The following is a 71,277-nucleotide window of genomic DNA, read 5'->3' on the forward strand; positions in this document are numbered from 1 at the left end:
GGAGGGAAGATTTAGGTTGGATGTTAGGGGAAAGTTCTTTACTAGAAGGGTGGTTAGGTCCTGGAACAGGCTGCCCAGTGAGGTTGTGGATGCCCCGTCCTTGGAGGTGTTCAAGACCAGGTTGGACGGGGCCCTGGGCAACCTGATCTAGTAAATGTGTATGTTTGGTGGCCCTGCTAGGCAGGGGGGTTGGAACTACATGATCCTTGAGGTCCCTTCCAACCCAGGTAATTCTGTGATTCTGTGATCTCAAGGAATGCGGGCCTGGCAAAAAGCAAAGTCAGGACCCTGAGCTTCAGGAGAGTCAGCTGCAGGCTGTTCAAAGAATTCTTGCATGAGAGACATTGGAAAACTGTTTTTAGGGGTAAAGGAATGGAAAAGAGATGGTAACTTTCTCAGAAAACCTTTCTCAGAGCTGGAGCTCTGAGCTCCATCCCGACCACAGGAAACACAGCAGAGGAGGCAGGAAAGCAGCATGGCTGAACCTGCTGGTTACAGGGAGCAACAAGAAGGAAATGGAGAAACAGCGGAAACGGAGACATGCAGCCTGGTCGCTTTGGTGGCCTTCTACAGTGGAGTGACAGCATCAGTAGGGAAAGGAAAAGCAACTGACATCACTCAGCCAGACTTTTGCAAGGCCTTCGATGTTGAGCAAGTTTCCTGTTAGAACTCAGTGTGAACAAATCTACCACTGAGCAACACCCTGAGCCCCCACTCACCTCAGCAGTGGTCAGCCTGCACCCCAGCCTTCCACCTATTCTGCTCCATTGATGGAAGCACACCGGGCATCATTGCTACTCACCCGACCAATGATGATAGGGGCAGAAAAGGGAATTCCTCTTTACCTTTCAGATGAAAAATTGATGACTGTGTGGAATCTTCCCAGTACAGCTGCGGGGCCTTCCTTTACTTGTATCCTGCTGCTCTGTGTCACAGTGGGAGAGCTGCTCTGGCCTCTCCTCTCAGCCTGTGCCTCCTGCAGTGTGAGCAGCTTTGTGGATAGAGGAGACACCCACACAGACTTGGGCCTGGATAGAGAACTGTGCCCTACAACATAGGTACATTTACATCACGCTCTTTTCCTTGTGTGTGAGCAATCCTTGCTCTTTTCAGATGGTACTATGAGCGTGTGACACCCCAAACACATAGTTAGCATCTGTCCATATCATTAAGGCTCTCGTCAAGGCAGTTATTTCAGCCCTCTGAGAGGTAGTCCCCACGGCTGATGGTTGTGCTTCCATTCCCTGCTCAGTAGCAGTTACTGCATGTCCTGCCTTAAAGCCTCCTTGTCTCACAAAACTGCAGCTGCTGGTAAACCAGGCGTCTTCTGCATCTTCTAAGGGTTCGTCCTTCAGCTCCGACCGACTGGATGTAATGTGCAGCATCAGTTGTTTCAAAGCAGTGATGTCATCCTGGTTCTCCACCAGGGGAGTTCCACTAAGGAAAGATACTGGGTTGGCAATAGTAGTTACAATTATTTCTATATCACCCTGCTCTACCTGGATGGCCTGGTATTTCGGGAATCTTTGGGGTGAAAGCCAATGTCCCCCTTTTGCCTCCAATACAGTAAACACTGCATGAGATATTAAAACTGGTATCCTTTGGCCCAGTGTAGATTGATGGGCTTCTTGAATATTGAGCACCAGTGCACCCTGGCTATCCCTTACTCACTTCAAGCTGTTTCAAGTTTACCATCAGTCCGTAGCTGTGTATCCATGGTCGGCACCCTCCTGTCATCCCTGGCAATGTATGGAGTTCCTTGGCAGTTTGCAGCTCAGGGGTTGAGCAGATGGCTTCTTTCTTGGCAGTCCTTAAGGTTCAAAGTCCAGCTGTCATCTCCTATCCCAAATACGTCACTTGCTGCTGAGTTAGTTGTGCTTTCTGTCAACCAAGAAACTCAGCAAACTCTCAGTCTATTGTACACAGTCCTTTTGTTGCTGTGGCACCCACGTGCTCCAGTAAAGTTCCACCCTAGGATGGAGGATCCCAGGTCTCATGCTCACGAGTTGACCAGTTCTCAACAATCATTCAGCTGTTCTCACAACCCTGGGTAACACTGTCCAGGTTCACTGAGTCTCTTCTCCCTCTATTAGGGAGAACAGATACACGCAAGTACTCGTATGCTATCATGAGGAATCCAGTAGGTTACATTTAATTTAGAAGCATGATGCAATCAAAAGCTCGCTTAAATAAAAGCATACCCTTTTCTTTCACTCAAAATAATAGCCCAGAAAAAAATAAAAACAAAACAAAACCCTCATCATAATTGTTAAAGAAATTATCTACTAGATCTCGATGGAGAGTGGAGACACATGCTAGTTTTAGGAACACAGCACTTATCTCATTATCTGAATGCAGCTCAAGGCATGCTTCTTGTGAAACTGTGAGAACTTCTATCATTAACAGATGTGTACCGTGCCCTGATATATGGTTAAACCGCCTGCAGTGCACTGTCAGATGTACAGGATGGCAGCTGTATGTGCTGTGACCAAATAAACCCCACACTGAAACCTTTCAGAATTTTAGGACCTAGAAGTATTGCATTCATATTTAAAGTAAAAAATTCCTAAGCTACACATGTTCTAGGTTTCCATTTGTTAGATACAACATACCTTTGGAAGTAGGCGCCTGAAAGGATATGCCTTCTACTTGCTTCTCTGTCTGGCTCTTTGAAAAGAAGGCCTTTGGAGCAGGAAATGCAAAGGGCAGCTCATTTCTTAACGCTGACTCTGCATCAACATTCTCTGTGTTTGCACGCTTCTTAGATGCCACTTTTCTTGTCACTGGAGTTGACAGTGTGAATTCCATATCACCCAGTTGAGTATCATGCCTCGAATGGTGCCAGAGACGGAACAAAAGGTTTTCTGATCACAGCCGGAGAAGTTACTGTCAAAGAAATTCTAACAGCTGAGAAGGTCAGACACAATGCTTATAAAAATATGATACATTATTTGGCTATTGAACAAAACAGTTGAAAACTCTGATTCTCTCCTAGAATAAGTTCGTTTCTTATAGACTGTCAAACACCATTTTTTTATTTGTTCATCTCAATTCTCCATTGAGGATTAACCCTCACCAGCTTATCTAAACATAAATATGAATTATCACTTGGTTTAGTTAAAAATTTGAATAATATCACAGTGGATTTTTTTGTCCAACACAGTAAGATTGAATTTCTTTCGGTACCTTTCAACCTCTGCCTACCTCCAGCCTAACTCCAGAATCTTATTAACTGTGCCTTATCGCTTCCCATTGTGTTTTAAAATCCTCACTGACTCCTTTACTTGTTCCTTTGCTTGCTGTTTCTGTGCAAACCAAACACTGGAGTTAGGGTTCACGTCAAACCAACCATGGCCTACAGGTAGAAGGCAACAAAATTTATGCTTAACATACTTCTTTGCTCTATCTTCCTTTGGTCAAGGTCCACTAGATACTTAAATATGGAGTAAGCACTAGATACAATGAGAAGCAGATTTCTAGATTAAGAGCTGTATTTTTTCTGTAAGAAACTAGCTGTACATCTTCACACACCTGCTTTGTTTTCTGAGTATTTAGATCGAGTGGAGATTCTTCAAACACTGAAGCTACATCAGAAAATTCCATGGATCCAAACGCATCTGGCACATGGCTGCAGTCTGGCACATCTTCATATGCCAGAGCCTTTTCAGACAGAAATGTTCCATCGAGATTCTTTTGCAGAATTAGAAGGAAGATTTCATCAGAAGATTTCACCACTAAAGTCTAAATAAGATTGCTTTGCAAGTTCCAAACTATGGCTAACAGCTAATGGAAGTCCACAGGCCAGCAGCAACAACTTTTATATTATGTTCTTAATATTCTAATTGTTGATATGACGTTCATATCAAGAGCAGAAGGGAAATTACTCTTAGAGCTCAAGTCATCTTTCACAGCCTGTGTCAACAAGAGCAGCACCTCACAGCCTTTGGTTTGAAGACCCAGACCACAAGGCAGCTAATGATTTTACACAGAATTCCAGAGTTCAAGTCACTGTTTACATTAGGGCTGAAATTGTACTGAAAGCCTTCAAGTTCATCACACTTAATTATCACTGGCACCACACATAACTCCACGTTACATATGTGATCACACGCAACCTGGCAACTTCAGACAATTCCCAAAGCACTCCACGTGTACTTGGCTACTAAAGTACAGAGAAAGGAATTAACATCAGAAATAGCTGCAGTCAAAACCATCTAAGAATCCAAGTCTCCAGGAAACAAGGAAAGCAAATCCTCTCCAGGACTGTGTTCTAAAAGGAAACAGATCAGAAAGGTGAGTTCTTCCCCCCTTTGACCACCCACTCATGTAACATCCATGTCATTTCTAAGTATGCTGCCCAGACCAAGACTGAGGATGCTTCAGAAGAAGACCTTCCCTGCTAAGCCAAACAGAACAAGTAAGGTACCAAAATATGTAGAGCCAAACGAGGAAAGGTGCTCTAAGAAGGTAAGCATCACAAGAGACCAACAGGAATACTTACACAATCCAAACAATGCACAGTTTCTGTTCCACAAGCTGCCAAGAGGAATGTGTGCAGTACTCACAGCGCACCATGTACACTGCTTACTGCAGTCATACTGCTTCGTAGGACCAGCCCAATTTACTAAAACATTTTAATGAGCAGTCCGAACTGTCTGGATCAGCACGGTTCACTTGGAAGGGACCTTCATAGATAAACCTGAAGAGGTGAGGCGACTGCACTATCTAAACCTTAAAGCATATAGGACCTTAAAGCATAAGCTTAAAGCACAGAAGCATGACCAGCAGGTGGAGGGAGGTGGTGCTGCCCCTCCACACTCCTCTCATTGAAACCCCATCTGGAGCACTGCACGCAGTTCTGGAGCCCTCAACACAAGAAGGACTTGGAGATGTTCAGACAGGTCCAGAGGAGGGCCATGAAGGTGATCAGAGAGGGCTGAAAGCACCTCTACTATGTGCACAGGCTGAGAGAGATAGGGCTCTTCAGCCTGGAGAAGACTCCAAGGAGACCTTAGAGTGACCTTCCAGTATCTGAAGAGGGCCTACAGGGAAGGCTGGGGAAGGGACTTTTTATAAGGGCAGGTAGCAACAGAATGAGGGGAAATGGCTTTACATGGGAAGAAGGTAGATTAGGATTGGATATTAGGAAGAAATGCTTTACTGTGGGTGTGGTGAGACACTGGAGCAGGTTGCCCAGCAAGGCTCCAATATGATTGCTTTGCAAGTTCCAAACTATGGCTAACAGCTAATGGAAGTCACAGAATCACAGAATCACAGAATTGTAGGGGTTGGAAGGGACCTCTAGAGATCATCGAGTCCAACCCCTCTGCCAAAGCAGGCTCCCTACACCATGTCACACAGGTAGGTGTCCAGGCGGGTCTTAAATATCTCCAGAGAAGGAGACTCCACCACCTCCCTGGGCAGCCTGTTCCAGTGCTCCGTCACCCGCACTGTAAAGAAGCTCTTGTGCACATTCGTGTGGAACTTCCTATGCTGTACTTTCATCCCATTACCCCTAGTCCTATCCCCACGCACTACTGAAAAGAGACCAGACTCACCACTATGGCTCCCACACCTCAGGTATTTATAAACCTGGATCAAGTCCCCTCTCAGCCTTCTTTTCTCAAGGCTAAACAGACGCAGTTCCCTATGTCTCTCCTCATTGGGGAGATGCTCCAGGCCCTTCACCATCTTAGTGGCCCTCCGCTGGACTCTTTCCAAGAGATCCCTGTCTTTTTGTACTGGGGAGCCCAGAACTGGACACAATATTCCAGATGAGGCCTCACCACGACAAAGTAGAGGGGGAGGATCACCTCCTTCGACCTGCTGGACACGCTCTTTTTAATACACCCCAGGATGCCATTGGCTTTTTTGGCTACAAGGGCACACTGCTGGCTCATGGTTAATCTGTTGTCCACCAGGACACCCAGGTCCCTCTCAGCAGAGCTCCTCTCCAGCAGCTCTTCCCCCAGCCTGTACTGGTGCATGCAATTATTTCTACCCAGGTGCAAGACTCTACACTTGCTTTTGTTAAACCTCATCCGGTTTCTTACTGCCCAGTCCTCAGTCCAGCAGAAAAAACTTTTTTATTATGTTCTTAATATTCTAATTGTGGATTTGACATTCATATCAAGAGCAGAAGGGAAATTACTCTTAGAGCTCAAGTCATCTTTCACAGCCTGTGTCAACAAGAGCAGCACCTCATAGCCTTTGCTTTCAAGACCCGGACCACAAGCTAGCTAATGATTTTACACAGAATTCCAGAGTTCATGTCATTGTTTATGTTAGGGCTGCAATTCTACTGAAAGCCTTCCAGTTCATCATACTTCATTATCAATGGCACCACAGATGCCTCACAAAGAAGCATTATGACATCACAAAGGGGCATTATGATGTCAGAAAGGGCATTATGACATCACAAAGGAGCATTATGACATCACAAAGGAGCATTATGACGTCACAAAGGAGCATTATGACATCGCAAAGAAGCATTATGACATCACAAAGGGGCATTATGACGTCAGAAAGGAGCATTATGACATCACAAAGGAGCATTATGACGTCACAAAGGAGCATTGTGACATCACAAAGGGCATTACAACGTCACAAAGGGCATTACGACGTCACAAAAGGCATTACATCGTCACAAAGGGCATTATGACGTCACAAAGAAGCATTATGACATCACAATTTGGAATTATGACATCAGAAAGGCTCATTATGACATTAGAAAGGGGCATTATGATGTCAGAAAGGGGTGTTATGACGTCAGAAAGGGGTGTTATGACGTCACAAAGGGGCATTATCACGTCACAAAGGGGCATTATCACGTCACAAAGGGGCATTATGATGTCTCAAATGGCATTATGATGTCACAAAGGGCATTATGACATCACAAAGGGGCATTAAGACTAAGAGTAAAGGTTGGAACAGCTTGTAGAATAGACCAATCTTCTTCACTTCATCCTCCCATAAGAAAAGAGCAGCTGTAAAAAAGGACACAACTTGCAGGCTTCTACCTCCTTACCTTTCACTTCTAGAATTCTAAAACTAACTGAGAAGTATTAATACGCTGAGTATGGCCTAAGTAAGGCATATTTTCTATTCATTCTACTCCCAATCTCTTGGCCTCTTCATCTTGTACAACACTTTGCCACAGAACTGGGCAGTTCTGGGACACACAGCAGCAGAGGGGATTGTCTTAATCACCTTCCTCCCTATCTCTTTCTCTGCTCTTCAGAACATCCCATGCCTGCTTTCAGCTTCTGCTCACTGACACAGATCAGGTGATGAGGCATGCAAAGATGAACAAAATCTATATAGAAGTTCCTTAGTCAAAACTATTCCACAGCCACATTTTCACCTCGCTACCACTACATTAAAAAGGAGAATCCAATTAGTGGTGTGGGTCATTGATGTTGTTCCAGGGGGAACTGTGGCTGTTCCATGCCCACAGGGGTGTGGGTCATTGATGTTGTCCCAGGGGGAATTGTGGCTGTTCCATGCCCACAGGGTAGAAGACAGACAGTCTTCCTCTAAGCCACATAAACAGCTGCTTAGTGCTCCCAAAGTGAATATCAGCTCTTCTGTTGAAACAAAGTGTCAAATCTAGGCAAGAAAGAACCGAGGAACTGAAGGAACCAAGAGGGTCCTTGAACACCAGTCCCATGGTTGCAAGTCACTATGCAAACATATTGAACCCAAAAGAACATCTGTCCTGCAGGCAACCAAAACCTGAGTTCCTTTTGCTTAAGACCCACTGTGAAACATCAGAACACATAAACATGTGATAGTCAAACCACTGGCTGCCTTTTCATGACACAGAACAGTACTCCTGGCTTCCTGATGGAAGGTTGGGAACATGCAGCCAAAGGGACAGGATCAAAGGCCTCCCTGAAATCTAGAAAGATTACATCCTTTTCCTTCATACACTGAGTCGGTGGCCTTATCATAGAACAAGATTTGATGACCAAGACCGGTTGCACACATGCTCCCTCACCGATGTTTAGGCCACCAGACTGTTTACCCGGGCAGAGCTTCAGCACACAGAGGCATTTTGACCAGAACCTTGTGCTGAACTCTAAAACTTACCCCCAGGCTTCCTGACTGTGTGGTACTGGCACGTCCTGTTTGGGATGGAATTCTCAAGGGAATGTGCTTGCCACGAGCCTTCTTAGACTGAAGCAAGAGATAGGTTGCCACAACTGGTCGTAATTCTGCTAGAAAACAAGAGGATGTAGATCTCTTCAGAAACATTGTCAGTACAAAGAAAATTTCTGCATGTCTGCCATATTTTCCCCTTGATGTGCAACCTTCACGTCTGATCACATTAGGGTAGTTTCAGGCCTCAGCTGATTCACACAATATGTCTGAGATAAAGAAGCAGACTATTCTCGTTTTTGCTTGAAAGTTAGTGTATTGTACAATTGCTGGAAGTGAAATCTAAAGCTGGTGCCAGAATCTCTCTACTGAAGTGAATGGCAAAGCTCCTACTAATTCAGTTTGTACAGCATTTCAGCTGGACTCCCATTTCTGGGGGCAAGTTTCAGCCCAGCTCCAAGGAGCATCGACATTCAGCTGGATTTTCAGCAGCTTTTTGACTACTATGAGAACCGTGGGTACAATGCTTGACAGACTCAGTGTAGTATAATAAGCTTGAATTACTTATCAGGCATTAGAAGTCCTTTGAGTTAAGACTGTGATAATATCACAGACGTGAACGGAAGAACGTTTTTCCCTTGTAGGTCGATTGTTCTCTTTATTCCCTGTACCTAAAAAAGAAGTAACAGTGACTCCACAAACGATCTCGCCTAGATAAAACTTATATTTTATATCTAGTCTTACTAAGGTTATATGGAAATCTTAACAATCCTTCAAATTCTACCACTTTCTATTTAATAGAAAGACAACTCAATTTCAAGAGACAACTTTCAGATTCAGGTTAAAGCCAGAGTACCCATCATGTTTTAAATCTCTTCTACACCTTGGAATGTCATTATTGACATTTATACAGCATCTCTAGCAGCACTCAGTTCAGCTTTTCCCATTTATTTTCTAAAGTTACTGGAATTAATTTATTTCCTGAAGTATTTGTGAACTGTAATTCCCCAAATTTGCTTGGTTGTCCTACCTGACGTGTTGATATTTTCCACCTATTAGTGAAATATTTCAAAGCAGGGAGTTAAGCCAGCATGTGACATCTGCTGTTCATCCATCAGTTTCTGTTTTGAGTCTGCCTGGACTTCCAGAGATTCATAAGGATTTCAGCATGGTAGAATATAACAGAAAGGCTGAGAAAACACAATTAAAGGAGAAAAAAGGAATAAATGTGAACTTCAGAAATGTAGTTATTAGGTAGACTATGAAGTTCTGCAGTGGTACCTTACCTCTGAAAGGTGTGAAATATTTCATGTTTGAGAATAAGTGAGTGTTAGAGTCTGTTATTACAGTAAGGTTATTTACTGTAGGAGTGGGCTTAAATACAGAGAATTACTGACATACGTTTATTACCTCTGACGTTAATGCTGATCTACTCTCTCTTCACTTGTTGTGAAACACAGAAAGCTGTTACACAGTCTTCATCAAGGTGTCCCAGCTGCACGAATAAGACCTATACTGAGGAAACAGCTTTCAAGTCATCTCACAGCCCAATCTCACCGTGGTAGTGTTCTGCTGTGCAGCAGTCAATAATTAGCCATGATTTCAGATGTTTTCCAAATAGTTAGTGTTATGACTACATATTACAAGGAGTAAACAGGAAGAGTCATCCAACTTCAGCAACTAGTCCCTCTGTGGCAACAGGTCCTGAGTTCTGAATTCAAGTACAAAAGCCTGTCAGCAGATGAGACCTTTTACTAGAGCAGAAGTGACGCTTCTATCTCTTCTTGATTCCTAGTTCCATGGCGTGCACAGCATGCTGTGCTGCATGCACAGCACAGCTGTTCTTCAGAGCAACAGTGGCACCCAGTGACCAACAGCAGCCATTGTCTGCAAATACACAGCAACTTCCCAGGATCTGCAGCAACAATCTCCCCACATACTCCACTGCACACAGACACTATGACCCTGAATAGACTCAAGTAGCAGACTGAAAACAAGTCAGAGTTTTATATTTCAGGATCTATAATGTGTGAAATTCAGTTACACAACAGTGCCGAGGTGCCTGCGTTTCAAGCAACTTCCAGATCACAACCATGTAAAATAAAAACAAATTCAGTGCAGAAATAGCAAGCCTGTAACTTAATACCCATGAGATTATCAATTTTTATACTGCATTCTGATTAAGTTCTCCGAAAGGAAACACAACTAACTGTTGAATTCTGAAGGCAATCTGTGGGGTCCTACATTACCTCCTGATTCTGGAAGAGGAAATTCTAATAGCAAATGCAGAACTTTGCTCTTCGTAGACATGAGAAGGGCTGGCATTTAGGAACATTCATTTCAGGGAAATCAAATGATGTGTCTGTATTTTTACTACAGATAGTATAGGGAGCAGCCAGTTGAAGAACCAGATACAAAAAATCCAGCCCATTGGCAAGAAAATACTTCTCCTTAAATTCTGTATGCTATCATGGTACAGAATTAGGCTACAGTGCCACATAGGCCAACCAAGCGTAGAACCAAATCCACAAAATACTGGTAGACAAAGCAGCAAAAACAGGGACAATATTCAGCAGACAGGCCTTTCTACCCACAGCTCAGCATGTTCTGCCATCCGAAAAGCAAGGCCTCTTGTCAAGCTCAGCTATTTCCCTTCTCAGTGTATTCTAGCACCACTGATACCCACTGGTATCCTCCTGTAGAGTGCCATCATATTGTCATCATCCAAAGGGAAAACCCACACAGCAGAGCATACAGCACTACACCCATGCTCCAAATATCCGCCTGAAAAACAAAAAGACAAGCTTACAAACCTGAAGCACCACAAATGGCTTCCTGACGTACTGGATTGTCTGCCCTTGCCAAAGCCCACATATAGCCCATGAAAAGCTGGCTCTTTCCCTCAGGAAAAAAAGCCTTATCGTCCCAGAGAAAGCATATAACCCTCATTCAATTGCCCTTCCACTCAGCTTAGAGCACTACTAAAACCAGCATCTTCACCTTAGCTCATCACACTGCTGCAGTTCCTTTTACAAGGATTTCACTGGCAAAAATGAAATCAAAGCCGTCACAAGGGATTTAGCACAGTTACGTGTTACTGGCTATGAGAGCTGTCAGCACAGTCACCTGTCTGGCTTTGCTGCTGTTCTATTTATGTATAGGCACAACAAGGTTCAGACACCTCACAGTGCAATTCTCACTTTGACTGTAAAGAAAAAGGAGGCTTGAAAAGCAGTGTGTGGAAAACAAAGAAACAAGAATTAGAACAACAGTGGGGCCATGGCACTTGTAGGAATTGCTCCGCCTTTAACAGCGATTCAAGAAGGATGAGGGCATTCCAAACCAAACCAGTTTGGACAGATTAACAACTGCAAGTAGTGGGTTCCAAAATTCCAGACATGAAATCAAAGCTGGAAAAACTCTTTGCATTTACATCTCTCAATTTTTAGTACATTGTGCATTACAACGGAAACAATTCTTCACATACAACTTGGAAGCTAAAGACAAGTCTGACAAAACAGACTGCACAGAAACGATGGATAATTAACAGAGCAAATTGCTCTTTCAAAAACTTAGTCATAGAAAGAGATCTCTGAAGTTGCTGTTTTGTAGAGCCCCAAAACAGTCGCTTGAGGCAGTTCAGGATTAGCCAGAGACAAACCAGCCAGCTGTGTGAGCTGAGACCAATTGCACTTTTCTAGTCTGTGGCCACTGACAGCTTCTGAGAGCTACCAAGCGATGCAACCTAGTAGAATTCAGAAGGGAAACCAAGAGAGCCTACCTGAGCTCCACTGCCTTGAAATGCTCTGTGGAGAGGGAAGGGAAAGAGGGGAAAACAAACACCGCTCTACATCCCTCTGAGCCAATAGACGCTTTGCCCTGGATTAGCTCTGGTGCTGCATAAGCTGGGCTTCCACAGCATGTGTTCAGGTGGTAATAAAGGCCTGCCTGGAATAACACAAAAAATAGAGAGAAATGTTTGCTTTAACAGAGTTTATGTCTTCTGATCATAACACTTCAGAAGCCTCAGAGGCTTCTTCTCCTGTGCATATTTTCATTCATCTTATATTTTGCTTTCATTCAATGTGACCTCTCTAGGCAAATATTGTCTAACACCATGAGTATCACATAAATGTGCAGATCTCAAGCTGCTCACTTATCTAGTACCCTAGGCATGATGCTTTATTTTCCACAGCTGATCATCTAGATTGTGCCTGTTGATTGTGCAACAACAGCCTGTTGGTCTCGATTACCTGTGAGAGGCTCTAAATTTGGCCAGGAAAAATCATTTGAGGATAAGTAATTATCTGGGACTCAGTAAGTCTTCCCATGCTTTCATAACAGCAGAGATACACACACACACAAACTCGTGGAACCCCACTGCTTTGCACAATGCTGTGCACACTCACGTGTGTCATGCACTGATTTCCCAGCCAGTCCTCGTAGGGTCTCTTACTTAGGACGGGAGTGCAGGGGAGCAGCCAGAAGCTGTTTGCATTCCCTGCTGTCTGCTGGGCAGCTTTGCTGGAGATGCTTGGGGTGCTTTGTTTTTCCCTGGGAGGTGGGAAGGAGCTTTGGGTTGGAGGCACATCCCGTGCCAGAGCATCCTGATGGCACGTGTGGGGCACTGATCTGCAGCAGAGGAAGGGGAGGAGGTCCCAGCACAGCTCTGCACCATGCTCTGCCACACTGGGCAGCTTGTTCCTGGCTCAGCAGCACCATCAGACAAGAAGCAGGGAAGGAAATCAAGGATGGGGGGTACTATCAAACGCAGTTAGTGCATGCCTTTGCAGGACAAACAGACCCAGATCTTGTGGGTTGTTCCTGCTTTTGTAGCATTCGTGTGCTGTAGCTTAGCAAAAGGTTCTGCTGCTTGAATCTTCTTCTGCAAGAGCCACCTACCAGTAAATGTCTGCGGGGATGGAGGATGTGACAGAAAGCATTTGTCTCCACGACAGCGTAGTTACACTTGGTCTAGAGAGTGTGAGAGGCAGGCAGCACTGCCTGATGTTGGTCAGGGCGAGCTCCTCCTGCTGCAGCACGATGATGGCAGGGCTGGAGATGATCTGCAGGGACAGCTCACAGGTGGGAGCCAGGAATGGACACGGCGGGAGGACAGAGGTGTTAGGGAGCAGCTACGGCATCGAAGAGCATCAAAAGGCCCTGAAAAGCATCACAGAGCTACAGCTGGGAAGCTTGAGGTTTTCATGAGCAGCATCCAGGATGCTAGAGACTATTTGCTGCCATACACAACGGCAGCAGAGCTCTCGCTGCAGGCATCCCAAAGTCAGGCAAAATGGGAACACACCCAGAGCTCGGCCGCACAAACCCCACAGCCAGAGTGTTGTAAGCTGAGCTGCCTTGATGTTTCTTGCACTCATCCCAATCTCTGCGAATGAAAACTTGGAATTCAGTCAAGGCGTTGATTGAGCATGAGCGTGCCTTTATTCAATAGGAGAAAGGAGGGGGTGTGAGGTCTGGAGGAAAGATGGGACTCATCCTCTCTTGTAATCATGAGAGCTGCTCAGAGACCATGCTGTTGCCCAGAGCCTGGGACTCGTGTCCTGATTCTGTGCCCCCCTGCGAGATGCTCGGCTTCTCCTCGGTGATGCTGACCTGAGCCTGCATGGTGGTGCTGCTGTCGGGGCACTCGGGCTGTGCTTGGGCTGGGCTGCACTGCAGAGACATTGAGTCCAGGCTGGTGCCTGAGGAGTCTGACAGGCTCAGGTCAGCAACTTCAGTATGGATGGGATGAATGAGCGCTTCAACGATGATGACATTCTTCTCTTGATAGCTGATGTTATACGGAAGGCTTTCATCTGAACTGCAGCATCCTGTGCTTAGTAACAACTCTTCATTGATGGAAGATGCGTCATCGTAACATGCCCTGCGTCTTGGGGATATACAAGGGCTCGGGTCACCTAGGAAGGAGTAGATGTACAGCGGTTAGTGTCGAACGTTCGCAAGATGAACCATGGAGATTCTTGCCATTTGGCTATGTAGTGGTGGTGGGCAGAAGCAAATAGGCTTCTAGCAACAGTGTCACTGTCTTGAAAGTGATCCACGTGCAGGTCCAGCTCTTGTGTTGACAAGAGACTCATTTGGGAAAGACAGGTGTCAACTGAAGATGTCAGGCACGGACTTGAACGCCAGAAGGAGGTACAAGCCCACTGAAAGCATGAATTCTACCTGTGTTGCTGACAAGCAGTGTTTTGTAAGCTGGATTTGCACCCTTACCTGCCAGGACCAAGACTTCTGCTTCAGAGGGCTCCCTGGCACTGCTCTGCAGTCGGCGTTTGGCCACAGGGGATGGTTTGCCCAGGCAGAAGCAGGAACACCAACTGCCAGCTGCTGACTCTGCCCTCTTACTGGGAGAACTCAGTCTGCAGAGAAAACAGAGCATGCTGTCAGACGTGGTGCAGGGTGAGGGAAGAGCTGCACCGAGCCCTGGCCAAAAGTTGCCTGTTCCGGGCATTGCCTGCTTTCTGCTGAAACACAGCTTAGAAACGCCCTCTGTTTCAAACAGCAGAGGATGCTTCCATTCCTACAGCTCAGCCCTCAAGTCCTGAAGGCTAAATACCTCTCAACGATGTCAAGCAAGGACATGGATCCGGAGAATGTCGGAGGCTCAGGCTGCTTCGCTCTCCCGGGGCTGGCCTTCACCAGGGAATGAAGGCGGTTGATGAGCTTGCCCCATTTATTTGGCTTTGTGCAACAAAACAAAGAAACCAGTTCATTTTAGGCCTGGCTCGGTTGGACGAAGCTGAGCGCAACGCATTCGACAGAGCATGTAACAACGGGAAGAACATTCCCAACAAGGACACGCAAGAATGGATTTTCCCCATCCCTGGAGGTGCCCAAGGAGCTTAATGCAGTTCTCTTTCTAAGCTTGCTGAACTTGGGCATAAACAAACCCACTGAAAGTAGCGTTCTGACCCTATTTGACTAACTCGCGTTGTCAAATGTAAATTACGCACCTGGCTTTGGCAATGAATTGAGGAGGGAATAGGGAACTTTTCCGCTGATGAGTTCCATGCACTCACCAGGGAAAAGCCCAACCTGTAATTAGAACAAAAAGACAGGTGAGCATTAGCCCGAGCCCAGAGCCAAAGGGAAGGTCCACTGACAGTGACACAGGGCAACTGTTTGCATCCAGCAGCCATCCTGTGCAGGCAGAGCAGCTCCAAGCTGAGATTCCCAACTCTACTCAAGTTGTGCTCTCTAGTCAAAAACGTGTGTCTACCTCAAAGCCACGCTTGCCTCTCCCCCAGGGGCTCAGCCTGTTGATATGTCCTCATATCAACAATGCTCACCAGATCTCCGACCTGCAAGAGATTGAAACATCAATCCCAGATTCAGCAAATCTGGTAGGAAAACAAAGCAGAAAGGACTGCCCTCTTATATGCACAACAACAAGAAACGCCTGGAACTGCTTACCTCCAGAGAGAGCTCATCTGGCCCCTGGGCAACGTGGCTCTTAATAACATGGGCTGCCGCAATCGCTGGTACGTTTAAAGATGACAAAGCACGCACCAGCTGCGGCTTCTGCATGTTATCAGCCTGCAAAACAGAGCACAGGCCGTGGTCAGGAGCTGAGGACAAACCAGGAGGATTTCAAGGTGAGGAGCACATCTGCAGAGAAAGCTGCAGCAAATGCGCTCCATCCTTCTCAGGAGCACTTCAGAAGGAGCTGCACATCTCATAGCTCTGGAGCAGCACTTCTTCCCCACCCTTCACTACTCCAAGCAGCTCCAACAAACTTCTCAGAAGAAATCCAGGCCAGCACAGACCTGGCAGACCAGAACCAAGTGCAGCTTGTGGGACGGCAGTGCCCACTCCTTGCTTCCACCCTGCTCCAGCAGGTTAAGGAGTCTGAGCCTCACTGGCCTTTGACAGCTCAAGACTTTCATCATCTCATGCCAACATTTCTCACTAAGATACACCTAAGGCATTGAATTCTCTTCTCACTACCTCCTCCCAGTCCTCCCCTAGGAACAGAAACCATTCAGATTCTACAGCAAACTACAGCACCTACCCTGCAAGAGCACACTGAACCACCTGCAACAATGAAACATGGTTTTGGAGAGTGGGTCTGAAAACACACCTTTAGACAGATGTCTCCCTGTAGCCAAAAGGAAACCAAGCAGCAAAAGAAGAGTCCAGCCTGAAACATGCCCATGCTACTAGCCCAGGTTTTTCACAGTCAATGCAGAATCCATCCTGTTCATGAGGTAACAAATGACCAGTGGGTCTCCCCTTGCTCCACCCCTTCTCCTTCAAAGCCAGAAAAAGAAAGAAAAAACAAGCAGAAGAAACCCAGACGTACCTTTCCACACACAAAGCAGAAAGTGGAACAGCAGTTGTCTCCTTCCTGAGACATGGTGGGGAGCATGCCAGAGGAAGCCCAAGTTCTTTGCTTCTCTCCACAGGGACTTCAAGCACTCTTGGCAAGAGCTGCTTTGGTTCTTTCTTCAACTGCTTCCATCACCAGAATCTCCTTTGGAAAAGGAACCCGAATGAAAGAATCAGCAAATGAAAAAGAATGAGGAATAACCACTTTCCCAGCATTCTTCTGACATGCAATTAAGACTCTTGACTCGGGCAAGGTCTTAAAATCAGCTGGTTACAAGAACTGTCCCAAAATATATCCAGCTTCTGTACAGCTGCCGTTATTTCTGACAGCGAGTGTAATCACAGAATCATAGAATGGCCCGGGTTGGAAGGGACCTCAAGGATCATGAAGATCAATCACCTCCCTGTCCCTGCTGGCCATCCCCTCTTCTGATGGAGCCCAGGGGACCATTTGCTCTCTGAGCTGCAAGAGCACGCTGATAGCTCACGTTCTGTTTTTCATCCACCAGGACCCCCAGGTCCTTCTCTGCGGGGCTTCTCTTAAGGACTGCTCCTCCCAGGCTGTAGAAATGCCTGGGATTCCTCCAGCCCAAGTGCAAAACCTTGCACTTTGCTGCGTTGAACCTCATTAGATTCACCTAGGCCAACCTCTTGGTTGAGCTCCCTCTGAATGGCATCCCTTCCTTCCACTGCGTCAGCCGTTACACTCAGCAAACAGCAGAGGGTGCACACGATTGCATCATTGGTGTCACTGATAACCATGTAAAAAAGCACTGGTCCCAAGACAGATTCCTGGATGACACCACTTGTTATCGGCCTCCACCTGGACATCGAACCACGAATCACCACCCTCTGTCTGTGGCCTTTCAACCAATCCCTTATCCACCAGGTGGTCCACCTGTCAAATCCACATCCCTCCAGTTTAGAGATAAGGATGTGGTGGAGGGCCATGTCAAAGATCTTGCTCAAGTCCAGGTCAATGACATCTGTTACCTTCCTTTTGTCCACAAATGCCATCACTCCATCATAGAAGGCCACCAGACTGGTTCGGCATGGCCTTCCCCTGCTAAAGCCACGCTGACTGTCTTGGATCACATGCTCATTCCTTATGTGATCAAGCATGTCTTTGAGGCAGATCTGTTCTTCACCATCTTCATCACAGTTACACATTTGAATCAAATAATTGGTGTTCCTGTCACGAAGAAAACCTCTTTGTCTTCTACTCCTGCTGCACTTCTGTGCTTTCACCAGAAGCAAAGGGAGAGGCCACCTCCTAGATCCAAATTTTAAGAAACCAACACCCAATAGGTGTCATCTGAAGTAAAATAGCAGAGAAATTAAGATGACTCTTCTGCATCCAGCTTGGATCACTCCCTCACTCAGGCACACCACCATCAGATCAAGGAGATGCTGCCTTCAGCTTAGAGTCTGTATGGGAAATCACAGCCTGAACCTCTGATTAATCAGCTGAGGCAAGTGTTGGGTCAGCTGCGGGAGCACAGGTGAGAGTAATCTAGCTGTGCTCCCAGAATGGGTGGACCTTGACTCCACCTCCTCTGAGACCTCATTTAAAGGCTGACCACCACTGAGGCAGCATCTCTTGGAGATTGCTCCCCAGTTGAGACTGCCTCAGCTTTCTGGTCAAAACATCGACATTGGTGAGTTTTCCTTTGCTAACAACCTTTGACTATTTACCACCATCTTGGTTAACATCTTTTTATTAGCCACCCTTACAGAGACCATAAGGGTTTGGGCTTCCAAACTCTCAGCAAGCATTTGGATCAGCCAGCTTCCTGCTGGGGAGCCCCCTGCATCACTGCTGCCTCCTTTCGTACTGGACCTGCAGATGCTTCAGAGCTCATTAGCATGGACTTCCTTCCTCCCCTGAGCAGCTGCTCCTGCACTCACCTTCATTCCTACTCAGATACCGGCCGCTTCCAGCACCAGCTGACCTGCAAGACACAGAAAGGAAAGGTGGGAGTCATGCAAACGCACAAGCCCAAGGCTGCGTCACCACCAGGTATGGCAGCCTCGGGAAGTCAGCTGCAACTACAGCCTTTGTCAGAATGGAAACAGGAATCGTCAGTTAAGTGTGACCTCTGAACTCATTGCCACCATCAGAAACAGGCACTGAAATCGCTCACTTCACTGCAGCTGGTTACCTCCAAATTCTTTTACTTTTAGGAAAATGCGGACACGGAATTGAAGGACACTAGAAAAGTGACATCTACTTCCCCGTAGGTGGTTAAACTTGGAAGCAGGACTTGAGCAAGAAAAGCTTCTCAGCTCAGAATCACAGAATTATCAAGGTTGGAAAAGACCTAGAAGATCATCTGGTCCAACCATTGCCAATACTTCCCGGATAAATCATATTCCATACATCACATCCAAACGTTTCTTGAACACTCCCATTGTCGGTGACTCCACCACCTCCCTGGGCAGTTCATTCCAGTGCCTGACTACCCTTTCTGAGAAGTAATATTTCCTAATGTCCAGCCTGAATCTTCCTTGGCTCAGCTTAAAACCATTCCCTCTAGTTCTATCACTGATTACTTGAGAGAAGAGGCCAACCCCCAGCTCACTACAACCTACCTTCAGGAAGTTATAGAGAGTTATAAGGTTTCCCCTGAGCCTTTTCTTCTCCATGCTGAACAATCCTAGTTCCCTCAGCTGCTCCTCGTAAGTTTTGTGCTCCAGACCACTCACTACCTTCGTAGCTGAAGACGTTCCAGAACCGCAAGGTTTTCTTGCATGGAGGGGCTCAAAACTGAATAGGTCAGACCTCCTTCTCTCCATCATTGCTGTCACGTGGAAGGCTGTCCTTGAAACTGCAGTGACTCATGCATCCTAACTGCACTCCATTGATGGAAGCACACCAGGCATCATCGCTACTTGCCGGTGGGTTCCTGTGCTGGCAAGGGATAGATTCACCTGAAAGAGTAGATACACAGCAGTTAGTGTAAACTTTCACTATCCAAGGAGGCAAAGGCTTGGTGCTGCCTGTCAAGCAGGCTTCAAGCAGCTTGCGAGACTCATTTGGGAAAGACAGGAGTCAACCAAAGATGTCAGGCACGGGCTCGAATGCAGGAATACAGAAAGAGGTACAAGCCCACTGAAAGCATGAATTCTACCTGTGTTGCTGACAAGCAGCTTTTTGAAAGCTGGATTTTCACCCTTACCTGTCAGGACCACGACTTCTGCTTCCCTGGCACTGCTCTGCAGTTGGCATTTCGCCACAGGGGATGGTTTGCCCAGGAATAAGCAGGAACGCCAACTGCCAGCTGGTGATTCCTTCCTCTTTCTGGGAGAACATGGTCTGGAGAGAGAAAACAGCATGTTGTCAGTCGTGGTGCAGGGTGAGTGACGAGCTGCACCGAGCCCTTGATGACAGTTGCCTGCTCCTGGCAATGCCTGGTTTCTGCTGAAACACAGCTTAGAAAAGCCCTCTGTTTCAAAGATTCATTCAGAGATGCTTCCATTCCTACAGCTTAGCCCCCAAAAGTCCTGCTGGCTACATTCCTCTCAACCATTTTGAGCAAGATGCAGAGCATGTGAGCAAAGGCTCAGCAGCAGGAAAGGACAGGAGCTGGCAGGCGTAACTGCTTTCTTAGGAACTGGGCAGCCATAAGGGAAGCTCAAAAGCATCTCTGACTCTTACGTTAACACCTCCTCGGCCTCAGCTCACTGCCATCTTTAATTTCTAGTGCCAGCAAGTCTGACCAACAGCTCTTCTTACAGGAGAAGTGCAATTGGTTTCAGGTGCGTGGCCCTGAAATCTGGAAAACCCCAGCGTTTCCAGGTACAGGCAGCACAGTCCAAGATAGACACTAGCATGGCTTTCTGCATCTTGTGACTGCCTGCCCAACCAGGAAGGAAATGCACCTTTGTGTGGCTCCTCTGAGCCAGTAGGGCAACTGTTTTTTAGTTGAGTGCTTGGAGATACAATGGACAAAAAATAAACCAATAGAAATCACCTGAACAATGATGATAGGGGCTGGAAAGGGAATTCCTCTTTCTTTACCTTTCAGATGGAAAATCAATGATTGCGTCGAAGTTCCTCAGTACAGCTGCAGGCCCTTCCTCCACTTGTATCTTGCTGCTCTGTGTTGCAACAGGAGAGCTGCTCTGGCCTCTCCTCTCAGCCTGTGCCTCCTGCACGGTGAGCAGCTTTGTGGATGGAGAGACCCACACAGACTTGGGCCCAGGCAGAGAACTGTGCCCTGCAAGGGAAAAACACAGGTGAGACGGCAGAGGAAGCAACAGCACAGCCATCCCAGTTCTGCATATCTCTCAGAATTGCTCATCCGAGCCACTGGAAGTAGAGGAGCTCAAAATAACCGTGTGCTCAGTGGTATGCTCGTGGCAAAGGACACAGCCACAATTAAGAGCAGCTCACTGTATCAAAAACAGGCAAACAAAAACCCTAGAAAAACTAGGGGGCTGGGATTCCAGAAAGCTTTGCTGCCACATTTCAATCAAGCTTCACCTGCTGGCAAAAAATCTTAACAGCAGTGATGGTTTTCTCCAAGTAAGGCTTGTGTTTGGATACACTAAGGATCCAGGAATGGGGCACCATATTCTAACCTAAGCCCAGAAGCCTGCTGTCTCCTCGACAGTAATAGAATTTTCAAAGGTCTTGGAGAAGACCTGGATTGGATCAAGGTGCCAGATCAAGATCAAGCTAATGGAGGAAGACACTCACCTGCTCACTCTCCCACGACTGGTGTGGATTCAGAGCAGAAGATGACATCTGTGTGGCTGATGAGGAATTCCACCACAGCTGACTGAGTCTGCAGCTCCACGCAGGCAGCTTCAATGGCGCAGGAAGATTGGCTCTGCTGGGATCTGAAGAAAAGGCAGATCTTACAAGTCATTTCCCCAAGGTCATTTCCCCAAGTCTGAATTTCTGTAGCCAAAAACTGTCAGGTTGGGCTCTGGAGACTTCCGCAGTGGGCAAACAGCGATGCCACTGACGAAATTATCCTGGATCATCAGGGACACAGCTGTCCCAGCTAAACAAGTGAGTAGAAACTGTCATCTAGAAATTGTGCCCCTGGGGTTGGGGGAGAGCAGAACTAAGCATCGTGTTGAAATGGAAAAAGAAGTTTACCTTAAGAGGTTTGGAGCCCACTCTATCGCTAAGTTCTTCACGTGCATGTTTATCACCGAGCAGATCCCAGCCAGAGACACCAAGTGTCTTATTAAGTCCCATGGGGACAGTGCACTGGTGGTCAGCACTGAGGCAGACTTGATGACTTCCAAGAGGCATCTGGGGAACACAGAATCACAGAATGACCCGGGTTGGAAGGGACCTCAAGGATCATGAAGCTCCACTCCCTGCCTGGCAGGGCCACCTATCTTCCACATTTACTAGGCTGCCCAGGGCCACATCTAACCTGGCCTTGAACACCTCTACAGATGGGGGATCCACAACGTACCTGGGCAGCCTGTTCCAGGACCTCAGCACTCTCCTAGTAAAGAATCTCCCCCTACCACCCAACGTAAATCTTCCGTCTTTCAAATTAAAACCATTTCCCCTTGTCTTGCTATTATCAGCCCTTTCAAAGAGTTAACACCCCTCCTGATTATACACACAGCCTGTGCCATCAAGGCCAAGCAGTGCAAGCTCTGGGGGGCTTTACAGCCTGATTGCGCAGTGCAGCTCCTCGCAGCAGGCATTTGACTCCAAGTCCCCTTTGCTATTAACCCCATACTATCAATAGCAGGGGAACAGCAAAGGAAAGGGAATTCTCACAACCATTGTGAATAGCTTAAATAAGCACCTCCTGGCACCACCACAAGTGCCATCAAGTGAGAGGCAGGATGTGGCAAAGACATGCCTCATGGGGCTAACAGAAAGAAGACCTCAGAGCTGGGGCAATGCTGCAACCACTAGCCAGGACGCCCAGGGAACAGGTACGTGTCATTTCCAAGACACTGCCCTGAGCTTACCGAGAATTTGGCATAGAGATGCTTAGTCAGCAGAGGGCTCGGGAGCTCCCTGAAATACATCTTGCACAGGGAGCTCACGCTGTGAATGTCTCAGACACTGAGCTCGGGAACCTGCTCTGAATCGAATTCAAGGCTGCAGAGAAGGACACAGAATTGGGCAGAGGGCTTTGGGAAAGACGAAAACAAGTCCAAAGCCACACAAAATACAGTCAAGAAAAGGAAGGACCTCTGCAGAGCCTTCCATATGGTCTCACATCACAGCGAGAAGCAGGAGAGCTCTTGTGGCACAAAGCTTGGGGCAGGAGAAATCAAGGCTGCCTCTAAGATAGTGCTTGCAAAGAGACTTGTGCTCTAGATACCTCATACCTTCAGTGTTCTTCTTTGGACACATCTCAGGATTTCAGTGTCCTTCTTGCAGTGAGGGGCCAAGAACTGAACACAAAACTCAAGGTGAGGACTCACCAGTGCCAAGCATAGGGAGATGATTGATTCCCTGCTCCTGCGGGCTCCAACCTTCTGCATTCCAATTCCAATCTAAACCATTCCTGCTATGGTATTACTTGAATCCTCATTTAAGGCTGGACCTCAACAGGTCAACACATCAGAAATAACACAGTGTGCATCTGGAAGACGTGTCTCAAAGCCCAGAAAATCCAACTCAAAATCAAACTCTACCCTTGGTAGATTTACATCACGCTCTTTTCCTTGTGTGTGAGCAATACTTGCTCTTTTCAGATGGTACTATGAGCATGTGGCATCCCAAACACATAGTTAGCATCCGTCCATATCATTAAGGCTCTCGTCAAGGCAGTTATTTCAGCCTTCTGAGGTGAAGTCCCCACGGCTGATGGTTGTGCTTCCATTCCCTGCTCAGTAGCAGTTACTGCATGTCCTGCCTTACAGCCTCCTTGTCTCACAAAACTGCAGCTGCTGGTAAACCAGGCGTCTTCTGCATCTTCTAAGGGTTCGTCCTTCAGCTCCGACCGACCGGCTGCAATGTGCAGCTTCAGTTGTTTCAAAGCAGTCATGTCATCCTGGTTCTCCACCAGGGGAGTTCCGCTAAGGAAAGATACTGGGCTGGCAATAGTAGTTACAATTATTTCTATATCACCCTGCTCCACCAGGATGGCCTGGTATTTCGGGAATCTTTGGGGTGAGAGCCAATGTCCCCCTTTTGCCTCCAATACAGTAAACACTGCATGAGATATTAAAACTGGTATTCTTTGGCCCACTGTAGATTTATAGGCTTCCTGAATATTGAGCACCAGTGCACCCTGGCTATCCCTTACTCACTTCAAGCTGTTTCAAGTTTACCATCAGTCCATAGCTGTGTATCCATGGTCGGCACCCTCCTGTCATTCCTGGCAACGTATGGAGTTCCTTGGCAGTTTGCAGCTCAGGGGTTGAGCAGATGGCTTCTTTCTTGGCAGTCCTTAAGGTTCAAAGTCCAGCTGTCATCTCCTATCCCAAATATGTCACTTGCTGCTGAGTTAGTTGTGCTTTCTGTCAACCAAGAAACTCTGCAAACTCTCAGTCTATTGTACACAGTCCTTTTGTTGCTGTGGCACCCACGTGCTCCAGTAAAGTTCCACCCTAGGATGGAGGATCCCAGGTCTCAGGCTCACGAATTGACCAGTTCTCAACAATCATTCAGCTGTTCTCACAACCCTGGGTAACACTGTCCAGGTTCACTGAGTCTCTTCTTACTCTGTTAGGGAGAACAGATACACACAGGTACTCGTATGCTATCATGAGGAATTCAGTAGGTTACATTTAATATAGAAGCATGTTGCAATCAAAAGCACGCTTAAATAAAAGCATACCCTTTTCTTTCACTCAAAATAATAGCCCAGAAAAAAATAAAAACAAAACCCTCATCATCAATGTTAAAGAAATTATCTACTAGATCTCGATGGGAAGTAGAAGCACATGCTAGATTTAGGAGCACAGCACTTGTCTCATTATCTGAATGCATCTCAAGGCAGGATCCTTGTGAAACTGTGAGAACTTCTATCATTAATAGACAAGTACCGTGCCCTGATAGATGGTTAAACTGCTTGCAGTGCACTGTTAGATGTACAGGCTGGTGGCTGTATGTGCTGTGACCAAATAAAACCCACACAGAAATCTTTCAGAATATCAGGACCTACAAGGATTGCATTCATATTTAAAGTAAAAAATTCCTAAGCTACACATGTTCTAGGTTTTCATTTGTTAGATACAACATACCTTTGGAAGTAGGCGCCTGAAAGGATATGCCTTCTACTTGCTTCTCTGTCTGACTCTTTGAAAAGAGCAGGAGCAGGAAATGCAAAGGGCAGCTCATTTCTTAACGCTGACTCTGCATCAACATTCGCTGTGTTTGCACGCTGCTTAGATGCCACTTTTCTTGTCACTGGAGTTGACAGTGTGAATTCCATATCACCCAGTTGAGTATCATGCCTCGAATGCTGCCAGAGATGGAACAAAAGGTTTTCTGATCACAGCCGGAGAAGTTACTGTCAAGGAAATTCTAACAGCTGAGAAGGTCAGACACAATGCTTATAAAAACATCATATACTACTTGTCTATTGAACAAAAGAGTTAAAACCTCTGATTCTTTCCTAGAATAAGTGCGTTTCTTATAGACTCTCAAATGCCATTTTTTATTTGTTCATGTCAATTCCCCATTTACGATTAACCCTCACCAGCTTATCTAAACATAACTATGAATTATCACTTGGTTTGGCTGCAAAATTTCAATCACTTCACTGTGGATTTTCTTGTCCAACACAGTAAGACTGAACTTCTTTCGGTACCTTTAAAGGTCTGTGTACCTTTAGCCTAACTCCAGAATCTTATGAACTGTGCCTCATCGCTTCCCATTGTGTTTTAAAATCCTCACTGACTCCTTTACTTGTTCCCTTGCTTGCTGTTTCTGTGCAAACCAAACACTGGAGTTAGGGTTCTCATTAAACCAACCATGGCCTACAGGTAGAAGGCACCAAAATTTATGCTTAACATACTTCTTTGCTCAATCTGTATCTCCCTTTGTTCAAGGTCCACTAGATACTTAAATATGGAGTAAGCACTAGATACAATGAGAAGCAGATTTCTGGATTAAGTGCTGTATTTTTTCTGTAGGAAACTAGCACTACATCTTCACACACCTGCTTTGTTCTCTGAGTATTTAGATCAAGCGGAGATTCTTCAAACACTGAAGCTACATCAGAAAATTCCATGGATCCAAACACATCTGGCACATGGCTGCAGTCTGGCACATCTTCATATGCCAGAGCCTTTTCAGACTGAAATGTTCCATTGAGATTCTTTTGCAGAATTAAAAGGAAGATTTCATCAGAAGATTTCATCACTAAAATCTAAATAAGATTGCTTTGCAAGTTCCAAACTATGGCTAACAGCTAATGGAAGCCAATAGGCCAGCAGCACCAACTTTTATATTATGTTCTTAATACTGTAATTGTGGGTTTGACATTCATATCAAGAGCAGAAGGGAAATTACTCTTAGAGCTTCAAGTCATCTTTCACAGCCTGTGTCAACAAGAGCAGCACCTCACAGCCTTTGGTTTGAAGACCCAGACCACAAGGCAGCTAATGATTTTACACAGAAATCCAGAGTTCAAGTCATTGTTTTCTTTAGGGCTGCAATTCTACTGAAAGCCTTCAAGTTCATCACACTGAATTATCACTGGCACCACACATAACTCCACGTTACATATGTGATCACACGCAACCTGGCAACTTCAGACAATTCCCAAAGCACTCCACGTGTACTTGGCTACTAAAGTACAGAGAAAGGAATTAACATCAGAAATAGCTGCAGTCAAAACCATCTAAGAATCCAAGTCTCCAGGAAACAAGGAAAGCAAATCCTCTCCAGGACTGTGTTCTAAAAGGAAACAGATCAGAAAGGTGAGTTCTTCCCCCCTTTGACCACCCACTCATGTAACATCCATGTCATTTCTAAGTATGCTGCCCAGACCAAGACTGAGGATGCTTCAGAAGAAGACCTTCCCTGCTAAGCCAAACAGAACAAGTAAGGTACCAAAATATGTAGAGCCAAACGAGGAAAGGTGCTCTAAGAAGGTAAGCATCACAAGAGACCAACAGGAATACTTACACAATCCAAACAATGCACAGTTTCTGTTCCACAAGCTGCCAAGAGGAATGTGTGCAGTACTCACAGCGCACCATGTACACTGCTTACTGCAGTCAAACTACTTCGTAGGACCAGCCCAACTTACTAAAACATTTTAATGAGCAGTCCGAACTGTCTGGATCAGCACGGTTCACTTGGAAGGGACCTTCACAGATAAACCTGAAGAGGTGAGGCGACTGCACTATCTAAACCTTAAAGCATATAGGACCTTAAAGCATAAGCTTAAAGCATAGAAGCATGACCAGCAGGACGAGGGAGGTGGTGCTGCCCCTCCACACTCCTCTCATTGAAACACCATCTGGAGCACTGCACGCAGTTCTGGAGCCCTCAACACAAGAAGGACTTGGAGATGTTCAGGCAGGTCCAGAGGAGGGCCATGAAGGTGATCAGAGAGGGCTGAAAGCACCTCTGCTATGTGCACAGGCTGAGAGAGATGGGGCTCTGCAGCCTGGAGAAGACTCCAAGGAGACCTTAGAGTGGCCTTCCAGTATCTGAAGAGGGCCTACAGGGAAGGCTGGGGAGGGACTTTTTATAAGGGCAGGTAGCAACAGAATGAGGGGAAATGGCTTTACATGGGAAGAAGGTAGATTAGGATTGGATATTAGGAAGAAATGCTTTACTGTGGGTGTGGTGAGACACTGAAGCAGGTTGCCCAGCAAGGCTCCAATATGATTGCTTTGCAAGTTCCAAACTATGGCTAACAGCTAATGCAAGTCACAGAATCACAGAATCACAGAATCGTAGGGGTTGGAAGGGACCTCTAGAGATCATCGAGTCCAACCCCTCTGCCAAAGCAGGCTCCCTACACCATGTCACACAGGTAGGTGTCCAGGCGGGTCTTAAATATCTCCAGAGAAGGAGACTCCACCACCTCCCTGGGCAGCCTGTTCCAGTGCTCCGTCACCCTCGCTGTAAAGAAGTTCTTCCGCACATTCGTGTGGAACTTCCTATGCTGTACTTTCATCCCATTACCCCTAGTCCTATCCCCACGCACTACTGAAAAGAGACCAGACTCACCACTATGGCTCCCACACCTCAGGTATTTATAAACCTGGATCAAGTCCCCTCTCAGCCTTCTTTTTTCAAGGCTAAACAGACCCAGTTCACTTAGTCTCTCCTCATAGGGGAGATGCTCCAGGCCCTTCACCATCTTTGTGGCCCTCCGCTGGACTCTTTCCAAGAGATCCCTGTCTTTTTGTACTGGGGAGCCCAGAACTGGACACAATATTCCAGATGAGGCCTCACCACGGCAGAGTAGAGGGGGAGGATCACCTCCTTCGACCTGCTGGACACGCTCTTTTTAATGCACCCCAGTATGCCATTGGCTTTTTTGGCTACAAGGGCACACTGCTGGCTCATGGTTAATCTGTTGTCCACCAGGACGCCCAGGTCCCTCTCAGCAGAGCTCCTCTCCAGCAGCTCTTCCCCCAGCCTGTACTGGTGCATGCAATTATTTCTACCCAGGTGCAAGACTCTACACTTGCTTTTGTTAAACCTCATCCGGTTTCTTACTGCCCAGTCCTCAGTCCAGCAGAAAAAACTTTTATATTATGTTCTTAATATTCTAATTGTGGATTTGACGTTCATATCAAGAGCAGAAGGGAAATTACTCTTAGAGCTCAAGTCATCTTTCACAGCCTGTGTCAACAAGAGCAGCACCTCACAGCCTTTGGTTTGAAGAGCCGGACCACAAGCTAGGTAATGATTTTACACAGAATTCCAGAGTTCATGTCATTGTTTATGTTAGGGCTGCAATTCTACTGAAAGCCTTCCAGTTCATCATACTTCATTATCAATGGCACCACAGATACCTCACAAAGAAGCATTATGACATCACAAAGGGGCATTATGATGTCAGAAAGGGCATTATGACATCACAAAGGAGCATTATGACATCACAAAGGAGCATTATGACATCGCAAAGAAGCATTATGACATCACAAAGGGGCATTATGACATCACAAAGGAGCATTATGACATCACAAAGGAGCATTGTGACATCACAAAGGGCATTACGACGTCACAAAGGGCATTACGTCGTCACAAAGGGCATTATGACGTCACAAAGAAGCATTATGACATCACAATTTGGAATTATGACATCAGAAAGGCTCATTATGACGTCAGAAAGGGGCATTATGATGTCAGAAAGGGGTGTTATGACGTCAGAAAGGGGTGTTATGACATCACAAAGGGGTGTTATGACGTCACAAAGGGGCATTATCACGTCACAAAGGGGCATTATCACGTCACAAAGGGGCATTATGATGTCTCAAATGGCATTATGATGTCACAAAGGGCATTATGACATCACAAAGGGGCATTAAGACTAAGAGTAAAGGTTGGAACAGCTTGTAGAATAGACCAATCTTCTTCACTTCATCCTCCCATAAGAAAAGAGCAGCTGTAAAAAAGGACACAACTTGCAGGCTTCTACCTCCTTACCTTTCACTTCTAGAATTCTAAAACTAACTGAGAAGTATTAATACGCTGAGTATGGCCTAAGTAAGGCATATTTTCTATTCATTCTACTCCCAATCTCTTGGCCTCTTCATCTTGTACAACACTTTGCCACAGAACTGGGCAGTTCTGGGACACACAGCAGCAGAGGGGATTGTCTTAATCACCTTCCTCCCTATCTCTTTCTCTGCTCTTCAGAACATCCCATGCCTGCTTTCAGCTTCTGCTCACTGACACAGATCAGGTGATGAGGCATGCAAAGATGAACAAAATCTATATAGAAGTTCCTTAGTCAAAACTATTCCACAGCCACATTTTCACCTCGCTACCACTACATTAAAAAGGAGAATCCAATTAGTGGTGTGGGTCATTGATGTTGTTCCAGGGGGAACTGTGGCTGTTCCATGCCCACAGGGGTGTGGGTCATTGATGTTGTCCCAGGGGGAATTGTGGCTGTTCCATGCCCACAGGGTAGAAGACAGACAGTCTTCCTCTAAGCCACATAAACAGCTGCTTAGTGCTCCCAAAGTGAATATCAGCTCTTCTGTTGAAACAAAGTGTCAAATCTAGGCAAGAAAGAACCGAGGAACTGAAGGAACCAAGAGGGTCCTTGAACACCAGTCCCATGGTTGCAAGTCACTATGCAAACATATTGAACCCAAAAGAACATCTGTCCTGCAGGCAACCAAAACCTGAGTTCCTTTTGCTTAAGACCCACTGTGAAACATCAGAACACATAAACATGTGATAGTCAAACCACTGGCTGCCTTTTCATGACACAGAACAGTACTCCTGGCTTCCTGATGGAAGGTTGGGAACATGCAGCCAAAGGGACAGGATCAAAGGCCTCCCTGAAATCTAGAAAGATTACATCCTTTTCCTTCATACACTGAGTCGGTGGCCTTATCATAGAACAAGATTTGATGACCAAGACCGGTTGCACACATGCTCCCTCACCGATGTTTAGGCCACCAGACTGTTTACCCGGGCAGAGCTTCAGCACACAGAGGCATTTTGACCTGAACCTTGTGCTGAACTCTAAAACTTACCCCCAGGCTTCCTGACTGTGTGGTACTGGCACGTCCTGTTTGGGATGGAATTCTCAAGGGAATGTGCTTGCCACGAGCCTTCTTAGACTGAAGCAAGAGATAGGTTGCCACAACTGGTCGTAATTCTGCTAGAAAACAAGAGGATGTAGATCTCTTCAGAAACATTGTCAGTACAAAGAAAATTTCTGCATGTCTGCCATATTTTCCCCTTGATGTGCAACCTTCACGTCTGATCACATTAGGGTAGTTTCAGGCCTCAGCTGATTCACACAATATGTCTGAGATAAAGAAGCAGACTATTCTCATGTTTGCTTGAAAGTTAGTGTATTGTACAATTGCTGGAAGTGAAAACTAAAGCTGGTGCCAGAATCTCTCTACTGAAGTGAATGGCAAAGCTCCTACTAATTCAGTTTGTACAGCATTTCAGCTGGACTCCCATTTCTGGGGGCAAGTTCCAGCCCAGCTCCAAGGAGCATCGACATTCAGCTGGATTTTCAGCAGCTTTTTGACTACTATGAGAACCGTGGGTACAATGCTTGACAGACTCAGTGTAGTATAATAAGCTTGAATTACTTATCAGGCATTAGAAGTCCTTGGAGTTAAGACTGTGATAATATCACAGACGTGAACGGAAGAACGTTTTTCCCTTGTAGGTCGATTGTTCTCTTTATTCCCTGTACCTAAAAAAGAAGTAACAGTGACTCCACAAACGATCTCGCCTAGATAAAACTTATATTTTATATCTAGTCTTACTAAGGTTATATGGAAATCTTAACAATCCTTCAAATTCTACCACTTTCTATTTAATAGAAAGACAACTCAATTGCAAGAGACAACTTTCAGATTCAGTTTAATGCCAGAGTACCCATCATGTTTTAAATCTCTTCTACACCTTGGAATGTCATTATTGACATTTATACAGCATCTCTAGCAGCACTCAGTTCAGCTTTTCCCATTTATTTTCAAAAGTTACTGGAATTAATTTATTTTCTGAAGTATTTGTGAACTGTAATTCCCCAAATTTGCTTGGTTGTCCTACCTGACGTGTTGATATTTTCCACCTATCAGTGAATCATTTCAAAGCAGGGAGTTAAGCCAGCATGTGACATCTGCTGTTCATCCATCAGTTTCTGTTTTGAGTCTGCCTGGACTTCCAGAGATTCATAAGGATTTCAGCATGGTAGAATAAGAATATTCAAGAATAAGAATATGCAAGAATAAGACCTATACTGAGGAAACAGCTTTCAAGTCATCTCACAGCCCAGTCTCACCGTGGCAGTGTTCTGCTGTGCAGCAGTCAATAATTAGCCATGATTTCAGATGTTTTTTAAATAGTTAGTGTTATGGCTACATATTACAAGGAGTAAACAGAAAGAGTCGTCCAACTTCAGCAACTAGTCCCTCTGTGGCAACAGGTCCTGAGTTCTGAATTCAAGTACAAAAGCCTGTCAGCAGATGAGACCTTTTACTAGAGCAGAGGTGACGCTTCTATCTCTTCTTGATTCCTAGTTCCATGGCGTGCACAGCATGCTGTGCTGCATGCACAGCACAGCTGTTCTTCAGAGCAACAGTGGCACCCAGTGACCAACAGCAGCCATTGTCTGCAAATACACAGCAACTTCCCAGGATCTGCAGCAACAATCTCCCCACATACTCCACTGCACACAGACACTATGACCCTGAATAGACTCAAGCAGCAGACTGAAAACAAGTCAGAGTTTTATATTTCAGGATCTATAATGTGTGAAATTCAGTTACACAACAGTGCCGAGGTGCCTGCATTTCAAGCAACTTTCAGATCACAACCATGTAAAATAAAAACAAATTCAGTGCAGAAATAGCAAGCCTGTAACTTAATACCCATGAGATTATCAATTTTTATACTGCATTCTGATTAAGTTCTCCGAAAGGAAACACAACTAACTGTTGAATTCTGAAGGCAATCTGTGGGGTCCTACATTACCTCCTGATTCTGGAAGAGGAAATTCTAATAGCAAATGCAGAACTTTGCTCTTCGTAGACATGAGAAGGGCTGGCATTTAGGAACATTCATTTCAGGGAAATCAAATGATGTGTCTATATTTTTACTACAGATAGTATAGGGAGCAGCCAGTTGAAGAACCACATACAAAAAATCCAGCCCATTGGCAAGAAAATACTTCTCCTTAAATTCTGTATGCTGTCATGGTACAGAATTAGGCTACAGTGCCACATAGGCCAACCAAGTGTAGAACCAAACCCACAAAATACTGGTAGACAAAGCAGCAAAAACAGGGACAATATTCAGCAGACAGGCCTTTCTACCCACAGCTCAGCATGTTCTGCCATCCGAAAAGCAAGGCCTCTTGTCAAGCTCAGCTATTTCCCTTCTCAGTGTATTCTAGCACCACTGATACCCGCTGGTATCCTCCTGTAGAGTGCCATCATATTGTCATCATCCAAAGGAAAAACCCACACAGCAGAGCATACAGCACTACACCCATGCTCCAAATATCTGCCTGAAAAACAAAAAGACAAGCTTACAAACCTGAAGCACCTCAAATGGCTTCCTGACAGACTGGATTGTCTGCCCTTGCCAAAGCCCACATATAGCCCATGAAAAGCTGGCTCTTTCCCTCAGGAAAAAAAGCCTTATCGTCCCAGAGAAAGCATATAACCCTCATTCAATTGCCCTTCCACTCAGCTTAGAGCACTACTAAAACCAGCATCTTCACCTTAGCTCATCACACTGCTGCAGTTCCTTTTACAAGGATTTCACTGGCAAAAATGAAATCAAAGCCGTCACAAGGGATTTAGCACAGTTACGTGTTACTGGCTACGAGAGCTGTCAGCACAGTCACCTGTCTGGCTTTGCTGCTGTTCTGTTTATGTAGAGGCACAACAAGGTTCAGACACCTCACAGTGCAATTCTCACTTTGACTGTAAAGAAAAAGGAGGCTTGAAAAGCAGTGTGTGGAAAACAAAGAAACAAGAATTAGAACAGTGGGGCCATGGCACTTGTAGGAATTGCTCTGCCTTTAACAGCGATTCAAGAAGGATGAGGGCATTCCAAACCAGACCAGTTTGGACAGATTAACAACTGCAAGTAGTGGGTTCCAAAATTACAGACATGAAATCAAAGTTGGAAAAACTCTTTGCATTTACATCTCTCAATTTTTAGTACATTGTGCATTACAACGGAAACAATTCTTCACATACAACTTGGAAGCTAAAGACAAGTCTGACAAAACAGACTGCACAGAAACGATGGATAATTAACAGAGCAAATTGCTCTTTCAAAAACTTAGTAATAGAAAGAGATCTCTGAAGTTGCTGTTTTGTAGAGCCCCAAAGCAGTTGCTTGAGGCAGTTCAGGATTAGCCAGAGACAAACCAGCCAGCTGTGTGAACTGAGACCAATTGCACTTTTCTAGTCTGTGGCCACTGACAGCTTCTGAGAGCTACCAAGCAATGCAACCTAGCAGAATTCAGAAGGGAAACCAAGAGAGCCTACCTGAGCTCCACTGCCTTGAAATGCTCTGTGGAGAGGGAAGGGAAAGAGGGGAAAACAAACACCGCTCTACATCCCTCTGAGCCAATAGACGCTTTGCCCTGGATTAGCTCTGGTGCTGCATAAGCTGGGCTTCCACAGCATGTGTTCAGGCGGTAATCAAGGCCTCCCTGGAATAACACAAAAAATAGAGAATAACATTTGCTTTAACAGAGTTTATGTCATCTGGTCAAAACACTTCAGAAGCCTCAGAGGCTTCTTCTCCTGTGTATATTTTCATTCATCTTCGATTTTGCTTTAATTCAATCTGACCTCACCAAGAAAATATTCTCTAAGACCATGAGTATCACATAAATGTGCAGATCTCAAGCTGCTCACTTATCTAGTACCCTTGGCATGATGCTTTATTTTCCTCAGCTGATCATCTAGATTGTGCCTGTTGATTGTGCAACAACAGCCTGTTGGTCTCGATTACCTGTGAGAGGCTCTAAATTTGGCCAGGAAAAATCATTTGAGGATAAGTAATTATCTGGGACTCAGTAAGTCTTCCCATGCTTTCATAACAGCAGAGATACACACACACACAAACTCGTGGAACCCCACTGCTTTGCACAATGCTGTGCACACTCACGTGTGTCATGCACTGATTTCCCAGCCAGTCCTCGTAGGGTCTCTTACTTAGGACGGGAGTGCAGGGGAGCAGCCAGAAGCTGTTTGCATTCCCTGCTGTCTGCTGGGCAGCTTTGCTGGAGATGCTTGGGTTGCTTTGTTTTTCCTTGGGAGGTGGGAAGGAGCTTTGGGTTGGAGGCACATCCCGTGCCAGAGCATCCCAATGGCACGTGTGTGGCACTGATCTGCAGCAGATGAAGGGGAGGAGGTCCCAGCACAGCTCTGCACCATGCTCTGCCACACTGGGCAGCTTGTTCCTGGCTCAGCAGCGCCATCAGACAAGAAGCAGGGAAGGAAATCAAGGATGGGGGGTACCATCAAACGCAGTTAGTGCATGCCTTTGCAAGACAAACAGACCCAGAGCTTGCGGGTTGTTCCTGCTTTTGTAGCATTTGTGTGCTGTAGCTGAGCAAAAGGTTCTGCTGCTTGAATCTTCTTCTGCAAGAGCCGACTACCGGTAAATGTCTGCGGGGATGTACTCAGTGTGCACTTTCTGAAGCCATTTGAGAACCTAGTCGTTCTTGCTGCAGGACCACTGTCTTCTGTTAAAAGCTGAACGGTCCCCAGAGCACCTGTTTCCATCAGCTGCCACCATCCAAAACTGCCAGCCTTCTTACAGTCACCTGGCCCAAACATCCCTTTTGCTCTACACTTGATTCCTGCAAGAGATGGGAGCTCGGCACGCACACCATCCTTCCAACAGCACATCCCTGCAGCAAGGGATCACAGCGCTGGCACAGCTGAAACAAAAAGGGTGTGCGAGTTTCCTGTTAGCACTCAGTGTGAACAAATCTACCACTGAGCAACACCGTGTGCCCCCACTCACCTCAGCACAGGTCAACCTGTAACCCCAGCCTTCCCCTATCCATGTGCACAGGCACACCCATTCACCACCCTGCCTGCTTTGCACACCCCCATGCACGCACTGCATCGTGTGCCCTCCTTTGCATTCACAGACGTGTGCCAACCACCCTTGGGAACACGTACGTGCATACACCTTCCACAAACACCCCTTTGTGTACACCTATGTGAAACCCAACTCCTCAGCACACGCACGCGTTTGTGCCACCCTGTCCACGCACTCACCACGTGCCCTCCAGCACCCAAGGATTGCAGAGATGCTCCACACTGTGGCAGAGATGGAATCTCAGAGTGCTGGGACATGATTGATCACTAAGGAAAACACTTGGAAGCATATTCAATCTGCAGAAGCTGTAATTACTGGGCACAGTTAGCTTTCCTATGGCTCAGCTGGAGGAGGCGGGCGCTCTCAGACATCTGAGACACTTCCACAATGCTGGGATCATTCTGACGGAAACTATGTCTTCAGATATCATGGTTAAAACCATCCAAGATGATCATGCAGAGCCTTAGCTCTGGAGCAGCACTTCTTCCCCACCCTTCACTACTCCAAGCAGCTCCAACAAACTTCTCAGAAGAAATCCAGGCCAGCACAGACCTGGCAGACCAGAACCAAGTGCAGCTGGTGGGACGGCAGTGCCCACTCCTTGCTTCCACCCTGCTCCAGCAGGTTAAGGAGTCTGAGCCTCACTGGCCTTTGACAGCTCAAGACTTTCAGCACCTCATGCCAACATTTCTCACTAAGATACACCTCAGGCATTGAATTCTCTTCTCACTACCTCCTCCCAGTCCTCCCGTAACAACAGAAACCATTCAGATTCTACAGCAAACACATCTACCTTGCAAAAGCACACTGAACCACCTGCAACAATGAAACATGGTTTTGGAGAGTGGGTTTGAAAACAGACCTTTAGACAGATGTCTCCCTGTAGCCAAAAGGAAACCAAGTAGCAAAAGTAGAGTCCAGCCTGAAACATGCCCAGGTTTTTCACAGTGAATGCAGAATCCATCCTGTCTTGAGGTAACAAATGACCAGTGAGTCTCCCGTTGCTCCACCCCTTCTCCTTCAAAGCCAGAAAAAGAAAGAAAAAACAAGCAGAAGAAACCCAGACGTACCTTTCCACACACAGAGCAGAAAGTGGAACAGCAGTTGTCTCCTTCCTGACACATGGTGGGGAGCATCCCAGAGGAAGCCCAAGTTCTTTGCTTCTCTCCACAGGGACTTCAAGCACTCTTGGCAAGAGCTGCTTTGGTTCTTTCTTCAACTGCTTCCATCACCAGAATCTCCTTTGGAAAAGGAACCCGAATGAAAGAATCAGCAAATGAAAAAGAATGAGCAATAACCACTTTACCAGCATTCTTCTGACATGCAATTAAGACGCTTGACTCAGGCAAGGTCTTAAAATCAGCTGGTTACAAGAACTGTCCCAAAATATATCCAGCTTCTGTACAGCTGCCGTTATTTCTGACAGCGAGTGTAATCACAGAATCATAGAATGGCCCGGGTTGGAAGGGACCTCAAGGATCATGAAGATCAATCACCTCCCTGTCCCTGCTGGCCATCCCCTCTTCTGATGGAGCCCAGGGGACCATTTGCTCTCTGAGCTGCAAGAGCACGCTGATGGCTCACGTTCTGTTTTTCATCCACCAGGACACCCAGGTCCTTCTCTGCGGGGCTTCTCTTAAGGACTGCTCCTCCCAGTCTGTAGAAATGCCTGGGATTCCTCCAGCCCAAGTGCAAAACCTTGCACTTTGCTGTGTTGAACCTCATTAGATTCACGTAGGCCAACCTCTCGGTTGAGCTCCCTCTGAATGGCATCCCTTCCTTCCACTGCGTCAGCCGCACCACTCAGCAAACAGCAGAGGGTGCACTCCATTGCATCATTGGTATCACTGATAACCATGTAAAAAAGCACTGGTCCCAAGACAGATTCCTGGATGACACCACTTGTTATCGGCCTCCACCTGGACATCGAACCATGAATCACCACCCTCTGTCTGTGGCCTTTCAACCAATCCCTTATCCACCAGGTGGTCCACCTGTCAAATCCACATCCCTCCAGTTTAGAGATAAGGATGTGGTGGAGGGCCATGTCAAAGATCTTGCTCAAGTCCAGGTCAATGACATCAGTTTCCTTCCTTTTGTCCACAAATGCCGTCACTCCATCATAGAAGGCCACCAGATTGGTTAGGCATGGCCTTCCCCTGCTAAAGCCACGCTGGCTGTCTTGGATCACATGCTCATTCCTTATGTGATCAAGCATGTCTTTGAGGCAGATCTGTTCTTCACCATCTTCATCACAGTTACACATTTGAATCAAATAATTGGTGTTCCTGTCACGAAGAAAACCTCTTTGTCTTCTACTCCTGCTGCACTTCTGTGCTTTCACCAGAAGCAAAGGGAGAGGCCACCTCCTAGATCCAAATTTTAAGAAACCAACACCCAATAGGTGTCATCTGAAGTAAAATAGGAGAGAAATTAAGATGACTCTTTTGCATCCAGCTTGGATCACTCCCTCACTCAGGCACACCACCATCAGATCAAGGAGATGCTGCCTTCAGCTTTGAGACTGTATGGGAAATCACAGCCTGAACCTCTGATTAATCAGCTGAGGCAAGTGTTGGGTCAGCTGCAGGAGCACAGGTGAGAGTAATGGAGCTGTGCTCCCAGAAGGGGTGGACCTCGACTCCACCTCCTCTGAGACCTCATTTAAAGGCTGACCACCACTGAGGCAGCATCTCTTGGAGATTGCTCCCCAGTTGAGACTGCCTCAGCTTTCTGGTCAAGGTATCGATATTGGTGAGTTTCCCTTTGCTAATAACCTTTGACTATTTACCACCATCTTGGTTAACATCTTTTTATTAGCCACCCTTACAGAGACCATAAGGGTTTGGGCTTCCAAACTCTCAGCAAGCATTTGGATCAGCCAGCTTCCTGCTGGGGAGCCCCCTGCATCCATGCTGCCTCCTCTGGTACCGGACCCGCAGATGCTTCAGAGCTCATTAGCATGGACTTCCTTCCTCCCCTCAGCAGCTGCTCCTGCACCCACCTTCATTCCTACTCAGATACCGGCCGCTTCCAGCACCAGCTGACCTGCAAGACACAGAAAGGAAAGGTGGGAGTCATGCAAACGCACAAGCCCAAGGCTGCGTCACCACCACGTATGGCAGCCTCGGGAAGTCAGCTGCAACTACAGCCTTTGTCAGAATGGAAACAGGTACCATCAATTCAGTGTGACTTCTGAACTCACTGCCACCATCAGAAATAGGCACTGAAATCGCTCACTTCACTGCAGCTGGTTACCTCCAAATACTTGCAGATGGCGTCATCTGCAAACTTGCTGAGGCTGCATTTGATTCCATTGTCCATGTTGCCTACAGAAATGTTAAAGAACACTGGTCCCAACACCACCCTCCACCTGGAGACTGACCTATTGACTGCAACTCTCTGAGTGTGACCATCCAGCCAGTTCCCTATCCTGCAACTGGTCCATCCATCAAAACCATTTTTCTCCAGTTTGGTGACCAGGATGTCATGCAGGACGGGATCAAATGCTCTGCATAAGTCCAGGTAGATGATGTCAGTTGCTCTCCCATTATCCACTGATGCTGTTACTCCATCATGAAAGGCCACCAAGTTTGTCAGCCCTGGCTTGACCTTGATGAAGCCATACTGGTTACCACAAATTACCTCATCTTTATTTTCCAAACTATGCCAAGGAGAACGAGACAGAACTCTACAATGTCGTGTCACTACAAACCTGTCTGAACCATTGGCTTCTCTGCATGCTCATCACTAGTTTCTCCTTAGCTTGTGTGCCCACAAACAATGTATGGGGAATGTCAGCCACAAATCTTACCTAGGGGACATCTTTGCTTCAAAATCCTTTGAACATCACACAATCCCTTTTAACTCTTCAGGTCTGCCCTTATTTATGTCAGAATCAGACCATATTTCTGTGCTGCTATATCCTTTTCCTTCTGAAGGGCCTGGATACAACTTGGATTAACATCAGGAGAAGAGTTCCTGCATAGAATCATAGATTTACCCGGGTTGGAAAAGACATTGAAGATCATCAAGTCCAACCACAGCCTAACCAGTACCCTAACTCTAAAAACCCTACACTAAATCATATCCCTGAGTACCACATCCAAATGGCTCTTAAACACAACCAGGGATGGCGATTCAACCACCTCTCTGAGGAGCCTATTCCAGTACATAAAACCTCTAGTACTTAAATCTCTCTAAAAGAGCACAGGTATTAATCTGACCAGAAAGGTTCCTGTTTGTTCATAAAATGAGCCTTTTCCGCTCCATCTTGCATAGGCCACTGGGCACAGGGTAGCTGGGAGACCACAGAACAAGTGGTTCTGTGAGCAAAAGGGAAACCACTGCCTAATCCAACTCCTCCAATCTCTGCACTCTGCCAGGAGGGACATGCCTAAATAGGGTGGCAGATACACACAGGAGATAAATATTTTCACTTCCCTCAGCCAACACTGCTCTGAATTTCTATGGGACACGCAGTTGGATGAAAAGGCATTTGACAAAGAAGGAAAAGAAAGAGTTTAGTCTGCTGTGCCATTCTCTCGGTAGCCAGAATAACTAACCCTCGCCAGTGTTAGTTCAAAGAATAGGCAGATTTTATCTCCTGACATGAGAAGTAATTCAAAGAAGCTGGTATATGATCCTGTATCCTGCATATTCACTGCAGGCAGTGACATTATGAGATAAGGGAGATCTACACATCACTTGTTATGAACACCTCATTGCATCAGGAACAGTTTATTACCCCAGTTGTGAGAATCACCTTCCCTGTTACAGAGGGAAGCACGGACATGGTGAGGCATTCACAGGCCCTTTGGCTGTCACTTAGAGGAGGCCTGCCTGCTCTACCCAGCCTCTACCAGATGCTGGCTGATAGCTCAGTACACAGGGTAGTGTTCTCTGACTTGCCACGTGTGGGTTTATGTACTAAATGGCACAAAGCCACAGACAGGTGTTAACTCTGTGTTAACACTGCTGACACGGACCACAGAAGACAAATATTTCATGGCACACAACTCTCTGTGCAGTTTTCCTAGAGACAAGCCCTACAGCACCCTGGTCCACTCTAACACAACCACTCCCCTTTGTGCTAATTCTCCTTCAAAACAACAAACAAAAAACTGGACAGGAATGCAGAGATCTACACTGCGCTTGAATCAAACCAATCTGCTGATGCAGGGAATCCTGAGGAACCAAGGATTCATAGTTGTTCCATCAGTAGTCCTTGGTCAGCTCTCCCTCACTGCCCCTTCTGTTTTGATCCCACTAACCAAATTTTAGTTAGTCTGAAAAGAGGATGGAAACCTCCGCAGCAATTAGTTTCTAAATATCTTGCAATGGGCAGCTTGTAGGAGCCCCATCTCAATGCCCACAGCACAGGAGGCAGGACTGCTTAGCCCATGCACTAGTGCATTTACCAGCACAGATGTAAGCCCAGATCTATGCACACCAAATACAGGCTCTCAGTTTGCACAAGGAGGCATCCATGGAGCTGAAGTATTAGGCAGATATTGTGGTGGGGCAGCAGTTATTGAGACGCCAGACAGAAAGGACACAGATAACGTGGCAACTCAGCTTTACCATTATGACTGCTGATGGAACATCTAATTTCACTGCTCAAAAGAGAACTTCCATATAACTGGAAAGGATGAAATTCACAGGGGAAACCACACACAGACACACACAAAAGCAATACAAAGGAGATGAAGGATGGTTCACATACTAGTGATTCACTCTGAGACACAAGCAAATGAAAGAGTATCCCCAACCATTTGCCTCCTGAAATGCTAAGTATATAAACTCATTGCTGTGATAACTCTGCCAGACGTGAGTCATACACTGTAAAACCTTATGGGGTCAATCATTTTAACTTCATAAATTCATTACACCAACAAAAACAGACCATCGTGTCCAGGCTGGTTCATTTCAGCTCTTCAAAGCTGTTGGTAAAACTGCCTGAGAGCTGAAATACTTACCAGCAAAAGCTAAAAACTGTAAATCAAATGTAATAGGCTGGCTTTGTCTACTGTATAGAAATGATGTCTGAAAAAAAGAAAAGAAAAAAAAAAAAAAAAAAGAACCTAAACCAGAACAAATGGAATGGCTGCATAAAACAGCCAGTACTGAAACAGCAACCCAACCTGGTTGCAGAATGAGAGAGAAAATGAGAGTTCACCAAAGTCATGGGACAGGACAGATGTTCATGTTCATGCTAACACTGAACCCAAGTGGCCACATGAGGACAGCATCTAGTAGGAAATCAGAAAAAAAGCATCCTTTCAGACATCCCTTGGGAAGGTGGCATCTACCAGGGCACAGCAGACCCGTGTGTTCAGTAACCAGTCTGATGCTTCAGAGCCTGGTGATGAGCTACAAACTGGGGTTTAACCAATGCAACACATGGAGGGAAAATCTGTCTTGAGCATAAAGAAGAAAGAGAAAGGTATCCAAAATGACTAACCAAGAAGTGCCCAAACTGCCCATGAAGCATTTCTTCCTGTGGTGCAAAATACCACAATAGGATTTATTTGCTCTTTCAGTTAAACACACCATGAACCTTTAGGGTAGCTGATGTCTTGTCTTAGGCTGCTCAGCATGTGGATGTTCCCTGATCTTCATATTCACACTTGTGAATAATGAGACTTCTCTTATTTCCCTGGGAAGTAATGCCCACTTTTTTACTTTGACAGAGCTCCTTCCCATCCTAGAAGGGAAAATATCAAGTCAGATCTCCATTAGTCCTTCCATCTCTGCACTGAGCAAAGGCAGCCTTCAGATCTATGCTTAATTCACCCACTCCCCTAGAATTAATGGAACTGTGCTTACTGGAACATATGCTGAAGCTTAAGCACAGTGCAGTGTTTTCAACATGTAGGAATGGCTATAGAACATGCAGAAATTCTGGCTGACCTATGACAGCTTAAAGCACTGCGGAGGACTGTTAACAAGCCTGTTTGGACATCACCTTGAATAAATGATGTTATCCCCAAGTAAGGGAAGGAACAGCTGAGCACCGCGGAGGTACACAAAGGGCCAGAGCAAATTCTCACACTGTCAGGTGCAAAGAAAACTGAGATTTCACCCCCAAAACCCAGTTCACAACAAGGCTACAAAATCCCGGCTGAGAATTTCTGTGTTAGACTTGAAGCTCAAGACTGTACTGTAGTTCAACCAACAATATTTTGTGCAGCATGACCTAAAAAGTTCACAATAAAACCAAAACAAACTTCAATTTCAACTTGATAAATGAACTCAGGACATAATAACAAAGAGTGCTGATCTGGGCAAATAAAAGAGCATAAAGAAAAGAGAGCAGTGCAAAAGCTATCAAGCAAAAGCTCAGACTCGCATCCCTTGGAAGTGAAATTAAAGGCTCTCATTCATTTCCAGACAAGTCAGAAATGAAAATACCATTACATGCCATACCTTGAACCACTTGATGTCCACCTTGGGCCTGCACAGCTCACACTCAAACGTGACCTTGTCCTTCTGAATGACGCTAATGTCTGCAAATGGTCTGCTGATTTTCACAGGCAATTCTGAGAAGGAGAAAGAAGGATGTGGATTTAGTTGGAATTTGAGCACATTATCATTACTTGTGCTAGATACAATCATGTTACAACAATCCTCTTGATATTTCACGGATACTCTGGTGGCAATAGCCCAGTGCATAACATTCTTTGCAGCTGGAAGGAAAGCTGGTTCTGCTGTTCAAGTAATCTGGGACAAGAGCAGATAATCACACCTTGCACCAACCAATACCTGTCACAGTGAGCCTCCCCGATGAATTAATGCCTTCTGCTTTAAAGGAAATGAGTCCTGCATCTTCAAGGTCATCTTCTTTCTTCCCCTGGGCACCCATCGTGATATTTGGTGCAGGCTTCAGCCGCACGCCGTCCTTCTGCCAAGTCCCTTCCACATCCTCATGGGACACCTCCACCGAAAAGGTGACAGTTCCCTTCTCAGGGAATTCCAGGGGCTGCAGACCTTTCACCAGCTTCATCTGCCGCACTGAAAGACAACGGGGACAGGTTGGAGATCTCACACCAGCAGCTGAGAAACAGAATCATCAAAGGAATCAGAGAAAGGTTTAGGTTGGAAGGGACCTTTGAGATCATCCAGTTCCAACCCCCCTGCTGTAGGCAGGGATGCTTCCCTCTACACCAGATTGCACAAAGCCCCATCCAGCCTGGCCTTGAATGCTTGAATAGCATCAGGACTTCCAAAACAAGTTACTTCCCTCTTCCTCTCTGTCTCGCTCCAATTTGTAGGAGGGAGGCAAGGTTCTTTGATATGTGTATACCCGGCGTGAGATTAAGAAGCAACGGTTCAAATGTTGGTCCAACCAGTTTATTATTGTCCTAGCTATTTTTAGGGAGATGGGGAAGGGAAGGTAGGCGATAGAAAAAGTAGGAAATGTAAGCAAGGAGTCTTTGCAGAGAGCGAAAGAGATAGTCACCACCGTGGGTCCAGCGAGGTACACAGTAGGTCCGTTGATCTCAGGAACTCGTCTGATCGCCGCAGGGGATGGGAGACAGCCAGGGAGCTCCGCAGCAAGCCGGTCCCGGGGTTCTTCCGACAAAGTTTTCCCCTCAGGGAATTCTCCGTCAAAGGTGTCTTTGGAAGTTTGTCTCCAAAGTCCCCAGTTTAGCGAGGGCCTTTTATCCCCCATTTCGATGGGGGTTTTTCTTCTTCTTAACAAACACTTCTTTGTAAAATGATTTAAAACTAACTTTTCTGACATTCCTGTCCCACAGATAAGCCAGCAAGGGTTGGAGGTCTCTGTTGCCAGACACAAGATTTACCACCTTCTGCAGGGGTCTGCTCCTCCCAGCAGCACCCCTGGAAAAGACTGCTTGTCTTGTTCCTGCTTATCTTTGCAGTCCTAAGCAGGGATGGCACGATAACACCCACCATTCACCCTCCTGGATAGTTAGCAGTTGCCTGTCAGAGTCTTATCATCAGAAAGGCCTCACGAAAGCAAACTTTGAGACAATAAAAGAAAAACAGTTCTGTCTTTCACACTCTCCCAGGTACAGTATCTGCTAATTAAGCAACAGCCTTTGCAAAGAAGAAAACTTGTTCATAACCAGGTCCATGGGTGCTCTTAAATGGATCCTTCCAGATGGAAAAAACATTTCAGGTGGCCTCCTAGATTCTACCCCTTTTTGTGTTGCACACAAGACTGAAAAAAAAAAATTACTTTTGCAAAGTTCTTCTTGTCATAAGGAAGCAAACATTTGGGGAATGGCAGAACCAGGTAAAATTTTCCTTCACGTCAAGAAAGTATAAATTTCACTCTCATGCTCTTGGTGTGCTTTCTGCTATGATTATTTGGACTAATTAAGCTTTTCCCTGATGAAAGCCTAGAAGTATATCACAAGAAGGACCAACTTACCCATGACCTTTTATGACCATAACTGACAATAAAATATTCAGCCAGACTACAAGTTTGACCAGCTGAGTTGTTTCTAGGATCTCCTGCAGTCTTAAGCTTGGAACACACACTTGTCTTTTGACTAAGTGTCTCTTATAGTGCAGTAAAACAACAGGTTTTCACACGGCGATTTCTCATTTACCTTGATCTGAAATCATTCTCAAACCATGCAGGCTCAGTCCAGGGAGAAGGGGAGAAGAGGGGAAGGGAAAGGGGAAGTCAGGTCCTCTAAAATCAGGCTTCTTAGCCTAAAGCTCAACAGCAAATAGCAGTCCACTTCCCCACATTGCTAGACTCCGAGCATTTAAAGAACAACAGCTGACCTCCTGATGAGCTCTAACATAGCCAAAGGAATTAATATATTCAAATATTCCCTCAGGGGGAATTGTGGCTGTTCCATGCCCACAGGGTAGAAGACAGCCAGTCTTCCTCTCAGCCACATAAACAGCTGCTTAGTGCTCCCAAAGCGAATGCTCACCAGTTGTTTCCAACTTGAAGGTCATCTTCTGGCCAGCAGCCTCGCAGATGTATTCTCCAGCATCTTTCTTCTCCAGCTGCTCCACAACCAGACGCCGTGTTTTGCCCACAGATTCCAGTTTGAACTTTCTGAAGGAGGCAAGCAGCCTTCCATCCTTGTACCATTTTACTTCGCTTGGATCCTGTGCTACTTCACAGCTGAGGGAGGCACTTGCTGCCAGGGCAGCACTCACCTCTTTCTGCACCTGCACCTGGTTTATAAACACAGGTTTTGGCTCTGAGGGAAAAAAAGAAAAAGAGAAGGACTGAAATGAGACCATCTTGCAGGTTTGTATGTACAGGTTGGAACAGGTTTAGGTTACCACTTGTGCCCAAACTAATAGCCTTCACTAGAGAATATCAGCTCTTCTGTTGAAACAAAGTGTCAAATCTAGGCAAGAAAGAACCTAGGAACTGAAGGAACCAAGAGGGTCCTTGAACACCAGTCCCATGGTTGCAAGTCACTATGCAAACATATTGAACCCAAAAGAACATCTGACCTGCAGGCAACCAAAACCTGAGTTCCTTTTACTTAAGACCCACTGTGAAACATCAAAACACATAAACATGCGATAGTCAAACCACTGGCTGCCTTTTCATGACCCAGAACAGTACTCCTGGCTTCCTGAACAGACTCCTCATGGCCTCTACCATTGCCACAACTGTGACTGTCAAAGGCACAAAGGAAATATGCTCACCAACGCAGTCCTTTCTTCTTTGTGTGTGATTTGCAGATATCTATCTTACTTTGAGCTCTGGGAATAGTCAGCTCTACCAGGTCTCTTACTGTGAGTAGCAGACTCACCTATCCAGATGCAGCCTCCAACATAAAGGCATAGTAAAAAGGCAGTGTACTACTAGGAGAAGTTCCTGCTTCTCCTGCCATGAAAGGCTGCACGTAGAACATGCACTCCAGCCTCACTGCACATACTTATCTTAGTCAAATGTTTTGGTGAACAAGACTTACAGTTTGGGATCTCAGGCACAGGAGAGATTTGAATAATATCTTGAATATTGCTTCCATTGTACATATATCAGTAATTATTATTCTACAGACAGACTGAAACAGGTCTTTGTGCCATACTAAAACCACATACTTGCTACAAACCCAGGCAATCAAGTAGAGGGAAAAAACCTCAGCACAGACTACTGCACTTGGATCACTGTATAATAGAAACTAGATTTTACTTTACTGTTCTCTGCTGTATTTCAGACAACACCTGTCTTACCTGTGACATGAATCTTGAAGGTGAGTTTCTGGCCAGCAGCCTCGCAGCTGTACTCCCCTGCATCTTTCTTCTCCACCTGGCTCACCACCAGCCGACGCTGTTTGCCCTCTGACTCCACCTTGAACTTCTTGCTCAAGATGATCAGTTTCCCCTCCTTGTACCACTTCACCTCTGTCTTCTCCTGGGCCACCTCGCAGCTCAGCGTGGCATTTTGAGTCAGTACAGCCTTCTGTTCCAGTGTATCACCACCCTCATCATGAAGAACTTTTCTCATGTCCAAACTGAGTCTACCCTCTTCACTTTTGAAACCATTGCCCCTTGTTATGTAGCTATAGACCCTGGTAAAAAGCCTTTTTCCACTTTCTTATCAGACTCTCCTAATAAATAGAATGCCTGTCTTCCTCCATTTCTGGAAAGAAAAGCACCAGCTTGAAGGCTTTCTATTTTTAAGCATTTCTTTTGCACCTGCTATAGAGAAGAAAACAAAAGAAAATACGTGAAAACCTTTTTAGTTGCAGGTTTCTTTAATTTAATAGAAACCACCAATGCCGCCGTCTAGCATTGTGACCAAATGCTGTCTCTGAGACTATTTAGGAAGAAGCATTTGCAGGGGTGTGCTTGTGCCCTGAAGATATCTTTAATAACCTTTAATTTCCCCTGTAATTATTGACTTCTCATTTTGCTATCATTGCATCTACTTGAGATCCCCAGGGAAATTCCCAAATTATTTCCAGCCTGTCTTAAGCTGAGGCTATCCAAGTCCTAAGTGTTCATAGCTTCAGAAGGCAAACAGAAAAGCACACGAATTAAACAGAATTTAAGCACCGTCTACATCACTGAATCCTGGGGTTGAATGTGTCAAACCACTTAAATTTCCCCTCCTTCTTTGTTGGGGGGTTCAATACAGTCAAAACAATTTCTCTCACCTGTGACATGAATCTTGAAGGTGAGTTTCTGGCCAGCAGCCTCGCAGCTGTACTCCCCTGCATCTTTCTTCTCCACCTGGCTCACCACCAGCCGACGCTGTTTGCCCTCTGACTCCACCTTGAAATTCTTGCTCCAGGTGATCAGTTTCCCCTCCTTGTACCACTTCACCTCCGTCTTCTCCTGGGCCACCTCGCAGCTCAGCGTGGCATTTTGAGTCAGTACAGCCTTCACCTCCTTTTGTACCTTGTCCTTGTTTGTAAACACGTCTTCTTTCTCTGCAGGGACATCACAACAGTCACACCGTTTTGCTGTAGTCTGCTGCAGAGCTTACTCCAGTTCCCCATTTTCACTATACTTGCCCTTCACAGGGACCATCATGATGCCTCATTAAGACAGGAAAATACTTTCCCCTCTATTTTGCCTTGGGAAATGATAGGCATATCATTTCATATCATATCATAACTCTAAACATTTCGCAGTCTGATAGCAGATTTGGACATGAGATTTAGAACACCTGCATGCACAACTGAACCTCCTCCCTTATCTTTTTTTCTTCTGATGTCTCTCTACATTTCCAGTAAATCAGAAGGGAACGGCCCTCTAGAACAGGTATCCCAAGGAGACTGTGGATGCTCCATCCCTGCAGGCATTCAAGGCCAGGCTGGATGTGCTTCTGGGCAGCCTGGGCTGCTGGTTGGCAACCCCGCACATAGGAAGAAGGGGGTTGGAACTGGATGAGCACTGTGGGGCTTTGCAACCCAGGCCATTTATGAGTCTGATTAGTGGCATTTTCCACCTAATTGTGTCATTCAAATTTTGTAACCAGATCTCTTCAAACACCTCCCCTTTTCTCACTCCTTGCATGCCTGGTGTGCTCTTGCACTGTAACCCTGCAGACACCAGCTGACTATAAGAGCTGCACAAGTTACCCTCCTTGCCTATGGTTTGTTGCAGTAATTCATTCCTGGATGGAAAAGCACATGTAGAAAAGTGTAGCTATGACACTAGATGACAAAGAAAGTCCTATAGCCAAAATGTTTTGCACCAGAGAGGCTGTCAGTTGATCCTCCAAATGCAAGACACACAAAATGAAGCGTTCCTTTATCTCTGGGATTGCAAGCATTTTCTCACCTCTGACTTTCACTTGGAATGTTGCTTTGTCATCTTTTGTTTCACAGCTGTAGCTCCCTTGGTCTTTCAGGGTCACATTTTTGACCATGAGCTTGCGGTGCGTCCCCTGGCAGATGATGGCTGTCCTCTGGTCCTGCTTCACCTCTGTTTGATCTTTCTTCCATACGACAGCTCCGCTTGCAGCTGACACCTCACACACCAGCTCCAGGTTTTCAGAAGGACTGACTGATATTTCTGGAGTCGTTTTGGGCTTGTTGACAACATTAATGGCTTCATCTGAAGAAAAAAAGAGAAAGTGGTTTACATCCTGACTCAGGCTTATTCAGCACAGCATGAAGATACAGTTAGAACTGATTGTAATGTCTCTGCTCATTACATTTGGGTGATCGAGTTTCACCTCTGGAGGTACTCACATACAAACGTGTGCTTGATTCTCCTGTGTAAGGAAAGAGTAAGTTCTATGCAGACAGTTCTTATTTCTTTTAATCAATTCTGTATTCTGCACATGTTCTTCTGAAGCTAAAATGAAGGCAGCTAAGTAACGTGTTTGCAATACATGAACAAACCTATTCAACACCTTGTCTCTAAGCTAACAAGCAGCGTTTGATGAGCACATCAGTATTTCAAGCCCTTCATTCCATCCAGACAGAACCTGCCTGAGGAGCAAGCTGATGGCTGTCAGCTACAGGCAGACCTAGCTTAGTATTGCATTTCTTAGAGTAACAACTGTTGCTTTCAGTCACTGAATATACCAAGGCCAATTGCTATGCCAGGCGCATTTATGGCATCAGTGAACAAATAATGCATTAAAAATTGTAATAGACAGGAGCCATCTATTCTTTTAAAACTAGGTGACCAAAGAAGAACAGTCCCTCTAGAGTCAAGCTGTTAAGAACTAACAGCATCAATCAATATCACATAGATAGATTACAGCGAAAGGCTTTCAGTAGTGCTTCAGTTCATAAATGAAAACTGGGTTATGGAAAATAGGCTCAAGATATACACCAAAAAACAGACCTTAACGCCAGGTTCTGTGAATGCAGCCAGCTGAATTTCACAGATATTGAATTTCAATGACAATTTCTTGTGTTATTTTACCCTCCAGCTCCATCCTGAACAGGAACATGTCAGTGACAAGCATTACTCCTCCAGGCTTGACCTGACAGTGTTTTACTTGCACTATGAGCTAATGGCTGTGCTTACAGCACCTCAGGGAGACACCTCAGAGATCACAATGTCCTTCGGGTACAGCAGGAGACACTCAACTCTCCAAATGTGGAGTTTAATTTGTCAAAAGAGGAGACAGGATTCCCATGCTAAGAACTTAGGACCATTTCAGTCATAGGTTTAAAGATGATGTAAGCGCTGAGGCAATTCATGAACTAGAAGAATGAAGCCCAGATGTCAGGGCTCAAGTCGTGACTCCAGCCCGAGCTGGAGCTAAGGCTGTCCTGAATTTATCACAACACAGTTACATGATTTGCTCATACTGTGGATTTGCATAGGGACAACAGGAAGGTCAGAATTGCTTCAATAGAGATATGCAAACTTTGTCCTAAATACTGGAAACCCACAGGGTTGGACAAATCAAATGAATTAAGTCTGAAGTGCTTTACATGGATTGTGATCCTATGTTTGCCTCACAAACTTACCTGAGACTTTCCAATCAAAAATCAGAGTGTCGTCTCCAATTTTGCAGATGTATGTTCCCTCGTCTACTTTCGTTACAACTGAAGCCACAAGCTTATGCAGTTTCCCTTTATCTTCCATTGTGAATTTCTTACTGGTCGTGATTTCTTTGCCATTTTTGTACCACTTCACCATGACATTGGCTTCAGAGGTCTCAGAAACAAATTCAGCTTGCTTTCCAGCAACGGCCCTGATTACTCCTCCAGTTGTCTCTTTGATTACGAAGTTTGCCAGTGCTGAAACAAAATATGGACACATAAAATATGTATGATGGTAAAGAACTGCAGGGACATTGGTGACCATGAGGCATTCATTTATCATAAGATCAAACGTGCACGTTTAGTCCTAGTTCTAATTGCTGGATTCTAATTCAGATGCTGGCAAATTGGCAGCTTTTATAAACCACGTACCAGATTACCTTATCTCCACAAGTTGAAGGACATACACTGGACAGGGGACAGAGCCAAAGGAAGAAGCCCAAGGCTTCAAGAAAATGTCTAAAATAGGAAAACTGAGGAAAGAATTGGAACAAGCAGACTAGAAGGAAATCAATGGAGGGGGTATCTATTACTGCACTGTAACCCCCTGGCAAACAAATCGAGCCTAAAAGATGGAGATATCACTTAGGACTGAAAAGAAAAACAGAATTCCTTTATGGAAATTAATTGGAGCGCAAAAGTTAGATGATAAAACTGGCCCCTATTAACACACAGTGGAATAATTGACTTAAAAGATTCATGTGCATACACTACTCTAGGGCTTTGTTGTTTCTCCACGGACCAACAAGGGTGACAAGCCAGCAGAATATGATGAAGAGCCTCATGCATACTCAGTGTAAAAAAAAAAAAGGCAATTGTTGCTGGGAAGAAGGTGCATTTGCATTTGTGTCATCTGCAGAGGGTACTGCAGAAATGGAAAGTCTTCCACTGGAGCAAACAAAGGGCTCTCATTTATTGCAATCAAGGCCCAGCGTGTGGATCTCAGAGATCAGACCTACACCCTGCAGCAAAACAGAGACCTGCGTGGGAAAGTTCAGTTTCTCTCTACATCTGTGTAAGAAAAAGCCCACCATGGAATGACAGCTAAATAAATATCCCTGTGACTCTTCACAGGTCTCTTCCACATTTTGGATCACTGCTACAAAAAGAGCTGTTTACATCATCTCTCGTGGCCACCCTGAGAGAAGAGCAGGAAGGCTGGGATGCTCTTTTTCCTATCTTTCCCTTGATTTCCTCTATATTTTAGGGACGAATCACAGGACAGAACACAGAAATCAAATGACTCTACAAAGCAGACTGGCCAGTTCAAGTCAAAACAGCCACTGAAAACACCCCAGATGCTGTCTGACAACAGCTGGACTGTCGGGGAGTCAGGTGAATGCAGTCTGCTGGCCCTGGGCAGGAAGAGGACAGCCCAGACTGTCACATACCTTTCACTGAAAGCTGATAGAGCATTTTATCCCCCTCACAGATGCACTGATAACTTGCAGCATCATCCATTGAGACGCTGTGAATTTCCAGGGTGTGTTTCTTCCCCACAATGTGCAGTTCCTATTTTTCACTGGCCTTGAGATCCTTCCCATCCTTCATCCACTCCACAGTAGCACCTGTGTCTGAAAGCTCAGCCTGCAGTTTGGCTTCCTCACTGTCACGGGTTACTTAGATTTACCTATGCCCGTGACAGGGGAAGCCACCCCACGCCCCCCACCCCGGGGCCTGGAAAGGAGGGGGAAAAGGGGAGTGGGATAAAACAGCGACAATCTAAGGAGGAAAAACTTATTTTACTAAATATGATATCGAAATACAAGATAACACAATATAATATAATTAAGGCTAACAAAATCGAACGAAACAGAGAGAGAGAGAGTCTCCGAAAACCGAGAGGCCTACTGTGAACTCTAGGCGACACGGCTGGAACGCTTCCCACTCTCCGAGAAGTTCGAGAGAAGAAGGAGGGCACTCCAGCCTGGGAACGAGATTATATAGAGTCCTGGTCCCGTGACTTATTGTTACCCCTGTTGTTCTCTGGGATATGTAGTCTTCTTCTGTGGACTGCACATTCAACAGAAGTATCCATACTTTACATGATGTTATGATGTGGAATACTGATAGCAAAATTACAAAATTACAAAACCATGACACTCACGCAGCCGAGCGCAGATCTTTTCTACATCTTTGCTCTTCTTGGTAAATCTCACTGCAGCACCTGTCAGGAGCAAAGGCCTCGTTATTTCAATTTATATCAGGCTAACGTGGTCAATATTTGCTGCAAGACCTCTGAAAAAGTATCACCTTCTGTACCTGCACTCATCATTGTGTCACTGCTGAGCAATTCAAGATATTTCATTTGGTCTTCTTGCCGGATTTACTAAGTAAAAATCAACCAAACATCTCCTTCTACTGATTAATAATGCTCTAAACATGCTTCTGCAGAGGTTTCCACCCAATGACAAACAAGTCCTCCCATAATGAATGTTTATTTGTTCTATTTTGTCATGCAAAGCTGATTGATAGAGATACTATTGGAATGATTGCTCCCCTACTTCTAACCCATTCCAGCACAATCAGAAAAGCTGTCTGAACCTGGAGCTGAAAATACTGCTCTATGGTGATGCAGTGGTAAACCTGCTGACTGAATGCACTGGCCAATAGCTGTGAACTGCAGACATTCATCAGCTGGCATGAAGCAATCTGGTTCAGATACCAAGCAGCTGGGTAGATTGGCTTACCCTACACTCAGTGCTATCATGTTTAGGTCATTACCAGGACTCACGTCAGTCCATGGGATGCAATTTCAGGTATTTGGTACAGTCAGTGAATGCCTGCAGCCCCAGTTCTAATCATCAGATCACAGCAACTATGCCTTGACTGTAAGAGGAAAGGAGAAGGATCAAAGCAAATACCTCTCACTCCCATCTTGGTGCTGACATCAACATTTTTGGCAACAAATTTCACTTCTGCTCCATCATCGTTCTTGGTGACCTTCTTTATGATTATGCTGGGAGTAGTCTGGGTTCTCTTGATGATGCAGGTCTCGCTTTCCTGTAAGACTTTACTATTGAGGTACCAAGTGCCGCAACACGTTGTTGTAAGGTCAATAGTAAACATGGCATCCCCTCCAGGTACAGCTTCACCAGTTGTTAGGGGGGATTTCACAGCCAGGACTGGTCCTGAGGAAGAACAACATGGATGTCTTAATGCTCTTTAGATGAAAGTCTGGTATCTCATTTAGAGATGGAAGATTAAATCATAGGGACATTTCTACTTCTCCCTTTGCATGAGTGCTGGAAGAAGCACTTCTATGCTTAAGATCTGTTACAGATCTTGCACATGTGAGATATCAAAAGATAAGGATATTCATGTCCCTGTCACAGAAACAGAACTTGTATCACTTTAGTGGTAGCTGGAGGTTGATATGAGATAGGAGAACTAGGAATAAGGGAAAGCCTTTGGTGTGTTAATGCACTACTATCCTTAAAGTCAAAGGAAGCATCTTTAGGGAACCAACACAGCTGCTCAGCACACACTGACCCATTTCCATTGGGGTTTTTGTGCTTACCAAGGTGCACGCTCCCTGGGAATTCCAGAGACGGGCTCTGTCCATGCGCATTGACTGCAGACACTCGGAACTGATCATCAGCCTCTTCAGACAGATTGCTCACCGTGAACTCTGGGACGGGGACATGAGACTCGTGGCACTTCACCCAGGTGAAGCCAGTTAGTTTATTGGGTTCCACAATGTAGCCATCGACAGGAATGGGGCGGTGCATCTTCGGAGGGGACCATGCCAGCGTCACTGAGGTTTCTGTTTTATTTTTCACCACGGGGTCAGCTGGGGGCTGGGTGGGAGGTTTTCTGGGAGCTGAACAGAAATAAATTTCAGAAATATTAGCAGAAGGTCATGTAGGCTGGAAAAGACCTTCAAGATCAGCAGACTCAACTTTCAGCATGACCTACTGAGTCCCACCATTAACTACTGTGGTACCTGAGGACATACATGACAAGCTTATTCCTGCAGGTATTTGCATAGTGAATATATTCACCCTCTGGTTGCTTTGGAACATTTTAGAGGTTAAAATCCCATCAGACTTTTTCACTATGTGCAGCCACTGATACACGCAGGAGGCTGGGAATTACCTGATGGGCTCTAGTTACAGACTACTGACACAGTAAAGGATTGATTTCATTTCATTTTGGCCATCAGAAAGTTTGGTGTCTGGTTTAAGTCACCCATCTAGACTCCTATTATAATCATATGGAGAACAGCACAATTAAGAGAACTCATCACATCTTAATAAACCTGAGTGAAATCACAGAATCATAGGATCACGGGAGGGCTTGGGTTGGAAGAAACCTTCAAGATCATTAAGTGCTAGATGCCAAAGGTCCCACTAACATAGCATGAAGCCGAAAGCTAGACGCTGGAATCAGATCTCCTGACCTTACCATCAGAAATTGAGATGTCATATTTTGCTCAGAGGTGCCTGCTTGTAGGAGGGACAGCTTCCGAGCTTTTTCTGCTCCAGGAACCAGCTCCAGCTTCAGAATTTAAACAGCAGTCAGAAATTAAACTGAGCTTTGTCACCTCCATCAAATAGAAGGAGTGGTTGGGTGGTACAGCTTTCCAAATCACTTAGAAACTGTCACAACAATCAGATGCCTACCTTTTCTTTTTTAACTTGTTAATACATAGAGCTTAATAGCATCAGAATGCCCCAAGCACTTCAGATAACAGGACAGCTGTAAACCCTTCTTTAAGGATTCCTTTGTTTAACCACTGAGTAACTGTAATTCAGTGGTGCTGGCGGGAGAAGGGAAGTCCTAATCTTCCCAGATGGAGAATAGAGTTGATGTTCACATGCAGACTGGTGCTGCAGCACAGCCAGAAACCACTCATTTGGGAAACACAGCACCAAGAAAACAATGGGAATAGCTTCATAAAATCAGGCAGCTTCACTCAAATTTCATGTCAGGTCCATTATTCTTCCTATTTTCAGGAAGAAATGATTTCCCTTTTTCTTGTAGTTTTATTTTCTTTTCCTTTCCAGCAAGCAGCTTTGTAGCTTACAAATTGTTTTCTAATCACCTCCTGGTGTGGACAAATCACACAGGTCTGACTCCATGTTTTACATGGTTAGCATTTTATATTTGTTCCACTATGGAACTGTACAGTCATAGAATGGCCTGGGTTGAAAAGGATCCCAAAGATCATCCAGTTCCAACCCCCTGCTATGTGCAGGGTCGCCAACCACCAGACCAGGCTGCCCAGAGCCACATCCAGCCTGGCCTTGAATGCCTGCAGGGATGGGGCATCCACAGCCTCCTTGGGCAACCTGTTCCAGTGCGTCACTACCCTCTGGGGGAAAAACACCTTCCTAAGATCCAACCTGATCCACAACCCCTACACACCCTCAGAGCCCCCTAGAGCCCCTAGTCCTCCTATGACCCACCACAGCCCCACATGTGCACTAGAGTCCCCCTCAACTCCCTTTACAGGCCCTGCACAGCTCTATATAACAGTCTTATAGAACTACCTCTAGTAGAAGCAATCTCCACACAGAGATCCTTTCCCAGCGCACTGCACCACAGGGGGGAGCAAAATGGGGGGGGCATATACACACACAGCGCCAGGGTGGGGCCCGTAACCGACCCCCACCCATCCTTTAAAGGGGTGGGGGGTCCGTTTTAATGGGGGGGGAGCCGAGACCACCTTCAACCCCCCCCCCCCCATCCCGACCCCATCCTTTAAAAGGGGGGTGTCCATTTTGGTGTGGGGGGGGCAGTGACAATCCCCCACCACCACCCCATCGTTTAAAAGAGGGATGGTCTGAGACCACCCCCCCCCACCCCATCTTTTAAGGGGGGGGGTCAGGGGCTCATGGGGGGCAGCACAACGTGCACAACATTGGGGGGGGGGGGCTTTATAAGGGGGGGGTCATAAAAAGCACAGCTCTCAACTATAGATAGGATTAGGGGGGGCTCAATCGATGGGGGGGGGCCCTTCATGCAGGGGGGGCACAGCGTAAGGCAGAGGCTTTGAGGGGGGGGGGTTGGGGCTGTTTGGCCTTTGGGGGGGTTATTGTGTGCCCCACCCCCACCACCCCCACACACAACGGGGTGTTAATGGGGGGGGGGGGGCTTAGATTAGTTGCGTTCCCTATAGCGCTGCCCCCCCCCGTCATTAAGCCCCCCGCTTTATCCTTACGGCTGAGCCCCCCCCCGACAGCTTGATGGGGGGGGGGGTTTGTCACACGACCCCGGCGCGGCTTACGGCACATCGTCGACCCCACCCCCATCCCCCATAACCCCACCCGGCGGGGGAGGGGGCGATGTGGTGAGTGGGGGGGGGGTTCCGGAGTTGGGGGGTGGGGGTGAGCAAAGCGCAATATAGGGGGGGGGGGGTCCTATAACTGGAGGGCAGCGGCTGCACAAAGAGCCCGCGGGGGTCGGAGAGCAGCACTTTGGCTGGGGGGGGGGGGGTCCACGGGGTCCGGGGGTAATGCTGCCCCACCCCCTCCAACACCCCCCACTGCCGACCCCCCCCCTGCGTTGCCCCCCCGCCCCAACGTCAGCTCCTGCGGCAGCTCCTCGTCGCTCTCCTCCTCCTCTTCCTCGTCTGGGGGGTCAATATGTGGGGGGGGGGGTCCCATCGGGCAGCGGCAGCTCCGCCGGCTCCGATTGGCTGAGCCGCAGTGCGCGGGAGCGGCTGTTGTGTGCCGGTCAGTGGAGGGGCGGCTCTTCATGGAGCTGCCCCGCAGCCAACAACAGCCTGAATGAGATCCTGGAGTCCCAGACGCTGGAGGATGAGCTGGGAAAGAGCAGAGGCTCCCCACAGAAGGGCAAATCACGTCTGATAACGTGAGTGTGGAGCACAGCCAGCCCCTTCCTCACATGTGTGGGGCTTCCATGTTCCTCTGTGCCCATTGCAATGTGCCACCCCAATCCTGCTGCCCAGCCAGGAGTGGATGGGATGAGCAGGTTGGGATGCACAGAGCAGTGCTCAGACATTGCTGGGACATTTGTGCACTGCTGTTGAGCTCCCCTTTGTGCAGCAGGGGAGAGGATGGAGGTTTACAGGTGGATGGTTGTTCTTTCTATGGCATTGCACAGGTGGTAGAACCATGTCCATTCCCAAACTTATTCCAGGGCATGCGGGAATTTGTGCAGTTGTAGTTCCTGAATTGTGCTATTTAAAACCCTCCTGTAAATGGGGATGTTTTGTAATGCCTGCTGGGGCTGCAGGCAGCATTGCCTTCCTCCTTAGGGGGCAGGTTTAATCACAAACCTCCCTATTTCCTATCACAAACGTCCTACAAACCATGTCTGGGCATTGCTGTCTCGGCCTGGATCTCAGCTTCTGAGACTGTCAGATGTGAAGCAGCAGCAGCTGGGACAGGGCTGGCTCTGTGTGCCCTCTGTGGGTCTGTGGGCACAGAGTGGGGCAGAGGGATGACTGTGAGAGGGAGGAATTGCCCAGCCACTAGAAAGAGGAAATCAGCTGAAAAGGGGAGATTTGAGAAGCACTGAGGCTGTGGCTGCTTTGACAGTAAGAAGAAACCAAGCTGTCACTGTGCAGATGGGAACTCCAGTAGGAGAGCTGTGGTGGCTTTACAGATGGCAGACAGCAGCTGGAGTGTAGAGCCAAGGGTAGGGGGGGGATCTTCCTCTTAGCAATGCCATGCAAAGAATGATGCAGACTCCTGCAGGGTCGGCTTTGCTGTGTGACCCTGGGTGGAAGCAGCTGGAAGGTCTCAGCCCTTCTGCGTTATCCCAGGAGCTGGGGCAGTGCTCGGTCTCATCCCACCTCTGCTAATAGCAAATGCAGAATCCCTTATCTGAGTGCCCTTTTCTCTCATGTAGAGTCACCAACCCTGGGAAGTTCACAAAAAGTTTGGGTGTTGTGTTGAGGGATGTGATTTAACTGGGAAGTATTGGTGATGGTTGGACTGGATGATCATAAGATCATCCAGATCATAAGATCTGAGATCGTAAGATCATAAGATCATCCAGGTCTTTTCCAACCTTGAAAATTCTATGGAGTTGTAGCAGATTGTGGGGGTGTAGGTGTGTATATGTACACAGATGGGAATATCCGTATGGAAAAGATAGATCCATGTGTGTTCTGGGCTGCACTGAAAAAGGGGTGGCCAGCAGGAGAGGGAGGTGATTGTCCCCTCCTGCTCAGCTCTTGTGAGGCCATATTTGCAGCACTGTGTCCAGGCCTGGGAAGGATGTGGAGCTGTTGGTGGGGGTCCAGAAGAGGGCCACTGTGATGATCAGAGGGCTGGAGCAGCTCTCCTATGAGGAAAGGTGGAGGGATCTGGGCTTGTTTAGACTGGAGAATGGAAGGCTGTGGGGAGACCTCATTGTGGCCTTTGAGTCCTTGAAGGGAGCGTATAAACAGGAGGGGGAATGGCTGTTCATGAGGGTGGATAATGATAGGACAAGGGGGAATGGTTTAAAACTGAGACTGGGGAGATATAGGTTGGATCTTAGGTAGATGTTTTTTGCTCAGAGGGTGGTGGCGCACTGGAACAGGTTGCCCAAGGAGGCTGTGGATGCCCCATTCAAGGCCTGCAGGCATTCAAGGCCAGGTTGGATGGGCTCTGTCCATGAGCATTGACTGCAGACACTTGGAACTGATCATCACCCTCTGCAGACAGATTTACAGCCCCTGCACAGCTCTATATAACAGTCTTATAGAACTACCTCTAGTAGAAGCAATCTCCACACAGAGATCTTTTCCCAGCGCCCCTTTGTGACGTCATAATGCCCCTTTGTGACATCATAACACCCCTTTGTGACATCATAATGCAACTTTCTGATGTCATAATGCCCCTTTCTGACGTCATAATGACCCATTGTGATGTCTTAATGCCCCTTTGTGATGTCATAATGCCCTCTGTGATGTCATAATGCCATTTGAGACGTCATAAGGCTCCTTTGTGATGTCATAATGCCCCTTTGTGACGTGATAATGCCTCTTTGTGACGTCATAATGCCCTTTGTGACGTCTTAATGCCCCTTTGTGATGTCTTAATGCTCTTTTGTGATGTCACAATACCCCTTTGTGATGTCATAACACCCCTTTGTGACGTCATAATGCCCCTTTCAGATGTCATAATGACCCTTTTTGACGTCATAATTCCCCTTTGTGATGTCATAATGCTCCTTTGTGATGTCATAATGCCCTTTGTGATGTCATAATGCCCTTTCTGACGTCATAATGCCCCTTTGTGATGTCATAATGCTTCTTTGTGAGGTATCTGTGGTGCCATTGATAATGAAGTGTGATGAACTTGAAGGCTTTCAGTACAATTTCAGCCCTAATGTAAACAGTGACTTGAACTCTGGAATTCTGTGTAAAATCATTAGCTAGCTTGTGGTCCGGGTCTTCAAACCAAAGGCTGTGAGGTGCTGCTCTTGTTGACACAGGCTGTAAAAGATGACTTGAGCTCTAAGAGTAATTTCCCTTCTGCTCTTGATATGAATGTCATATCAACAATTAGAATATTAAGAACATAATATAAAAGTTGTTGCTGCTGGCCTGTGGACTTCCATTAGCTGTTAGCCATAGTTTGGAACTTGCAAAGCAATCTTATTTAGACTTTAGTGATGAAATCTTCTGATGAAATCCTCCTTCTAATTCTGCAAAAGAATCTCGATGAATCATTTCTGTCTGAAAAGGCTCTGGCATATGAAGATGTGCCAGACTGCAGCCATGTGCCAGATGCGCTTGGATCCATGGAATTTTCTGATGTAGCTTCAGTGTTTGAAGAATCTCCACTAGATCTAAATACTCAGAAAACAAAGCAGGTGTGTGAAGATGTAGTGCTAGTTTCTTACAGAAAAAATACAGCTCTTAATCTAGAAATCTGCTTCTCATTGTATCTAGTGCTTACTCCATATTTAAGTATCTAGTGGACCTTGACCAAAGGAAGATAAAGATAGAGCAAAGAAGTATGTTAAGCATAAATTTTGTTGCCTTCTACCTGTAGGCCATGGTTGGTTTGACGTGATCCCTAACTCCAGTGTTTGGTTTGCACAGAAACAGCAAGCAAGGGAACAAGTAAAGGAGTCAGTGAGGATTTTAAAACACAATGGGAAGCGATAAGGCACAGTTAATAAGATTCTGGAGTTAGGCTGGAGGTAGGCAGAGGTTGAAAGGTACCGAAAGAAATTCAATCTTACTGTGTTGGACAAAAAAATCCACTGTGATATTATTCAAATTTTTAACTAAACCAAGTGATAATTCATATTTATGTTTAGATAAGCTGGTGAGGGTTAATCCTCAATGGAGAATTGAGATGAACAAATCAAAAAATGGCATTTGACAGTCTATAAGAAATGAACTTATTCTAGGAGAGAATCAGAGTTTTCAACTGTTTTGTTCAATAGCCAAATAATGTATGATATTTTTATAAGCATTGTGTCTGACCTTCTCAGCTGTTAGAATTTCCTTGACAGTAACTTCTCCGGCTGTGATCAGAAAACCTTTTGTTCCGTCTCTGGCACCATTCGAGGCATGATACTCAACTGGGTGATATGGAATTCACACTGTCAACTCCAGTGACAAGAAAAGTGGCATCTAAGAAGTGTGCAAACACAGAGAATGTTGATGCAGAGTCAGCGTTAAGAAATGAGCTGCCCTTTGCATTTCCTGCTCCAAAGGCCTTCTTTTCGAAGAGCCAGACAGAGAAGCAAGTAGAAGGCATATCCTTTCAGGCGCCTACTTCCAAAGGTATGTTGTATCTAACAAATGGAAACCTAGAACATGTGTAGCTTTGGAATTTTTTACTTTTAATATGAATGCAATACTTGTAGGTCCTAAAATTCTGAAAGGTTTCAGTGTGGGGTTTATTTGGTCACAGCACATACAGCTGCCAGCCTGTACATCTGACAGTGCACTGCAAGCGGTTTAACCATATATCAGGGCACAGTACACGTCTGTTAATGATAGAAGTTCTCACAGTTTCACAAGAAGCATGCCTTGAGATGCATTCAGATAATGAGATAAGTGCTGTGTTCCTAAAACTAGCATGTGTCTCCACTCTCCATCGAGATCTAGTAGATAATTTCTTTAACAATTATGATGAGGGTTTTGTTTTGTTTTTATTTTTTTCTGGGCTATTATTTTGAGTGAAAGAAAAGGGCATGTTTTTATTTAAGCGAGCTTTTGATTGCATCATGCTTCTAAATTAAATGTAACCTACTGGATTCCTCATGATAGCATATGAGTACTTGCGTGTATCTGTTCTCCCTAACAGAGGGAGAAGAGACTCAGTGAACCTGGACAGTGTTACCCAGGGTTGTGAGAACAGCTGAATGATTGTTGAGAGCTGGTAAACTCGTGAGTCTGAGACCTGGGATCCTCCATCCTAGGGTGGAACTTTACTGGAGCACGTGGGTGCCACAGCAACAAAAGGACTGTGTACAATAGACTGAGAGTTTGCTGAGTTTCTTGGTTGACAGAAAGCACAACTAACTCAGCAGCAAGTGACGTATTTGGGATAGGAGATGACAGCTGGACTTTGAACCTTAAGGACTGCCAAGAAAGAAGCCATCTGCTCAACCCCTGAGCTGCAAACTGCCAAGGAACTCCATACGTTGCCAGGAATGACAGGAGGGTGCCGACCATGGATACACAGCTACGGACTGATGGTAAACTTGAAACAGCTTGAAGTGAGTAAGGGATATCCAGGGTGCACTGGTGCTCAATATTCAAGAAGCCCATCAATCTACACTGGGCCAAAGGATACCAGTTTTAATATCTCATGCAGTGTTTACTGTATTGGAGGCAAAAGGGGGACATTGGCTTTCACCCCAAAGATTCCCGAAATACCAGGCCATCCTGGTAGAGCAGGGTGATATAGAAATAATTGTAACTACTATTGCCAACCCAGTATCTTTCCTTAGCGGAACTCCCCTGGTGGAGAACCAGGATGACATCACTGCTTTGAAACAACTGATGCTGCACATTATATCCAGTCGGTCAGAGCTGAAGGACGAACCCTTAGAAGATGCAGAAGACGCCTGGTTTACCAGCAGCTGCAGTTTTGTGAGACAAGGAGGCTTTAAGGCAGGACATGCAGTAACTGCTACTGAGCAGGGAATGGAAGCACAACCATCAGCTGTGGGGACTACCCATTCAGAAGGCTGAAATAACTGCCTTGACGAGAGCCTTAATGATATGGACAGATGCTAAATACGTGTTTGGGGTGTCACACGCTCATAGTACCATCTGAAAAGAGCAACGATTGCTCACACACAAGGAAAAGAGCGTGATGTAAATGTACCTATGTTGTAGGGCACAGTTCTCTATCCAGGCCCAAGTCTGTGTGGGTGTCTCCTCTATCCACAAAGCTGCTCACACTGCAGGAGGCACAGGCTGAGAGGAGAGGCCAGAGCAGCTCTCCCACTGTGACACAGAGCAGCAGGATACAAGTAAAGGAAGGCCCCGCAGCTGTACTGGGAAGATTCCACACAGTCATCAATTTTTCATCTGAAAGGTAAAGAGGAATTCCCTTTTCTGCCCCTATCATCATTGATCGGGTGAGTAGCAATGATGCCCGGTGTGCTTCCATCAATGGAGCAGAATAGGCAGAAGGCTGGGGTGCAGGCTGACCTCTGCTGAGGTGAGTGGGGGCTCAGGGTGTTGCTCAGTGGTAGATTTGTTCACACTGAGTTCTAACAGGAAACTTGCTCAACATCGAAGGCCTTGCAAAAGTCTGGCTGAGTGATGTCAGTTGCTTTTCCTTTCCCTACTGATGCTGTCACTCCACTGTAGAAGGCCACCAAAGCGACCAGGCTGCATGTCTCCCTTTCCGCTGTTTCTCCATTTCCTTCTTGTTGCTCCCTGTAACCAGCAGGTTCAGCCATGCTGCTTTCCTGCCTCCTCTGCTGTGTTTCGTGTGGTCGGGATGGAGCTCAGAGCTCCAGCTCTGAGAAAGGTTTTCTGAGAAAGTTACCATCTCTTTTCCATTCCTTTACCCCTAAAAACAGTTTTCCAGTGTCTCTCATGCAAGAATTCTTTGAACAGCCTGCAGCTGACTCTCCTGAAGCTCAGGGTCCTGACTTTGCTTTTTGCCAGGCCCGCATTCCTTGAGATGAGGAACTCTAGGAGGGCATGGTCACTACAGCCCTGACCACCTCCAGTCTTAACCCCTGCTGTGCACCATGCCCAGTAATGCTTCCCTTCTGCTTGGTGTGCTTAATGCTTGGCCCACAAAGTTATTGTCAGTGCACTCCAGCAGGCTCTCAGACAGCTTGCAGCAACTGGGATTGGTGCTGGGTGGTTGCTGGGAGGTGTCTCAGCAGAAAAGCTGGGCTGGGGTGGGCGTGCTGTGTCAGTCCTCATCGCAGCTGGCAGTGAGAGTTAGAGGAGGGTGATGGGTGCTGCCTGCTCTCAATGCTGCTGCACTGAATTTGGGGCACAGCAGCACACTGGTGAGTGAGCTGGGAGGGAGACGGACTGCTGCTGTGCATGGCTAGGCCAGAGCTGGAGGATTGTCAAACACGTGAGTCATGCTGGTGCAGCCATTGCAGCTGCAGCAGGAGTAGAAGACAAAGAGGTTTTGTAGAGGACAGAGGGTGGTGACTCATGGTTTGATGTCCAGGTGGAGGCCGATAACAAGTGGTGTCATCCAGGAGTCTGTCTTGGGACCAGTGCTTTTTTACATGGTTATCAGAGACACCAATGATGCAATGGAGTGCACCCTCTGCTGTTTGCTGAGTGGTGCGGCTGACGCAGTGGAAGGAAGGGATGCCATTCAGAGGGAGCTCAACCGAGAGGTTGGCCTACGTGAATCTAATGAGGTTCAACACAGCAAAGTGCAAGGTTTTGCACTTGGGCTGGAGGAATCCCAGGCATTTCTACAGACTGGGAGGAGCAGTCCTTAAGAGAAGCCCCGCAGAGAAGGACCTGGGGGTCCTGGTGGATGAAAAACTGAACGTGAGCCATCAGCGTGCTCTTGCAGCTCAGAGAGCAAATGGTCCCCTGGGCTCCATCAGAAGAGGGGATGGCCAGCAGGGACAGGGAGGTGATTGATCTTCATGATCCTTGAGGTCCCTTCCAACCCGGGCCATTCTATGATTCTGTGATTACACTCGCTGTCAGAAAGAATGGCAGCTGTACAGAAGCTGGATATATATTTTGGGACAGTTCTTGTAACCAGCTGATTTTAAGACCTTGCCTGAGTCAAGAGTCTAAATTGAGTGTCAGAAGAAAGCTGGTAAAGTGGCTATTGCTCATTCTTTTTCATTTGCTGATTCTTTCTTTCGGGTTCCTTTTCCAAAGGAGATTCTGGTGATGGAAGCAATTGAAGAAAGAACAAAAGCAGCTCTTGCCAAGAGTGCTTGAAGTCCCTGTGGAGAGAAGCAAAGAACTTGGGCTTCCTCTGGGATGCTCCCCACCATGTCTCAGGAAGGAGACAACTGCTGTTCCACTTTCTGCACTGTGTGTGGAAAGGTACGTCTGGGTTTCTTCTGCTTGTTTATTCTTTCTTTTTCAGGCTTTGAAGGAGAAGGGGTGGAGCAATGGGAGACCCACTGGTCATTTGTTACCTCAAGAACAGGATGGATTCTGCATTGACTGTGAAAAACCTGAGCTAGTAGCATGGGCATGTTTCAGGCTGGACTTTTCTTTTCCTTCTTGGTTTCCTTTTGGCTACAGGGAGACAGCTGTCTAAAGGTGTGTTTTCATACCCACTCTCCAAAACCATGTTTCATTGTTGCAGGTGGTTCAGTGTGCTCTTGCAGGGTAGATGCTGTAGTTTGCTGTAGAATCTGAATGGTTTCTGTTCCTAGGGGAGGACTGGGAGGAGGTAGTGAGAAGAGAATTCAATGCCTGAGGTGTATCTTAGTGAGAAATGTTGGCATGAGGTGCTGAAAGTCTTGAGCTGTCAAAGGCCAGTGAGGCTCAGACTCCTTAACCTGCTGGAGCAGGGTGGAAGCAAGGAGTGGGCACTGCCGTCCCACAAGCTGCACTTGGTTCTGGTCTGCCAGGTCTGTGCTGGCCTGGATTTCTTCTGAGAAGTTTGTTGGAGCTGCTTGGAGTAGTGAAGGGTGGGGAAGAAGTGCTGCTCAAGAGCTAAGGCTCTGCATGATCATCTTGGATGGTTTTAACCATGATATCTGAAGACATAGTTTCCATCAGAATGATCCCAACATTGTGCGAGTGTCTCAGATGTATGAGAGCACCCGCCTCCTCCAGCTGAGCCATAGGAAAGCTAACTGTGCCCAGTAATTACAGCTTCTGCAGATTGAATATGCTTCCAAGTGTTTTCCTTAGTGATCAATCATGTCCCAGCACTCTGAGATTCCATCTCTGCCACAGTGTGGAGCATCTCTGCAATCCTTGGGTGCTGGAGGGCACGTGGTGAGTGCGTGGACAGGGTGGCACAAACGCGTGCGTGTGCTGAGGAGTTGGGTTTCACATAGGTGTACACAAAGGGGTGTTTGTGGAAGGTGTAGGCACGTACGTGTTCCCAAGGGTGGTTGGCACACGTCTGTGAATGCAAAGGAGGGCACACGATGCAGTGCGTGCATGGGGGTGTGCAAAGCAGGCAGGGTGGTGAATGGGTGTGCCTGTGCACATGGATAGGGGAAGGCTGGGGTTACAGGTTGACCTGTGCTGAGGTGAGTGGGGGCACACGGTGTTGCTCAGTGGTAGATTGGTTCACACTGAGTGCTAACAGGAAACTCGCACACCCTTTTTGTTTCAGCTGTGCCAGCGCTGTGATCCCTTGCTGCTGGGATGGGGTGTTGGAAGGATGGTGTGCGTGCCGAGCTCCCATCTCTTGCAGGAATCAAGTGTAGAGCAAAAGGGATGTTTGGGCCAGGTGACTGTAAGAAGGCTGGCAGTTTTGGATGGTGGCAGCTGATGGAAACAGGTGCTCTGGGGACCGTTCAGCTTTTAACAGAAGACAGGGGTCCTGCAGCAAGAACGACTAGGTTCTCAAATGGCTTCAGACGTGCACACCGAGTACATCCCCGCAGACATTTACCGGTAGTCGGCTCTTGCAGAAGAAGATTCAAGCAGCAGAACCTTTTGCTCAGCTACAGCACACAAATGCTACAAAAGCAGGAACAACCCGCAAGCTCTGGGTCTGTTTGTCTTGCAAAGGCATGCACTAACTGCGTTTGATGGTACCCCCCATCCTTGATTTCCTTCCCTGCTTCTTGTCTGATGGCGCTGCTGAGCCAGGAACAAGCTGCCCAGTGTGGCAGAGCATGGTGCAGAGCTGTGCTGGGACCTCCTCCCCTTCATCTGCTGCAGATCAGTGCCCCACACGTGCCATTGGGATGCTCTGGCACGGGATGTGCCTCCAACCCAAAGCTCCTTCCCACCTCCCAAGGAAAAACAAAGCAACCCAAGCATCTCCAGCAAAGCTGCCCAGCAGACAGCAGGGAATGCAAACAGCTTCTGGCTGCTCCCCTGCACTCCTGTCCTAAGTAATAGACCCCATGAGGACTGGCTGGGAAATCAGTGCATGACACATGTGAGTGTGCACAGGATTTTGCAAAGCAGTGGGGTTCCACGAATTTGTGTGTGTGTGTATCTCTGCTGTTATGAAAGCATGGGAAGACTTACTGAGTCCCAGATAATTACTTATCCTCAAATGATTTTTCCTGGCCAAATTTAGAGCCTCTCACAGGTAATCGAGACCAACAGGCTGTTGTTGCACAATCAACAGACACAATCTAGATGAATAGCTGAGGAAAATAAAGCATCATGCCAAGGGTACTAGATAAGTGAGCAGCTTGAGATCTGCACATTTATGTGATACTCATGGTCTTAGACAATATTTGCTTAGTGAGGTCACATAGAATGAAAGTAAAATAGAAGAAGTGCAATTGGTCTCAGTTCACACAGCTGGCTGGTTTGTCTCAGGCTAATCCTGAACTGCCTCAAGCGACTGCTTTGGTGCTCTACAGAACAGCAACTTCAGAGATCTCTTTCTATTACTAAGTGTTTGAAAGAGCAATTTGCTCTGTTAATTATACATCATTTCTGTGCAGTCTGTTTTGTCAGACTTGTCTTTAGCTTCCAAGTTGTATGTGAAGAATTGTTTCCGTTGTAATGCACAATGTACTAAAAATTGAGAGATGAAAATGTGAAGAGTTTTTCCAGCTTTGATTTCATGTCTGTAATTTTGGAACCCACTACTTGCAGTTGTTAATCTGTCCAAACTGGTCTGGTTTGGAATGCCCTCATCCTTCTTGAATCGCTGTTAAAGGCGGAGCAATTCCTACAAGTGCCATGGCCCCACTGTTGTTCTAATTCTTGTTTCTTTGTTTTCCACACACTGCTTTTCAAGCCTCCTTTTTCTTTACAGTCAAAGTGAGAACTGCACTGTGAGGTGTCTGAACCTTGTTGTGCCTCTACATAAAGAGAACAGCAGCAAAGCCAGACAGGTGACTGTGCTGACAGCTCTCATAGCCAGTAACACGTAACTGTGCTAAATCCCTTGTGACGGCTTTGATTTCATTTTTGCCAGTGAAATCCTTGTAAAAGGAACTGCAGCAGTGTGATGAGCTAAGGTGAAGATGCTGGTTTTAGTAGTGCTCTAAGCTGAGTGGAAGAACAATTGAATGAGGGTTATATGCTTTCTCTGGGACGATAAGGCTTTTTTTCCTGAGGGAAAGAGCCAGCTTTTCATGGGCTATATGTGGGCTTTGGCAAGGGCAGACAATCCAGTCTGTCAGGAAGCCATTTTAGGTGCTTCAGGTTTGTAAGCTTGTCTTTTTGTTTTTCAGGTGGATATTTGGAGCATGAGTGTAGTGCTGTATGCTCTGCTGTGTGGGTTTTTCCTGTGGATGATGACAATATGATGGCACTCTACAGGAGGATACCAGTGGGTATCAGTGCTGCTAGAATACACTGAGAAGGGAAATAGCTGAGCTTGACAAGAGGCCTTGCTTTTCAGATGGCAGAACATGCTGAGCTGTGGGTAGAAAGGCCTGTCTGCTGAATATTGTCCATGTTTTTGCTGCTTTGTCTACCAGTATTTTGTGGATTTGGTTCTACACTTGGTTGGCCTATGTGGCAATGTAGCCTAATTCTGTACCATGATAGCATACAGAATTTAAGGAGAAGTATTTTCTTGCCAATGGGCTGGATTTTTTGTATCTGGTTCTTCAACTGGCTGCTCCCTATACTATCTGTAGTAAAAATATAGACACATCATTTGATTTCCCTGAAATGAATGTTCCTAAATGCCAGCTCTTCTCATGTCTACAAAGATCAAAGTTCTGCATTTGCTATTAGAATTTCCTCTTCCAGAATCAGGAGGTAATGTAGGACCCCACAGATTGCCTTCAGAATCCAACAGTTAGTTCTGTTTCCTTTCGGAGTGCATAACAACCTGAGCACATGAATTGAATGACATGGCTTTTTAGTCTGGTACAAACTCTGCTGTACACTGAAACTTGGTCCATTTGTAAGCAGGACTTTGTCCATCTCTGCAGGACAGCAGAAAACCCTTTGTGCTAATCATGATGCCAAGAAGCAGAATGCGGCAAATGGCAGATGATCCAACTGCTTCAGGTGTTCATTTCCTTAAAACTGTGAATAGTTTTGGACTGAGAGTTTGTAAGCAGAACGGAGCTCTTAAAGCTGTCAGAGACTATTTCTGCACTGTTCAATTCTATCTGCCTAACATACACAGGATCTCAGAACTGCATTGCTTGAACTGGTGGAACTTGTTGAAGTGAACTGGGATGAGCAAGTTTTAGAACTTAGTCAGAATGCAGTAAAAAATGGATAATCTCATGGGTATTAAGGTACAGGCTTGCTATTTCTGCACTGAATTTGTTTTTATTTTACATGGCTGTGATCTAAACGTTGCTTGAAATGCCGTCACCTAGGCACTGTTGTGTAACTGAATTCCACACATTATAGATCCTGAAATATTCTGTAATCTAAAACTCTGACTTGTTTTCAGTCTGCTGCTTGAGTCTAATCAGGGTCATAGTGTCTGTGTGAAGTGGAGTGTGTGGGGAGATTGTTGCTGCAGATCCTGGGAAGTTGCTGTGTATTTGCAGACAATGGCTGCTGTTGGTCACTGGGTGCCACTGTTGCTCTGAAGAACAGCTGTGCTGTGCATGCAGCACAGCATGCTGTGCATGCCATGGAACTAGGAATCAAGAAGAGATAGAAGCGTCACTTCTGCTGTAGTAAAAGGTCTCATCTGCTGACAGGCTTTTGTACTTGAATTCAGAACTCAGGACCTGTTGCCACAGAGGGACTAGTTGCTGAAGTTGGACGACTCTTTCTGTTTACTCCTTGTAATATGTAGCCATAACACTATTTAAAAAAGAATCTGAAATCATGGCTAATTATTGACTGCTGCACAGCAGAACACTACCACGGTGTGATTGGGCTGTGAGATGACTTGAAAGCTGTTTCCTCAGTATAGGTCTTATTCTTGCAGCTGGGACAACTTGATGAAGACTGTGTAACAGCTTTCTGTGTTTCACAACAAGAGAAGAGAGAGTAGATCAGCATTAACGTCAGAGGTAATAAACGTATGTCAGTAATTCTCTGTATTTAAGCCCACTCCTACAGTAAATAACCTTACTGTATTAACAGACTCTAACACTCACTTATTCTCAAACATGAAATATTTCACACCTTTCAGAGGTAAGTTACCACTGCAGAACTTCATAGTCTACCTAATAACTGCATTTCTAAAGTTCACATTTATTCCTTTTTTCTCCTTTAATATTGTTTTCTCAGCCTTTTTGTTATTTTTTTACCATGCTGAAATCCTTATGAATCTCTGGAAGTCCAGGCAGACTCAAAACAGAAACTGATGGATGAACAGCAGATGTCACATGCTGGCTTAACTCCCTGCTTTGAAATGATTCACTGATAGGTGGAAAATATCAACACATCAGGTAGGACAACCAAGCAAATTTGGGGAATTACAGTTCACAAATACTTCAGGAAATAAATTAATTCCAGTAACTTTAGAAAATAAATGAGAAAAGCTGAACTGAGTGCTTCTAGAGATGCTGTATAAATGTCAGTAATGACATTCCAAGCTGTAGAAGAGATTTAGAACATGATGGGTACTCTGGCTTTAACCTGAATCTGAAAGTTGTCTCTTGAAATTGAGTTGTCTTTCTGTTAAATAGAAAGTGGTAGAATTTGAAGGATTGTTAAGATTTCCATATAACCTTAGAAAGACTAGATGTAAAATGTAAGTTTTATCTAGGCAAGATCAATTGTGGAGTCACTGTTACTTCTTTTTTAGGTACAGGGAATAAAGAGAATGATCGACCTACAAGGGGAAAAAGTTCTTCAGTTCAAGTCTGTGATATTATCACAGTCTTAACTCAAAGGACTTCTAATGCCTGATAAGTAATTCAAGCTTATTATACTACACTGAGTCTGTCAAGCATTGTACCCACGGTTCTCATAGTAGTCAAAAAGCTGCTGAAAGTCCAGCTGAATGTCGATGCTCCTGGGAGCTGGGCTGAAACTTGCCCCCAGAAATGGGAGTCCAGCTGAAATGCTGTGCAAACTGAATTAGTAGGAGATTTGCCATTCACTTCAGTAGAGAGATTCTGGCTCCAGCTTTAGATTTCACTTCCAGCAATTGTACAATACACTAACTTTCAAGCAAAAATGAGAATAGTCTGCTTCTTTATCTCAGACATATTGTGTGAATCAGCTGAGGCCTGAAACTACCCTAATGTGATCAGACGTGAAGGTTGCACATCAAGGGGAAAATATGGCAGACATGCAGAAATTTTCTTTGTACTGACAATGTTTCTGAAGAGATCTACATCCTCTTGTTTTCTAGCAGAATTACGACCAGTTGTGGCAACCTATCTCTTGCTTCAGTCTAAGAAGGCTCGTGGCAAGCACATTCCCTTGAGAATTCCATCCCAAACAGGACGTGCCAGTACCACACAGTCAGGAAGCCTGGGGGTAAGTTTTAGAGTTCAGCACAAGGTTCTGGTCAAAATGCCTCTGTGTGCTGAAGCTCTGCCCGGGTAAACAGTCTGGTGGCCTAAACATCGGTGAGGGAGCATGTGTGCAACCAGTCTTGGTCATCAAATCTTGTTCTATGATAAGGCCACCGACTCAGTGTATGAAGGAAAAGGATGTAATCTTTCTAGATTTCAGGGAGGCCTTTGATCCTGTCCCTTTGGCTGCATGTTCCCAACCTTCCATCAGGAAGCCAGGAGTACTGTTCTGTG

General features: G+C 46.0%; 2 protein-coding genes and 2 long non-coding RNA genes across 5 annotated transcripts; all 4 read right to left on the bottom strand.

Moving 5' to 3' along the window:
- Positions 1-16,448: 16,448 nt before the first annotated feature.
- Positions 16,449-19,687, bottom strand: LOC146758005 (uncharacterized). The gene is made up of 4 exons (XR_014935236.1): positions 19,632-19,687; positions 19,045-19,383; positions 18,361-18,404; positions 16,449-16,597 (listed from the first exon to the last, which is right to left on the bottom strand). It is a non-coding gene; the product is annotated as an uncharacterized LOC146758005 (long non-coding RNA).
- A 1-nt stretch (position 19,688) lies between these two features.
- On the bottom strand, positions 19,689-23,919 carry LOC146758006 (uncharacterized). Its single transcript, XR_014935235.1, has 5 exons — positions 22,867-23,919; positions 21,563-21,721; positions 21,155-21,297; positions 20,474-20,672; positions 19,689-19,768 (listed from the first exon to the last, which is right to left on the bottom strand). It is a non-coding gene; the product is annotated as an uncharacterized LOC146758006 (long non-coding RNA).
- A 95-nt stretch (positions 23,920-24,014) lies between these two features.
- LOC146758007 (maternal embryonic leucine zipper kinase-like) lies at positions 24,015-30,676 on the bottom strand. 2 transcript variants are annotated; one of them, XR_014935233.1, is made up of 5 exons: positions 30,646-30,676; positions 30,073-30,197; positions 25,554-25,712; positions 24,634-24,854; positions 24,015-24,112 (listed from the first exon to the last, which is right to left on the bottom strand). XR_014935233.1 is itself a non-coding variant. In XM_085518277.1 (4 exons), exons 1-4 carry the CDS (start codon positions 30,235-30,237, stop codon positions 24,055-24,057), a joined length of 603 nt encoding a protein of 200 aa, XP_085374403.1. In that variant the 5' UTR covers positions 30,238-30,366; the 3' UTR covers positions 24,015-24,054. The 2 variants fall into 2 exon arrangements, 1 of the variants encoding a protein (XP_085374403.1); XM_085518277.1 differs by lacking the exon at positions 30,646-30,676 and having other exon boundaries at positions 30,073-30,366.
- A 5,526-nt stretch (positions 30,677-36,202) lies between these two features.
- On the bottom strand, positions 36,203-43,185 carry LOC146758008 (obscurin-like protein 1). The gene is made up of 4 exons (XM_085518283.1): positions 42,902-43,185; positions 42,566-42,678; positions 38,142-38,185; positions 36,203-36,378 (listed from the first exon to the last, which is right to left on the bottom strand). The coding sequence occupies exons 1-3, from the start codon at positions 43,140-43,142 to the stop codon at positions 38,150-38,152; spliced, it is 390 nt and encodes a 129-aa protein (XP_085374409.1). The 5' UTR covers positions 43,143-43,185; the 3' UTR covers positions 36,203-36,378; positions 38,142-38,149.
- Positions 43,186-71,277: the final 28,092 nt, after the last annotated feature.

Source organism: Coturnix japonica, chromosome 17, assembly GCF_054131305.1.
Source record: "Coturnix japonica strain WE chromosome 17, WE-NBRP24, whole genome shotgun sequence".
Classification (NCBI taxonomy): Eukaryota; Metazoa; Chordata; class Aves; order Galliformes; family Phasianidae; genus Coturnix; species Coturnix japonica.

Coding starts and splice junctions, on each gene's coding strand:
- LOC146758007 (XM_085518277.1), bottom strand. CDS start 30,237: ATGTTTCTGAAGAGATCTACATCCTCTTGTTTTCTAGCAGAATTACGA. Junction 25,713..30,072: donor CACAGTCAGGAAGCCTGGGG/GTAAGTTTTAGA, acceptor ATTCTGCAAAAG/AATCTCAATGGAACATTTCA. Junction 24,113..24,633: donor TCAGGCGCCTACTTCCAAAG/GTATGTTGTATC, acceptor TCTCCCTAACAG/AGTAAGAAGAGACTCAGTGA.
- LOC146758008 (XM_085518283.1), bottom strand. CDS start 43,142: ATGAAGCTGGTGAAAGGTCTGCAGCCCCTGGAATTCCCTGAGAAGGGA. Junction 42,679..42,901: donor GGGGAGGCTCACTGTGACAG/GTATTGGTTGGT, acceptor TCTCCTTCTCAG/AATTGCCTGTGAAAATCAGC. Junction 38,186..42,565: donor TGGACATCAAGTGGTTCAAG/GTATGGCATGTA, acceptor TGTGTCTTGCAG/GTCAGCTGGTGCTGGAAGCG.